We start from the raw sequence: 61,818 nt of genomic DNA, 5'->3' as shown, positions 1-61,818 counted from the left end.
TTTTTTTTTTTTTTTTGCCTATTGGAGAATTGGGTTGGGTGCCTGGGCCGTCAAGTGGGTTGTTGGCCTAATGAGTGTTGTGCTTCTTTTGATTGCGCTTGGCTCATTGAGCTTGCGAGCCAGCTCGAGCTGACTCGTTATGGAATACTGGCCGAAATGATAGTTGTCTCATTAAAGAAAACGCAATGACACAAAGCATCCTCTAACGACGCGTTGTTGTGGCATCGTGCTCGTTGGGCCACCACCCTGATCTGCGCCACCGAGCTCGTCTTCAACACGCTCCACGTCGCCGGATGGAGGTCTGATACCACTTGTTGGCAAAGGCAGCATATCGAACATCTTGAGATAGTACTGTATCAAATCCAGCAATAACAGAGCAAATGGATAAAAAACAGAGGAGAACTGAGCAACTCTCGAACTGAAAGTTTTTGGGCGCAAATTTTCTCTCTATTGAAATCAACTTCTATATAAGCCGCACAGATTTCCAAGGATCAATGGATCATACCAATGCCATCCCTGGCAGACATGCAGTTGCTGCTGCTTGTGATTCACCTTCCGCACGTTAATGTGAATTCAAATGGGCACAACCGCCCACCGCAGCCGGTGGTGGAGCTTTTTGCATATATGCAGTCATAGTCAATGTTCTTCAGCTTGGATTGCAGACCTTGTTTAGTTTCCAAAAATTCACATGCATAGAGCATTAAATATAGATGAAAGTAAAAACTAATTACACAGTTTACATGTAAATCACGAGACGAATCTTTTGAGCCTAATTAATCCATGATTAGCCATAATTACTACAGTAGCCCACATGTACTAATGATGGATTAATTAGGCTTAATAAATTTGTCTCGCGGTTTCCAGGCGAGCTATAAAATTAGTTTTTTCATTCGTGTCCAAAAACCCCTTCCGACATCCGGTCAAATGTCCAAATGTGACACGCAAAAATTTTCTTTTCGTAAACTAAACACACCCTTGATTAAAAACAAAAGTCAACTAAAAAACTATCAGGGATTTGACAACATAAAGATATACACAAAGTAATGGAGAGGGTATGTTTATCCAAGCTCTATTGATGTCCACTATATTTTAACTGAGTGGATGGCCCAGGTTGACCTGTAAATAATTTTTTTTGGGGGGGAGACTTATAAGCTAATGGCATATGTTTGTCTTGCTTTTATGCAAGTGCTAGATATATATACATATCTAAGCTCCATGATTAGAGGATATATCCATATATTATATGTATTAAGAAAGGTCAACACCAAGTTGGAATCACATAGCTAATATATAGTATGCAAACGCCATAGTAAAAGGAAGATGGCTGAGGATAAACATGACATGTAAAGTACCATGATCAACCAGCATATATATACTAGATTAATTCTGGCCTACAAAATTTGAATTGAACAAGTAATGAAACATATATCAACAAACAAAATATATTATCAATGTTTATCGAATCAGCAAATTAGTAATGCAGGTCGTTTATCGAATCAGTTCCTTAAGTACGAGGATTGCGTTCTATATGGTATTTCTTTTGCAATGCCAATTCAATATCAACTTTGCCTGTTAAATAGGTTTCTCGCTTAGGTATCTGACTGTGTAGCGTAGTTCGCCGATTCCCGGGGCCGGCACGGCACAACCGGATCCCCATCCTTAGCCAAAGTCCGTACTTGACCCCGTTCCTGATCCCCAATGCCAGGGTTGAATAGTAGCCAGCCATGAGATCTATACTTTATCCATTGGTCAAGTAGCATAATTGTTTACCTGGTCTTTCTTCCTCCGGCTTAACACCGGCGGTCTGTTCAGGGTTCCAAACTCATAGTGGCAACTAAACACTTGTTGGTTTTTCCATCATCCAATCCACAACAAATCGAATGAAACTGTTATTGGGATAGGTGAATTCTTTAAGATCCAGCCCCCAAAGGAACCGGACATGAGAATTTTTCGACTGTGCTTCAACTATATCAACTGTACTTGAACTGTTGGATAATCATAGTCGACGATAGCTGATACGCTCAACATCGGCCTAAAAGATGTCGCCGGGGATCGGTTGAAGCTGCGAATGCAAGTTTGAAATATTGCCCTGCTCTTTCTTTTTCGGCACAAAGAGCGCTGTTCACGTTTTATACAATGTAATACGTGATAAAGTTTTTAAGAATATCAGTCTTATTGAATTCATAATAAATATGGACCTGCATCTTCAAGTTTGCATCTCAAGTTCTCAACCAATGCATTTCTCATGGTTCATGCGTGACACATGGCAAACATCGATTGTACAATTGACCCACATTACATTTCATATACTAAATACTTAATTAGTTATTACAAACGTGGACATGAAGAAAGTTCTTGGTTATTGGTATAACCAACTACCTAATTCATGATAGTCACTTGCAGATTGATATACCATATATGTGCTCCTCAAGTTATGTGGTGTCCGCATGTCAGTCCCTAGTGGTTTTATAAAAAACAGATATATCCATAGAGATGTTTCAATCTTTTTGTATTTTCTTTTCTCCGTGGCAACACAGCAGTAAACTAGTTTAATATATATATATATATATATATATATATATATATATATATATATATATATATATAATTTGTTTGGTGCTTCATAGTGCCCGGGCTCCATGATTCAAATTGAGTATATATATATATATATATATATATATATATATATATATATATATATATATATATATATATATATATATATATATATATATATATATATAGCTTAGAAAAGGTAGAGTTCTAGTTTTTTGAGAGAAATGGAATATATATCACCTTTATTTTTAAATGAATAACATTGTTGATTTTTTTACATACATGACATTTCAACATTCATCTTATTCAAAATTTAGTACAAATTTTAATAAAGTTGTTATAAAATCAGCCCCGAAATCGCCATCACACTAGTGGAAAAATGCTTTTTACTCCCGGTTTAGAACCCTTTGTAGTCCCGGTTTTCCAACCGGGACTACGAATCCGGGACTAAAGATCGCTATCTTTAGTCCCGGTTCAAATAACCGGGACTAAAGATCGATATTTAGTCCCGGTTGGTGTTACCAACCGGGACTAAAGAGGGGAGGAGACAGTTCCTCGAGATCTTTTTTTTTTATTTTATTGTTGATTTGCTAATGGCTAGTGTTAATCCCTATATTTTCTCCCGAATCAAATGGGATGCATATCCCCAAATCAACATCCCAAATATTAAGTTACTTATACACACAGATCAAATAAATCACAAATCCTAAAAAACTACACACAAATTAAATACATCACAAATTATACATCTATGCAATGAATCACAAAATCTAAAAAAATATACATCTAGTGAAACACAAATTACAAAGAAAAAAGAAGAAGCAAACAAGCCGCCGCCGCCCGCCAGACGGCCGCCTGCGCGCGCCCACCGCCTGCCTCCACGCGCGCGGCCGCGCCGCGCAGCCGCCTGCCTCCACGCGCATGGCCGCGCCGCCGTCCGCCTCCCCGCCCGCGGCCGCGCCGCCGCCCGCCTCCACGCGCGCGGCCGCGCCGTCGCCACCCGCCGCCCGCCTCCCCGCCGCTGGCCGGCTGATGGAAGAGGGAGTTGAGGGGAGGAGGAAGGGCCGGCTGATGGGAGGGAGGAGAGGGGAGGAGGAGAAGAGGAAGGGGAGGAGGAGAAGAGAGGGGAGGGGAGGAGGAAGAGGATTGGATCTGAGAAGAGGAAGAGAGGGGATGTTCCAATCTTATCTAAATATCTGTCTGGGATTTAACCGATCAGATGTGGGAGAGAAATATTTACTCCCGGTTGATAACTCCAACTGGGACTAAAGATCGATCTTTAGTCCTCGATCTTTACTCCCGGTTGGTATTACTAACCGGGACTAAAGTGGTAATCTTTATTCCCGGTTGGTAGTATAAACCGGGACTAAAGATCCTCGACCCCCTGACATACATCTAACAGGGGATGAACCAGGACTAAAAATCATCTTTAGTCCCGGTTGGTAACACCAACCGGGACTAAAGATCAAAATTTTTTTAACCGGGACTAAAAATCGTTTTTAGTCCCGGTTTTTAGTGGAACCAGGACTATTGTGGGATTTGGTCGACCGACCAAAGATGGTTTCTCCACTAGTGTCAGTAGCTAAACACAGAAGAAACCTTACAGGAGATCCAAAATATTGATGATGACATAGTCTACATCTCCGGAGCAATGATTATGGGCACTCCTCTCGGATCCAGTGTATTACAGCATATCAGACTTACAACGACCATCGGCTAGACACTACTGGCAGGTACCTCTCACCTAAATATGCTAAGTCGTCATGTAGTTACAACCAGTCCGTCTCTCTATTTAAGAGAGAGCTTAGGATCGAGTCCAGCTCTTAATCTATTCCTACACCTACACCTAGTATGAGTGTATGACAACTCCAAATCGTAATCTATAACCGACTTTGTATACATATTGGATACAAACTCTAACAAAAACTATAAGTCATATTTAAAGTAACTTTAAAGATGAAACAACAAGTCAACAAAATATTGATACTTCCAAGTGTTTATTAAATGATCAAACATATTATGTCCAAATATCCATAACTTTATCTATATATTGAAAACAAGTAGTAAAATTTGGATGCTGCTTCCCCTGCACAGTATGTGTATTCAGTCTTCATAGTAGTATAGTGCATGTAATTAATTTACTGTTCTAAATAATTTAGTGTGCGCGTGGAGTAACTGATTGGAGTGTAAATATACAGAAAATTGTTAATACACATATGTCAGTGTCAGGTTAGTTGCTTACATGCTTTCACTCTTTTTTTCTTATCACAAAAAACTCCGTTGCTTTCAACTCTAGTTTTATATTTCGTTGTCTGCAGAAAGCCCTCTGCACTTTTTCCCTTGAGAAAAGGAAAAGTGCAAGACTCAAAACGAGCTATACACCAACTCTGCTGAGATGATAGTCTGACCTGTCGTGCATTCTATAAATTGTGTAGTGGGATTTTCAAAATATAGCTAATTATGTTTAGTTTAAAGCTAGCTGTTTGAACGAAAAGATAGTTCATATTACAAGTTACTCCAAAATAAGGGAAACCAGATTAATTAGGCTTGCAACACGAGAACAGGAATTTTCTGATATACTAGATGTAAATGAAACTTTCCATTCGTTAGTTAATAACCAAAAATACAGTTATTCTCCTCCCTCCGCCCCAAAGAAAAAAAGACGATCCCTCCTCTGAAAAAAAAACTGCTCCTAAATCCTCCCAAAAACCCAACCTATATATCGTGAAAAAACCAGCACAAAAGAAACTGGAATATATCGATATCTCCGAATTCGGGCATATAACTGGTAATAGAAAAACTTCTCCTCATGTAGGCTTCCCTAGTTCCATTTATGTGATTCTTGCACGTGTATTCCTCATGCATGGGTACCTGTTTTGCTTCCCATAAAAGAAGGGCGAGTTCGAAGGAGCTGCTCAGCTGAGCAACTTGGCAGCACGCTAAACCGTCTATCCCTTCATTCTTGGTACGTTTTGCTTTCCATAAAAGAAGGGCGAGTTCGAAGGAGCTGCTCGGCTGAGCAACTTGGCAGCACGCTAAACCGTGTATCCCTTCATTCTTGGGTACCTTTTTGCTTCTTATAAAAGAAGGGCGAGTTCGAAGGAGCTGATCGGTTGAGCAACATGGCAGCACACTAAACCGTGTATCCCTTCATTCATTTATAAAACCAGATAAGAGATATGTGAATTTTGTGAACAATATTATTATTACTTTGTCGGATGAAGAAATGACTAAAATAAAAGTTGTAGATCTTGATGAGTTATACAACTTGGTTGTTGATAACTTTTTCAATTGAAATCATTTAGTATTTGAAATTGTTGTTTGAAGTTGTCATATTTTCATATTCAAATTCAAACTATTTAAAAAATGTTATATAGAAAAATGACCAAAATAAAAGTTGTAAATCTTGATAGAGTAAAGTGCATTGGCAGTCCTTAAACTAGTAGAGTTGTGTCATATAGGTCCCTAAACTCTCAAAATGCATATTTAGATCCCAGAACTTGTCAAAGTGTATCGTCTAGGTCCCAAATTGACACATCCCCTCTAGGATCCTATGTGGCACTGATGTGACAATGTCACATGGACGTTACTTTGTTGTTCATGACTTTTCCATTTGAAATCATTTAGTATTTGAAAATATTGTTTGAAGTTGTCATATTTCAAATTCAAATTCAAACTGTTCAAAAAATGTTACGTAGAAACATGACCAAAATAAAAGTTATAGATCTTGATGAGTTATACAACTTTATTGTTGACAATTTTTCTATTTGAAATCATTTACTACCCGAAAAATTATTTAAATTTCTTATATTTTAAAATTTAAATTTTATATAGTTCAATCAAACCCGGATGGAGAAATGACCAAAATAAAATTGGTAGATCTCAATGAGTTCTACAACTTTGTCTTTGACAACTTTTTCATATGAGTTCATTTAGTATCATAAAATTCAATTCAAATTTTTTTTGCCTAGAAGTTTGATTTGCCTCCTCATCATGTTAATACTTACTAAATATATATTTGATCCAATTAACTCGGTTTTGCTGGTGAAATATGTGAATGAATGTGAAATATGTGATCAAAATGAATGTTATGTGTCATTTCAAAAAAATGGATGTTATGTGAATGTGGTTGTGTTAAATATATTGATGGTTGTGTATGTGAATGAATGTACAACTTTTTCTCTGGAAGCTGATCTCCAAAGAACTCTGAGGTTAAGCGTGATTAGGGATGGGTGGAGCAATTTCGGGATGGGTGACCGACCGGGTGCACACGAGTGAGGACAAAGTGTGCAGAAAAGACCGGCCCGAGGGCGTGGCTAACAAAGGCCTGAGGCTAGCCAAAAAAAATTTTTTTTTGGATTATACTCATCCTTGACATGCTATAATTTAGACCCGATTGAGATGACAGTCATCCGTGACGGGCTATAGTTTAGGCGCATTAGAGATGAGAGTCATTCATGACGGGCTATAATGTTGGCCCGTTAGAGATGAGAGTTATCCGTGACGAGCTATAGTATTGGCCCGTTAGATATGAGAGTTATCCGTGATGGGGCTATAGTGTTGGCCCGATTGAGATGTGTGTTATTCGTGATGGCTGGATGCCCAATTAAGACATTTTCTCATATCAGTGACCTTTTCTTAGTGACAGGGCCCTGCCCGAAAGAGATGAGGCTTTAGGTCCGTTTGAGATAACCAATCCCGTTCTAATGAGTTTTACTGACTTTATAAGTAAAATTCTGTTGTCTTTTAAAAGTCTCTATATAAAGTAGAGATATGTAACTTCAAATTTAATATGGACAAGGAGCATTTGCTCAAGAAACATTACCGCACATATTTTTCGTTGCATTTTAATTGAATGCCAATTTTATGGTTCTTTTTGTGACTGATAAGGTTCTAAATTAATTAGGGTCTGTTAAGATCACCTGACAAAATTTTACACCCTATCACATCGAATGTTTGGACACATGCATGGAGTATTAAATATAAATAAAAAAAACTAATTATATAGATTGCGCGTAAATTGCGAGACGAATCTTTTAAGCCTAATTGCGCCATGATTTGACAATGTGGTGCTACAGTAAATATTTGCTAATGACGGATTAATTAGGCTTAATAAATTCGTCTCCCGATTTATAGGCGGATTATGTAATATGTTTTATTATTAGACTATGTTTAATACTTCAAATGTGTGTCGTATATCCAATGTGACACGCCAAAACTTTACACCCCTAAATCTAAACACAGCCTTAGGCCTTGTTTAGTTCCCAACAAATTTTTCCAAAAACGTCACATCAAATCTTTGGACACATGCATGGAACATTAAATATAGATAAAAAAAACTAATTGCACAGTTTGCATGGAAATCGCGAGACGAATTTTTTTAGCCTAATTAGTCCATAATTAACTTATATAAGTGCTACAGTAACTCACATGTGCTAATGACAGATTAATCAGGCTTAATAAATTCGTCTCGCGGTTTCTAGGCGAGTTATGAAATTAGTTTTTTCATTCATGTCTGAAAACCAGTTCCGACATCCGGTCAAACGTCTGATGTGACACCAAAAATTTTGTTTTTATGAACTAAATACACCCTTAGTCATGCATGTTCAGATAAAACTGGTGCCAATAAAATTTGATATCAAATTAAAGGGTTCTCTGACCAGGAACACAAACACAAACCAACAACCATTCCATTCCATCCAATGTGTCAATTCAAGGTATGCAGATGCATCAATCACTGCATTTCTAATTACACACATGTGACATGCCACAACAACAACAACATGTATCACACAAGAGTAGCAGCAGTATCTATGTCTTTGGCATATTGCACATAGCATTTGTTCATGAGAGCAACAGCCACAAAACTGACCACACAACACAAGCACACAAATTAATTTAGCCTCAGTAATCTTCAGTCTATCTCCTCCTGGACAATGCCATCTACCAAAAAACAAACTCAGCAGAGGCCAGGAGACACTGATGATAGATCAAAGCTAGTAGTAGCTGATAAGGCCAATACACTCGGGAGCAAAAACTAATACAACAACACAGATGCTGACGTCATGCATGAAGCCGTCAGGAAATTGATCAGGAGAGGATGGCGTCCCAGTCGATCTCCCACGACGGATACCGGCGCAGCGCGAAGCCGTCGGCCTCGTCCCATGGCGCCTCCGTGAAGTCCAGCTGCTGCATCGTCTCCGGCAACGGCGGCGGCCGCGGTGGCGGCGGTGGCGGCGTGGCGGTGGCGCCCGGATTCGATGAGGTCGGGGATGGGGAAGACCCTGTGGACGAGACGTCGGCGGCGTCGGCCGTCGTCGTCGTGGAGGCTTCGGAGACGGAGCAGCAGCCCGGCTCGGTCTTGACGACGCGCGGCGACGGCGGCGTGTTCGTGGACGGCGGTGCTGCGGCGGCGGCGGGGTCGTCCGCCGTGGTGGAGGTGGTGGCTTGGAGGATCTTGGCGTCGACGGACGCGCTGAGCGGCGGCGCGTGGTGCCGCCCGCCGCGCCGGAGCTGGGGGAAGTTGAGGCGGGCGGCGTCGCCGCGCAGCCGGAACGCGGCGCCGTCGTAGGCGAGCGCGGCGTCCTCGGCGGTGTCGTACGTGCCCAGCCACAGCCGCGTCCGGTTCCGCGGCAGCCGGATCTCCGCCACCCATTTCCCCCAGTGCCGCTGCCGCACGCCGCGGTACAGCTTCGCCTGCACCGGCGCCGGCCCCACCAGCCCAAGCCGCCCCGCCGCCGCCGCCGCCGCCATGCCACCGCACCGCTTCATCGCGCACGGCGCCGCGCCCACCGCCCGTCGCAGCCGGTGGTGCAGCTGCGCCGCCTGCGCCGGCGTGACAAGGTTATAGTTATACCACCCGGCTCCAAGAACCATGGCCGTCGCCGGTGACAAGCTCTGCTGCTCGGCGTCCACAACGAACGGCGCCACGGGCACCGCCGCGCCATGGACGAGCTGCCCGTACTCCACGGCGCCGCCCAGTGCCATCGGCAGCGGAGGAAGCTTACTGCTACTACCACTAGTAGAAGCCGCCGCAGCAGCGAGGCAACGCCATTGGCGATCCATGGCTGCTTCTTCTTCTTCTTCTTCTTCTACCTTGCGATCAATCAACAAACGCAGCAAGAAGAATCGTGTTAATTTGGAAGTTGAATGAGTGAATAAGCAAAGCTTGCTATCTAGCTCCATGGTGTTTTTATAGGCAGAGAGGGAGTAGTGATCTCATCCAATGGGAAATTGCCAAGTGGCACCTCTACTGCCACGTGTCCACTGTCGTAACCAACATGTGGGGAAGAGTTGGCACGTGTGAGCTGGGGATTGGCTGAGAAATGGAGCTCCAATGGCGTAAGAACCTGACGACGAATGATGTGATTTTTTTTTCATGGCAAGTTGTATTTTTGCATGCTGATTTTTTTTTCTGTTTGCACAAATTTCTTCCATGTACTTGTTGTCCTATGATTTCAATATTGAATTCGATAAGGACAAGTACAATGTGTTGTTCATTCAGATGATATTGGCACATGCAGTACTGTACAAATTCAAGACAATTTGTCAATGAAGCTTGGGCCGGATGAAAAGCATATTTCGATGGAGCGTATATATGTTAATTATTATCACTTTTTCTTAAAAAAACATTTTTGTGCATATAATTAAAATTATTTTTGTACCTTTTTCTTAATAAATTTTGAAGGATGTTTATTGGGTCAGAATTGAACTACTAAATTTTATGAAAGTTCTACTCCCTCCATCTTAAAATACATCTACTAGGTAGCTAACTATATTTTAATAATAGCTACTCCCTCCGTTCCAAAATATAAGCTTTTTTTAGCATAGTGACAAGTCAAACCTTTTAACTTTGACTATTAATAATAATAATAATAATAATAATAAAGATTACATATAAAATTGATGTTACTAGACTTATCATTAAACAAACTATCATAATATGCAACTCTTTTTATTTAAAACATATTACTTTTATAGATATTGTTGGTCAAAGTAGCATCTCGGAAACTATGTCAGGGTCTACAAATACTTATATTTTAGGATGGAATGAGTAGTATATTTTAGGGCGGAGATACGTGTACAAAACTTTTGCTTTCCATGGAGTTCCAAAATTGTTGGTTTAATTCCAAGGTATATGATCGTGGAAGAATGAAATCATATACCAATAAAGAAAAAAAAAGAAGTGTGAGCAAATAGTGATGCGATGGTGATGTAGAAGCCGCCGGTACAATTTGATTTGATGCAGGGAGACCTTTTCTGGTCGACGGTTTGCAATTTGATTGGACATGGCGTGATCCATCAATGTGTCAGCACAAGGAATGTAGGCCAACAGTTCATCGTTTCATCCTCAGCCAGGCGTACAGAAAGCCAAAAGGCAATGCAAATTAAAAATCCCCCCTCTTTTTGTTCACTTGTTATATTCTCTCCGTGTTATTTTAATAATGCATCTCCATGATGATTTTTTATCCTTTTAGCAAGTAGAAAGGGAAAAATATGCTATATGTTGTAATTCTAGGGTCATCTTCGAACCAAATGTCGCAATTTTGCAAGAGTTGCAAGTTTTGGATTTTTTTTTTCTTTTGAGCATACCAACCCATAGGGTTTTTTTCTATAAAAAAATGTGTGGAGCAACATGATAACTCATCGGTTGAAATGTATTGTTGATATAAAAGATGTATGGTATAAATTTACACGTGTGCGGTTCAATTATTAGTCAAAAGAGATACTTAATTAGGTGGCTGTAACTATGAAATTTTATAGAGTACAATGGATACGCATAGAGCGAAGAATCTGCACAAGGAGCCACACAATAAAGGAAAAAATGTATATCCAGGATATATAAACGTTTCAGTTTATGTAGAGCAGGAAAAAAGAATAAAGTGGTAAATGAACTTTTCATGAAATAGAAAGGAACAGGAACCTCCAATACTTTGACCAATAAAGATAGCCAAATAACTACTTTTTTTTTTCTGTTACCTATACCTAGTGTGAATAGATTAATTAGAATACCTGTTATCTTATATCATAAGAAACGATCGATTTTGCAATCTAATGATAAACATGAGTGGACCAAGATTCTCGATAACCAAAAGTTCCAAAGCAATCTAATTTCCACTCCTGAATCAGATATATAGTATCTTAAAATTCGTTAAGATATGGACAAGATCTATCAGACTAAATAAATTGAGTAATATAAATATATCTTGAAATATCACTTAATTCTTACTGAATGGACAACAAAACTAATCATAAAATTGCATATATAACATTCCCACTGATTGCATTCCTAGAAGCTTAGAAATTCCTACACTATTTAAATGTAAAAGATAAGTAACGCTCCGTGTTAATTAACTATAAGTTTGCACATTAATAAAAATACATATAATCTTAGAGCTCTTATATTTAACAAATCTGTCTATGCCTTCCTAAATAATGCGCACAATGCAGCCATAACCAGATCCATTCACATTCTTGTAATAATGAACTAATCCACAAGAAAATGACAGAAGCCAAAAAAAAAATGAAAAAATAATGAGAATGCGTTGCACTTGTCGCTACAAAAAACCGTTTAGGTTGGTCCATCTCCACAACGGCTGATCAAATCTAAGGGTGTGTTTAGTTGGGGAAAAGAAAATTTTTGGGTGTCATATCGGACGTTTGACCAGATGTCGGAAGGGGTTTTTGGACACGAATGAAAAAACTAATTTCAGAACTCGCCTGGAAACCGCGAGACGAATCTTTTGAGACTAATTAAGCCGTCATTAGCACATGTGGGTTACTGTAGCACTTATGGCTAATCACGGACTAATTAGGCTTAAAAGATTCGTCTCGCGATTTCCCCCATAACTGTGCAATTAGTTTTTCTTTTTATCTATATTTAATGCTTCATACATATGTTCAAAGATTCGATGTGATGTTTTTGGGAAAAAAATTTGGGTAACTAAACGGGCCCTAACCAAGCATTGCAAGCATTATATGTGTGGTGATAACCTTGTTAATCTCGATCAGGTCAAAATTAAGCCAAAAAAAACTAATTTAAACAACGGAGAGGCGATAAACTTTTTAAACGAATCCTGTGGCCACCCTTCAACGGAGGGCGGAGCTGGATTTGTTAACAATTTGCACAAACTAGTGGCCACGGCTAGTTCGGGAGGCCAAAAAAATAAATTAAAGATTAATAGGCTAATGACGGATTAGGGGACGGCTAATCATGCAGTGTACGAAGTGGTTAATTAGGCTCGCGTCATGTCGTGACAGATTTGGTGATGGCCACGGGTGGCTGCGCTTTTTCAGCGGGTAGATTAATTAATAAGCGTAAAAGTGTGATTAAATAACAATAAAGAGATGGGAGGATAAGGATTAAGAAATGGAGGAAAGTTTAGGGGAGAGGACAGAAATGGGAGACAGGCGTCAGCCAATCCAAGCATAGATTTTCACCAGAGAAGGTAAACTGTTAAGGCCTCCTATGTAATACAGCCATACAGGTAGTCAGGCACTACTCTGGTAAAAGTTATTTGATTTTTATCGCAGGATTGACTTTAAGTTTTAACATTTATAATCAATAATTTTTTAAATGCATATTTTTTTTAAAAAAACTTGTATACGTAGATTTTCCTAAAAACACTATTATGACAACATGAACTTATTAGACTTTATAAACTTATTTTATGATTGGGATTTTAAAATTTTTTAATCAAAGCTTGTCCTAATTAAGCTAAAAAATAACTCTAAATATTGGATTAAATTGCATCATACCCTTTTTTTTTTCTTTCAAATGCATGGAAGAAAATTAGACTTCGAGGAGAGTTTGAGGGACCCAAATATACTATGGCCTAGAAAAGAAATAGAAGCATGACTAGTGGTTTGTGGTTTTCTCCATGTAAGGTAGAGCTAACTCTACGTTCTCTACTACTTTAAAAGCACGATACTCTATTCTTCCTTTTTCCACCGTACGAAGTCCGCTTGTTCGTGTGTGCATTGATTCAGTAATTTATTCTCAATCCACCCATTCAGCCAATCCCAAATCATATTGGTCTGGCCCATCACAAAAGTATGGGTATATTACTAGTCATTAAAATAAGTGTGATTAGCAGTTATGTTTTCTGGACTTATAAGCGGTGCAATTTTTTATATATAAATTTTTATAATACTATTTAAATCCATTTTTAATTTTATAATAGTTAATTTATTCCTTTATACTCGTGAATTACTATCACAAAACAATCAACTTTTCAATTGATAGTTTGTAAGTTTTTCTTCAGTTAATCAGCTCTATTTAGATAAAGCTGACTTTTCAAAGGTCTCTAGTTTAACCATCCTAAAATCTGTTTATACGGTACAGTTTTTTTTTTGTTTGTTTTTTGTTTATACGGTATAGTTAATTATGTTGGGCTCAAACCAAACCAATTAATTAATTTAGACTGCACTTTATGATAACTAGTTTTGTCTGTCAAAACTCAAGCGCAGGAAATTGGTAAGTAACTAATTGTGCAAATCGTTCCTGATCCCTTAGGTGTCTTGTTTTTTTTCCAACTTACGTGGAAGACATATATGTACACAACGGCACAAACGCAGATTTTCAGGTGTTGTCAGCGTTAATAAGTTGTTTAGGGGCGGCTGAATTCGGTATTCATAGTTATTACTAGCTCACTCCTCTGTGCACGCTTTTCAAACTGCTAAACGGTGTCTTTTTTAAAAAAAAAAATTATATACGAAAGTTGCTTAAAAATCATATTAATCTATTTTTTTTAAAAAAATAGGTCATACATAATTAATTATACGCTAATAGAATGCTCCTTTTCTCAATTTAGTGGTGACCACTGACCAACTGAGGCGTGCAGTGTCCTTTATTTTTCTTCTTGTTATCTGCTTCATTCTTTCCTCTCCTATTATTTCCAGAAAAAAAAAGTATATCTCATTCGTGTTCTTTTAATGCGAATTGAGTTTGGATTAGCTAAAATAGTTTTGTTTACCTTCACATACAGATAGAAGACAACATATAACGAGGGCATCCATAATATAGTCTAAAACTAGTCCATAAGCAATAAAATATTTCATTCAGCTACCTCACCACATTGTAGAACTAGTCCATAGCAAGAAAATAGCAAAAGCTACCTATCAGCATATGGGTTGCCCATATAGAATAAAATATATTATTTGTCTCTATTTCCTCTCTCCTCCTAACACTAGTTGCTATCTATATACATTGTGAAGATAACAATAGTTATAGTCCATATATGTGGGTCCCATCTATATGGACTACTTTTGCTATATACATTGTTGTTGCCCTAACTGTAGCTCATTGAGATAGAGAAGAAACTGTTATTCACATGACCAACTGCTTCCTGTAGCCTCCAATAATACAATGATTTATGTACTTGTAAAAGGAAGCTATCCTATCCTAATTAAGCTAATGACCCTTGTTGATTACATGTTTAAACCAGTATTTCATAAAGTTTAGGCAGCTTGGCAATCTCAACAAGAAAGGAACATATATATATCAAAGGCAGTTTGTTATTTTGTTGGGTCATCATCCATATTACGAAACGGCAAAACTTAACCAATCAACCAAACTTTGGCGCTCCAGCCCTCTGAAGCAACATCAGGCAGCTTAGGTCAAAACCATTTCAGAATGCATAACCACAATTGCACACATACTAGATAACAGAAGAATTGCCTGATAGAAAGCACAACATGTCGATTTAGTAACTGATGAGTTTTGCAGTTCAGCTGCAGACGAACATACATATAACATACTCAAGTGCTAAGCTATATCACAACTTATCAAGCACGCAACATCTGATGCTGATAGTTTTGCTCTCAGTAAAAGGTATATAGAAGTCTTCTTAGAGTATTTCAACAACGTACGAATATTGATACATAACTCACATCCTTCAAACGCGGTCGTCCACTTCCTCGTACATCTTGAGGATTTGTGCGCACGCAGCAAGAGGAGCATCCTTCTGGAAGCCCAGAGCGTTCGCCAACCGAACATTAGATGTCACACCATTGTTGTTGGTGAGGAAGACAGGAGCCCTCTCCCGTCCAGCAACAATCTTGCCACACTTTGCGTCCGGGCTGCTCACAAGGACAGACTCGCAGAGCTCGTGCTCATGCTCATCGTTGACAGGGATGTTGTAGGTGCCAGTGTGGTCAGTCTGGCCCTCGAAGCTGCATGTCTTGGCGCCAGTGGATTTCGATCTGCACTCAACCTTTACCTTCGCTCCTGTGGATGGATGGATAGAAGGAAAGTCAACATACAAATATTTAGCCATAGAAGGTTACTGATAAGATTTTAGTCACCTATGTGACTATAATATACTAAAAAAATTGCAAGCTGACTTAAACCCCATCAGGCGTTGCAGAGGTTATCAAAAACATGCATTTAGTTTCTATTATGACATCAAGAGTTAGCTTATGATTTAATAAAAAAATTCTGCTCAAATTAATATGGTTCCCTTATTCTACAGCCTAGTTGTGGTTTCCTTATTTCCTAATGTAGCACATAGCAGCAACCACAAATTGACAACATTTTTGCAGATAAGATTTGTAACTGATGTCTTGCAGGTTCACGTAACCATGTATTTTCACATAAAAGTGCACCAGACCCCACAGTACCTGGTTTATCTTAAAAGTTGTTACTTTAGTCATAATGCAAAACCTTGGTCATCTAGATTGCAAATGTTGAGTAAAATAGCCATGGATGTCACACTTCGGTTTACAAATATGCAGAGTTTCTAGCCCTTGATAGTAGATACAACAATGAATCATGCAATACATTAGGCAGAACAGGCTTGGAGAATGGAATATATGAAACACATGCAACATTTTGGCAGGTATTACAAGCATGGCTCTAAACTTTTCATAGTCAGGAATGTTGATCCAGCCCAGCATTTTGTGAAAGTCGGCATAGTTCAGTACCCAAAAATTTCCATCTAGTATGGCTAGAAGAAACCGAGCACTAACCCATGAGACAACTGATTGTTGCTTGATTTCAGAACTATGGTTATAAATGATTCAGTGAAGGAAATCTGGAGGGAAACCATGGTTACAAACTGATTCATGACAGGTCTAGTTTGTTTAGTAGCAGATCCATCAGCACACAGCCTGTGATCACACATGTTTAGACCCTGTTTAGATGGGACTAAAACTTTTAAGTCCCTATCACATTGAATGTTTGGACATTAATTATAAATATTAAACGTAGACTATTAATAAAACCCATCCATAATCTTGGACTAATTCACGAGACGAATCTATTGAGCCTAATTAATCCATGATTAACCTATGTGATGCTACAGTAAACATTCTCTAATTATAGATTAATTAGGCTTAAAAAATTTGTCTCGTAAATTAGCTTTCATTTATGTAATTAGTTTTGTAAGTAGTCTATATTTAATACTCTAAATTAGTGTCTAAATACATGGATTAAAGTTAAGTCCCTGGATCCAAACACCACCTTAATCTTCTGAGGGACCATCCAACCTGAAGGTAATGAGCCTTAAGATGTTTATATTTTTTACCCTTCAGCACCACCTTGAAACTAAGGGCTTGTTTTGTTCATTCCCATGCACATTTCAAAAGATTTGGCAACAAACCAAATGAGCAACCTTGCCATCTCTTCTTTTTTTGGCAATGCACAACCCTTGCCATTCCCAGAATTTTGGTATGGTTTGAGCTTGGCAAAGAACCAAACACACCCTAAATCAGTACCGTCTTGCGCAGATCCCACCACCCACTACACAAAAAAGACTCAAGTCTGGTGCGAATAGTATAGGTACTGTTCATATACTTCCGAATTTGTCTTCTATTCCTCTATGTGCGAGTTAAGTCTAGGCTCAAGAATCTGTGGAGTGGTACATGTATGTTGTATGAATGCTGACAATTTTTTTGAGAAATTTCCGTAACCATCTGGATGGTATTTGAACAAATGTTCAAAACAGTTTCCCCAACCGAAGATTGCAGACTCGAATTCGGCAGTTCCGGTCTTGGAATCTAAAGATCTAGCACCTCTACCAAACCATAGGTTCTAGCATTTATACTAGACACGCACGTCACTTAGCTTAGATTTGCAGATCTACTCGAACAAACTCCACATTCCGCAAGCCGATCTGAAAATAACTAACCACCAGCAGAAAAAAGGCCAATGCTGGCATCCTGCAGGCAAGAACACACAACACACGGTGGCAGAGTGATAACTTCAGCATTAAGCGAGATCCTACTGCAGGCTACAACTGCTGAGCCCCCGGCTCACCGACGGGGGACCGAGTCCGTACACAGACCGGGAGGGAGTGGAGTAGGTGTGGTTTAGTTACCGGCGATGTAGGTGGAGGCGGGGGTCTCGAAGCCGGCGAGGCAGGTGTCGCACCAGACGCGGCCGCGGACGACGAAGCCCGCGCGGCGGGGGCGGAGGTCGCGGGAGGCGGAGGCGGCGGAGGGGAACGACGCGAGGGCCATGCCCAGGAGGACGAGGAGGAGGGAGAGCGCGCGGGGGGACGCCATTGCCGCCGGCGCCAACGACGAGCTCGCGAGTGAAGCGGCGGAGTGGGGGGAGTGAGGAGTGAGGAGAGGAGACTAGACTCTAGAGAGGAGGAGGAATAATGGTCGTGTGGGGTCGCGTGATGGGGTGGATGGATTTATGCGCAGCATGTGACCGGTTTTGTGGGGGTGCGAGCACCGCAGGGTGAGTCGGTGATGGCCAGGACCCAGGAGAATCAAAGGCAAAGCTCGTTGCTAATCATTTTCTGAAAATCTAACAAATTGGGTTTCTCGGTTTCTATCGTACAATTATTTTTATTTGACTATATATTTTTTAATTTAAACGAAAATCTAAATTTTTTGAGAAAGCTTTTTTTTCGACGAATACAAGGAGCTTTATTAATTCATAAAAAGATTACAGTCTGAGAAAGATTACAGTTTTGAACAAGACGACAAATAACTGAGGACTTATAACCTAAGGCCAGATAGGAAACTACATTACCATAAACTCTCTCAAATAGACTCTTTATCTGATCTGGTCTCTCGCATTCTTTTTTTTATGATTCTACTCAGGGGTTTGAGATTTTCTCCATAATCTATCGAGTTGCTCCAAGACGAAATTTGATGTTTTTCGATTGGAACCGCTACAGCAGCAATAATTTGTGAGGTTATATGACATTGTAACGTTGAATGTTGTAGACATAGTTTTTGAACTTACGTGTATTATTACAAAATAGTTTTCGAACTTAGGAAATGTGGAATAACGCCATATACCAAAGTTATTACTTGCTCTTAAAGATATACTTAGTGTCGGTTTGGTTGTCTACTGTTAAACTTTGGCTAAGTTTTAACACAAGCAATGTTTAATAAGATATTGTAAATATAAGTCATATTAAGATTGTTTTAGCACAACTCTGGATCTAAGTTTTCTTGAAGTCTATAAATTTATAATGTCGACGGGATACCCACGGACCGTATTCTATGGGTATCGGGGTATATTGATACAAGGATCTACACGATACGACATCGAGCACATAAAAAGATAGGAATTATACTGGTTCAGACACCTCACAAGGTAATATTCTTAATCCAGTTTATATGGGATTATAGAAGAATCCACAGAGTACAACAGAGAACAACATAACTTCAAGATTACCGACGAGATTCTTGTCGAGAGAGCCTCGACGAGATCTATCGACGAATTGGCTTCAAGTCCTTCGGATTGCTTATGTGGTGGCGGGTGTCTTGCACTAAGATTCGATGCACTATACCTCTCAGGGGGTATCTATTTATACCGCAGATCACCTTGGTCTCCAAGTAGAATTCAGAGACAACAGACCCCGCACGATATGACAACGTCATTAATTATCCCCTATAAGTAGGACTCTGATATCCCCTGTTCGTAGATATTATTTTCGTAAGAACTCATCAATTTCCTTAACTCAAATGGATCCTTTCCGTTTACTTGAAGATATAATGTATCCGTATACTTCATGACTTCTAGGATAGAAGGTATATCTTATTTGTAACCCTGACACACAATTACGTTGATAATATTTGGATAAAATATTTTCTTCCAATTTTAATGAAATCTAAAATTTTAAACTGTACAAAGTTCAAATCTCCTGTGGATTTGAGAACCGGGGCTGCGCCAAACACGAGTTTGGTAAAAAGTTGGTGGCAATTCAAACATGAAGCATATACCAAAGTTACCAAATATTTGGTAAGCAAGTTTTGGTTTAAAATGGTATAAGCCATCAACTTTTATATTATTGTAGCTCACATGTTAAGTTCAAGATACTGTACGTATAAGTTGATAAAAAGAATGATATTCTCGTCTATTGTCTTACATGTTGTAATGCCATAAGTCATGTATTAGTTTGAATCAAGTGATGCTAAATAATATATACTACTCCCTCTATTCTTTTTTAATTTAACTATAACTTAAAAAGTTATTATTTCTAAATACTTGACATTGTACACAAGCTCACCTACGCTAGAAGGTCTAGATACGAGTTCACGTACGACCTTTAGGCTGTGTTTAGTTCCACGTTAAAAATAGAAGTTTGAAGAAATTGGAACGATGTGATATAAAAGTTGGAAGTTTGTATGTGTAGGAAAGTTCGATGTAACGGAAAAGTTGAAAGTTTGAAGAAAAAATTTAAAATCTAAACAAGGCGTTAGAACACGAGAATGTCTTGTGCTCTCGCCGAAGATTTCCGTCCAGGACGAAGCATATATCTCCCTGAAATCAAATTGGATTTGATGAAGATAGCGACACGCATCCGTTCAAATTCAATGTGAGCAAGGATGGAGTAGCAATGTTCTCAAAAAAGCAAGGATGACAGTAGGAGCGATCGCCCTTTCGTGCGGCTTTGGACGTTTGCCGGTCCATCCATCCAGCCCCGTTCACGGGCCGTCGACTGCTGCAGTGCAGCTGGGGCGGCAGCGTCGGTGCGGAGGATCACATGCGCCGTTTCCCGTATTCCCCTATGCGCGCACCGGCGGTTCGCTTACCTACACAGCTACTCCCTCTGTCTCAAAACACTTAGGCAGTCTTTGCCAAATATCTAAGGGAAATGATTTCCAACCCATCTTTAAATTCTAACTATTTATTCTTCCTCATCCATTTAATCCTAACCCTTTATTTGTTTCCCAATCCCAATTCCACCCCTCATTTTCTATTATCCAAACACACCCTTAATTCTTGAGTTTTTGTGTCCAATGTTTGACCACCTCTTCTTATATGAAATTTTTTATGATTAGTATTTTAATTATTGTTAGATGATAAAATATGAATAATACTTTATGCATGATTTATCTTTTTAATTTTTTTATAATCTTTTAAATAAAACATACGGTTAAACCTTAAAATTGAGTTTTTCTTAGACGGTGGGATTACACAACCATACCTCGCTCACCGTGCTACTGCTGGAGGAGGACCCCAACCCGACGCGGTTTTGCACTTTTTCCGTGGCCACCTCACCTTCCCTTTTCACTGGTGGTGAATGATAGAAGAGCTTTTCGCTCTAAAAAAATAAAAAATAGTAATCTATTTATGAAATTTAAAATAGTTAATATAATTATGCGTTAATGCATCACCTCGTTTTACGTATATTCTCAAATTTTTTTAAAAAAAATGAAAGGGAGATATTAAGATTAAGAAGATATGTAAATTATTTCGAATTTTCTTAAAAAAAATTAATTTGATTTTGCTAAGCAACTTTTTTATCAAAATTTTTGAAAAATAAACACACTATTTAGTATTTCTAAAAGCACGCGCACAAAAATAAGAGAGTTTTACTCTTTGTGCTACTGCAGCCTAACGCTACTTTCATTGTATAAATGGAGTGAGCTATTTTCCTCGACTACTAAACGGTTTTTTTTAAAAAAAAAACTTTCTATATCGAAGTGGTTTTAAAAAATTAAATAAATATATTTATTAAGTTTATACTGGTTAATATACTTAATTAATCATATATTAATTATCTGTAACATGAAGGGCCCAGCCGGACATGGATTTTACTTTCTAGGTTTCCCGTAGACCCGTACAAATTTTGTGGAAAGAAATAGTGCTAAGTTCCAAGCTGGATGGGCTCCAAGGCCATTTATAACTAGCAAAATCGGGTTGGTTTATATATGGTCCACGTGTAAATTTAAGTTTCGTAATTTGTAGGTTATAGTACTCCTGCCGTGGTGACCCATGCATAAATGTGAAAATGTGAAAGTGGTTAAGTAATATCATTTTAGTTTGCTCCTTTCCTTAACAAACTGGCCGTTTTCAAAACCTTATTTCGAAGCTGACCATATAATAAAAACTTCTTAAAAAAAAAAAAAGACCGCGGGCTCAACGCCAGGACCGTTGGCACTGAGGTTAGCCGTCTCAGCATCAAGGTGGTTGGCGGTAACGTCCTGCCAGCGTGGCGGCCGAGCCGATCCCCTGCCGATGTGGCAGGGAGCGCTATTTTTTTTTTCTCAACCCAAAACTCAGCGCCAGCCGTAATGGCGCTGAGATTTGTGACTTTGCCGCCAATTCAGTTGGCTTTCTAATCCAGTAAATTGAATGCATCCAGCATCATATAACTATTCCGCTATAATTGATTTTTGACAAGGAATGTATGCTCATGATGTATATAGCTTATTGCATACCAATATGTTACTACACATTTTGATCGATCATGTCACACCGCACATGGTTGTGATAAATAGCGGACGGACAATTCAGGATAGCCATAGGAATGGTTAGGTTCGATCTACTTATTCCTTACATCGATGCATAAATTTACTCCAATAAATTTTTAGGAACGCTACAAAACATAAATGGATCAAACCGAACCAAACCATCAGAACCTAGCTCTGAATGCATGATTCAACCCAAAATGACTCCACATATATAAATAGCCAAAAATTTGTACAAAGTTATCTCTCTATATAATAGATCATTCCTATAAAATTGAATTGAATTTATCAAGTTTTTATAGTGTGAATTTGAGTTTAAAAATTTTGGGCTAGAGTAGAATTTCTTTGTCTATTAGTAATGCAATGTGTGCCGACATGTATAAATAGCTCATAATTTATTTATGCATCTAAATCCCGTAGATCCCGTAGTTTATACTACCTCCGTTTTTTAATAGATGACGCCGTTGACTTATTCTCATTTGATCATTCTTATTCAAAAAATTTACGTAATTATAATTTATTTTTGTTATGAGTTGTTTTATCACTCATAGTACTTTAAGTGTGATTTATTCTTATATATTTGTATAAAATTTTTGAATAAGACGAATGGTCAAACATATGAGAAAAAGTCAACAGCGTCATCTATCAAAAAAAAATGGAGGGAGTACATCCAAATGATGTCTTCACGTCTGCCCGTTTGAGCTTTCTTATTACGTCTTACAAACTGAAGATAGGCGACCAAAGCAACAAAAACTTTGGAGTACACGCGACATCCATGGTACTGTACCCCCGTTGTTGCTTGCACTCTCTTTCCCTATTCACGTGGGCCAAGCCCAAATGTTCATTGGCCATATATTGCCAAAGGAATAAGTTCACCAGCCGTGCCTCAACTTAACATCGAGTTTATTTGACATCCCTTATCCTCAATACCAGAAATCTTCACCCCTAAACTATATAAAACCATCCAATTTAGTCAGCAAAACCAGGTGTCTATACGTGGCAAATTTGACCCGGTCCACTCGTGTTGGCTAGACGCTGATGTGGCAAAAACGAAAGTGGGCCCCACATATCATCCTCAGTCTCCACCTTATCTCTTCCCCTGCTCTCTAGTCTATCCCATGCTCGTGGTCTCTCCTCCCTCGATGAGGTGATGGTGGCGGCGGCTGTTGCAGCCGGGGTGGTGAGGAGGTGGCGTGGGGGTGTCGGCTGGGGCCCACAGCAACGACAAGCCGACGACGGTCGACGGCTTGGGCCGACGAGGAGGCGGCGCCGACTAGAGGCGGGTGAGGAGACGGTGTCAGCAGCTGGGTGGCGAGGAGGTGGCGGCGGAGCAGGGCTGGGGTGGAATGGCCGGTGGAGCGGAGCGGGGGCGATGGCGGGCGAGCACGGGCGACCAACGGTTGGCAGGCAGAGCAGTGGAGATCCGAGGACCGAGGAGTATGCGCGAGAGACGGCACAAGAGATCATGCATGACCGAGCGCGCATGCGTGCTAGGCGAGGAAGAAGCCGATGAGGGCGTGCCACACCTCGAGCACCACCGCGCCGGCATCGCACACTTGGCGTTGCGATGGACACCGCCGCCCAAAACAAGCTCGCAGAGTACGGCGACACGGCGACGGAGAAGCTCGAAAGAGGCTACCTGACGCAGCTCTGCCCTTCCTGCTCCACCTTCCTGCCTAGCCGCGTCGGCTGCAGAGAAGGCCCACAGCCGCTCCATGATGCCACCTTTGCCAAGCGATCGATTGGAAAGGGGGAGAGGAAGCCGGCCGGAGTAGGGGGACATGAGGTCAGTAGGAGAGCGGGGTGAGGATGCCGGTCGTGCCGGCGGAGAGGGGGAAAGAGGCGGCTACCGCCACCGCTACTCTCGCACGCTGCTCGCCGCCCGTCGCCAACTGCCACCTCCGCTCGGCTGAAGAGAGGAGAGGAGAGGAGAAGAGAAGAGAAAAGAAGAGAATAAAAGAAAAGAGAAAAGAGAAGGGAAAAAAAGATGTGGACCCTACAATTTTTTTCTTGTCACTTACATGTGGGCTGTCACTTACATGTGGACTCCACGTACTTGTTTTAATTTTTTTTTTGCTTACTAGGGTGCCACTTCAGCAAAAGGAAAAAGATGATGCTAACACATGGACCCCACATTTTTCTTCTCACTTACATGTGGGCCCCACATTTTTATTTTTTTTATTTTTTGCTAACTAGGATGCCACATCAGCGAAACCAGGTATTTATACTGTCTCAGGACCTTTTTTAGATGGTTTTACATAGTTCAGGGTACATATTTCTAATATTGTTGTTAGGGACCTCAACAGACTTGGCATACAATTGAGGGAGGATGTTAGGTTAACTTATTCCATTGCCAAATGCTCTAGTTCAGATCACAACCTGACGATGGTCCATTTTGGCTGAAGTCCATTTTGATTCCTTCAACTATTTGCCGAATCTGATTCATATCTCTTAACCGTAAAACTAAATATAAAGGCTCTCTCTCAACTATTAAAACTGGCTCATTTTACCTCCTCAAGTAGTGTGAGAAACCGAATCTGATTCATTTTGGCTCTCTCTATCCAATGTGGCATCTACATATGCCATTACAGTGTGAGAAAATAATACGGTACGATTATAGGGCCCACATGTCAGTGACCTCTCTTCCTCTACCCTCCCCTCTCTTCTCTTCCCTGTTTCTCTCTATCTCTCTCTTTTCTCCCAATGGTTTCTAGCTTCTAGGGGCCACGACTAACGAAAGAGGAGTTGGATCCAGAGGCCGAGACAACAACGACCTTGTTAGTGGGAGAGCTGTGGCCCGGCCCGAGGGATAGTAGCCAGGCGGAGCCTAGGGATGGTTGTGTTGAAGAAAAGGATGGGGTCACAGAGGATCTTAGTGTTCGACAGGTGGTGCTCTCTGGAGCCATGCGGGCTGGGAGGGGTCCAACAAGGACAAGGAGGCTAATTAGGCGGTCACTAGATGCGGAGATGAGGAGGGAGTGGGAGTAGTTGTGGGCACGGAAGCAACCGTGGTGCGGGAAGGCGGGAGAGCAATACAACTCAAAGGTGCCAAATCTATCACGAGTCCCGACGACCGAACGATGACACCCTTGTTGGCTTCCGCTGGATACGCCTCCCCATCTCATTCTCTTGTCTCTTGCTGACCAACCCATGCTCTAGGTGATACACCTCCCCGTTGACTCCTGTGATCTCTCCATCGCCAGCTACTTGCCCCCACAGTCCCTAACACCAATGTGGGAGAAAGAGAGGAGGAGCACGATGGGTCACCGCAAGGCTCTCGGATCGGTGGCGCTAGATTGAGGGTTGTTGCCATTACATGCTCTGCTAGTTTCCTTTTTGGACCAACCTCCTCACCGAGATCCGCAGGCCATTGCCTTTCTCCTTCCGTGCCCTCCCGTCTCTGATGGCCTTGGCACCTCGACCCATCGAGGGAAAAAAGAGGGGAGGAGCCGCTAATGCCTTCCCTGGCTTTGGCTCTGCCTTACTGCCATCCTCCCAACCTAGCTCTCTACTACTGCTAGAAGGTGAGACTTGAGAGCAGAGGAAGAGGGAAGGGAGGAGAGAGGAGAGAGGAGAAAGTTGAGAGTTTACGAAGAAATTGGTAAGGGTGGATCGAGGTGGGAGAGGATGACACATGGGTCTCACTTTTCCTTATTATTTTGTCAACTTTGATGTCATGTAGTACATAGCTACATAGCTACTCCATGTAGTACAGAGACTATGTTAATGTGTCACGTTGGTGCCACACCAGTCTAAACCACCATCACTGCACATATTATCCTGCTCCTCTTGTGGAAGCATCAAGATCAAAGAATATAGGAAAGGTGATTTATTGATAGAGTTGTGAATACGTAACTCCCCTATCAAGATTTAAATCCTAGTATCCACAAATATCACGCACAAACAAATACTCTTTCAATGAATTTCAATCCTCTCATAGGTCATAGACTGCCCTCACAGATCAACACAGGTCTTTTCTGTGCACTTTATCCTCACTCATGCGTACTCGGGAAGAATTTCCCGATCGGTCACTCTCCGCACTTTGTCCTCACTCATGCGCACTCGGGAAGAATTTCCCGATCGGTCACCCATCCCTAAATTGCTTCAGGCCAAGCACGCTTAACCTCGTAGTTCTTTAGAGATCGGCTTTCGGAAAAGAAGTTGCAACTTGCTGATATGAGTATTCTATTAATCCTATTAATCCCTATGCCGGGATGTCACAATTACTTTGCTTTTACTTTTGGTTTTGTTACTTTGGCTACATACTTACTGTGTGAGTTTGCTTTTGTGTGAACCTTGTAATAATTGGTTGTAGCTCTTGAGCAAAGGGCGGAATGTTTTATTCCATTATCTAAAAAACAAATTTTAGTGAGTTGAAGAGATTTGTAGTTGTGCCCTCCATCTCTTTAAGCTTGCGAGTGTAGGTGCGTGCCTTCCGCATAAAAAAAAGGTGAGGCTGAAACTGTCAGGGTTACGGATAAGGTATACCCTCTATCCTTGGATGTACGATGGGTACCGATACGGTATACCCACGCGTATACGAATAGTTTTAGTATACGTTAAGGAAATCTATCACGTGATAGAAGCAGAATCTACGGACGGAAGGAGTCCTACTCGGACAAGACTAGGTCATTACCATATCGTGAGGGGTCCGATATCTCCAAGTCCTACTTGGAGATCAACTGACCCGCGGTATATAAGGGACCCCCTGGCATGACCTAAGGCATCGAATACGACTGCCAACACACCCACCACAAACTACGGAGCTGGAGCCTACAGGAGCCAAGTCGCCGGGAGATCTAGTCGGACCAACTCGACTACAGTCTCGCCGGTATCATCGAGTTCTGCTATTCCCTTTGTAATCTGTGGTCTCTATCATATAATCCCATACCAACTGGATTAGGGCTATTACCTACCAAGGGGCCTGAACCAGTATAATCCTTGTCTTCTGTTTGCTTGATGTCGTACTACGTAGATCCTCGTACCAACGGACCCCAATACCCTCTATATCCGGTCTACGGGTATTCCCCGTCGATAGGAACATCTTACCTTTTTTTTTAGGAAGGGTATTTTTTTTACCCGGCCTCTATATCCAACCGATATATGCAGCTTTCTTAAATAAAAAACTTAGCCATCAAATAACCCAATCTAAAATCCGCTCGATCCTATGGAGATTTGAACTCAGGACCTTAGGGAATATATGCAGCCTTCTTAAATCAAAAACTTAGCCCTCAAATGACCCAATCTAAAATCCGCTCGATCCTATGCAAATTTGAACTTAGGACATTGGGGTGCTACTCAGGTCACTACAACCACTAGATTGCATGCCCCTTACACTCGTCAAGAACATCTTACCTGTAATAAAAGAATGTTATAATAAAAATTAGACAATTTATTTTACGAGGAAATCAAATGAGTTCTTTCATACTTGACGAATGAAAAATCCATGATTAGACAAACTTTGAATTTAGCATTGTATACGTATCTTTAGTAATCACACCAGATCATGATGTCATCCGTGTGAGAGCTAAAGCACAGGTAACTAGGCATTTGAACGGAGATCAGATCTGCGAGCTTCACGTCAAAAGCGTGCGTCCACACACAGCCAGCGGGTCACCGGTGTGTCTGTGGGAGAAACCGGCGGCCGGAGGTGTGGAATTTCCTTTAATTCAGCGGCAATGCTTCATAATCATCGATCACAAACTAAGTACCAGTAGTTGAGTATGCAGAGTGAGATAGATGCATCTGCCAGTAATGCAGCTAACTCTGAGAGCAACATCTCATATATGTATATTTGTGTACTGATGTACCATGCATGCATGCATTTTCACCTATATATATATCCTCATCTCAATGATGTTTTTGTACATGATCTTACTTACAAGTCAAGTCAAGACATGCATGCATGGAGAAATTAGATTATATAGATTAAACGCGACGCATGTGCCTAGCTAGTAGAGGATTAGTAAACTGTTAAAAGTACATAGCAAGCAGGCCAATTTGGTCTGACACTCTTATCTTCAAAGGACAATATTAGAATGATCACTCATATTTGATTAATTAAGCCAAGTTGACGACGAAAATTGTCTAGTGGCGAGCTAAACCTACAATTAATTGGAATGACAACTCAGCGCCCTCTAGCTAATTAACTGTGGGTGTCAGCTTATCTATATAAGTGCCTCTCCTTCTCTTCTCCTCCGAACCTACTAGCTTAGCTATAGGCACCATACCTCTCTTATCTCGTCTAGCTCCAGCTGCGATAGTACATCAACCATGGCGACGCCGAGCAGCTCGTCCCCGCCGGTGCCGCCCATCCGGTCGGTGAACCTCGGCGGCTGGCTCGTGACCGAGGGCTGGATCCTGCCGTCCCTCTTCGACGACATTCCTAACAACGACCTCCTCGTACTTCCTCCGCTCTCTTTTACCCCCCGTCCGTTCCCAAATAAACAAATCATTTTAGAACGGAACGAGTGTTTGTCAATATTTCTTGAGTCCGTGCAATATATCAACATTTGTAACCTAACTATGAACCTGATATTTGAAACTCTTAGAGCATCCGCAATGGTAAAGTATGGTGTTATTTATAAAACATGTACATCTCAGCAATAGACTAGATTAATAGTAATCCATCTCAATAGTATATCTACATGGGTATCTATAACTCTCTAATCCATTGCCTCATTTTTCTCTATAGACTATCTCCAGGTCAGTAGATAGCTTTGCTCTTTCTCTTCGTTTAATCTCTTCCAAGTAGGAAAATATGCTGACATGGATCTCTTGTAGGATGGAACAAAGCTCCAGTTCAAGTCGGTGGTCCACAACACGTACCTCTGCGCCGAACACGGCGGTGGCGACATCGTCGTCGCCGACCGGACGGCCGCCTCGGGCTGGGAGACCTTCAAGCTGTGGAGGGTCGACGAGAACACATTCAACCTCAAGGCGATCGACGACAGCGCCGTGCACTTCGTGGGCGTCGACGGCAATGGCGTGGTCGTCGCGACGGCGGCCACTCCGGGGCCGTCAGAGACGTTCATGATCGTGCGCAGCGACCGTGACAATAGCAGGATCCGCATCAGGGCGTCAAATGGGAAATTCCTACAGGTATATAAAGGCTTTTAAGAAAAAAGAAATATTTTTTATGAGAAGTGAAAAAAAACCTACTCCCTATTATTTTTGGATTCGTCTTTAACTCAAACTTCTTAACAAGTTGGACAATATAATATAATATGAGAGCTGCTATACGTATGATTATTTACGTACGATACTTATATAATGTAACGTCTGCCAGTCAAATTCCATGGTTTTTTTTTTGTCGTTTCTAACGAAACAACACATGGCATTCACCGTCTGTTAGCAATCATACAATGACCGTACATATAAATCATATGCATAGTATTTTCTAATATAATATCTACGACTTTAAATTAGTTTCATTAAATATATCTTTGGACGTTTAGCTTAAGCTTTGCGAGGAAAATATATAGCATGGATACGAATAAGCTGTTAGAACGGTAGACCAAATAATCCATGGTTTGTGTGTCCAAATAGTCCATGGTTTTAAATATTAAGGTCAGAACGATATTCCAAGTCAGAAATATTATTTTCCTATTTGCAGTACTACTCCCTTATCTGCGTGACAATTGACTTTTCTTTATATCCAAGTTGCAACTTTGACCATAACTTTTATGAATTATTATATCATGGAAATATTTTTCAAGACAAACCTGAACATGTTATTTTTATATTTTAACTTAATATTTAAAATGTTTTATTATTTAAATTTTCATAAATTTAAAAAGTCAAACGCCATGTATTTTTAACAGAGGCAGGCAGTAACATTTACAAAGATGAAGATTATTGTAGTGTGTCTAAATATGGAAATTCTGATTTATCAGTTATTCGATTCATTGTAAGCTACTACTCATCCCTCTCAAAATATAGCAACTTACTATTCGATTAGACACAACCTAATATTATGGATCTAAACAGTCTAGATTTGTACTAATTTAATATAAGTTAGCTATACTTTGGGATGTAGGGAGTATATATTTTTATGAAAGATAGGGTTATCACTAAACAAAAGGTCGAAATTTCTTTCGGAAATGTTAGGCGAAGACCATGGCTTCAGTGACGGCAGACCATGGTGAGGGTACAAGCTGGGGTGATGATGATCCTTCAGTATTTGTCATAAACCGGGGGGAGAAACTTCAAGGAGAGTATCAACTATGCAACGGCTATGGCGTGAAGAAGGCTACGGAAGTACTCAGGGTAAGATATGAATCCTTGGTTCAGCTCCACTTGACCATGTTAGATGAATTATGGAAAATACTTGAAATTTGATTTAGAAAAATATATGACATATGAGTTTGCAGATGGGATGTTCCTAATTAGTACGACAAGGCATGTGATGTGCCATGACAATAGAAAAAAAAACCGAACTGGCCCAATGGAAAAAGCAGCACCATGTTTCACTTGTTCGGTTTAGGCAGCGCGTTTAGTTCGTGTGCCAAATTTTTTTTAAGTATACGAACACACATTTAAAGTATTAAATATAGATTAATGACAAAACAACTTACAGATTCCGCCTATAAACTGCGAGACGAATATATTAAGCCTAATTAATCCATCATTAGCAAATGTTTACAGTAGCACCATATTGTCAAATCATGGCGTAATTAGGCTCAAAAGATTCGTCTCGCAATTTACATGCAAACTGTATAATTAATTTTTTCGTCCATATTTAATACTCCATATATATGTCCAAACATTTGATGTGACGGAATTTTTGGAAATTTGAAAGGAACTAAACACAGCCTTATTAGAAGGACCGTCCATACTACTGCCCATTCTCACACAAATTAGTACTCCCTCCGGGCTGATAATACTTTACGTTTTGGATAAGAGTGATGTCAAAGTTTATAATCTTTGGTTATGAATAATTATTTATCTTTGAAATATGGTGACTATATGTATATATTAGTCTTAAAAAATACTTCAATAAAAATCATATATTTGTTAACATTTATATACATTTTATAATAAAAAATAATGGTCTTTGTTTTTTTAAGACCGTGCCTTTGTCCAAAACGATAAGTATTATCAACCCGGAGGGAGTAAATAATAAGTGTGCCCTTAATTAATACTTTTGGTTATATGTTAATTAAATACACACATCTTAATCCGATTAGCTACAATTCCTTGCAATAAAGTTTTAAGGGATAAAATAATTTTAGAGTGAATTACACTTTGGGCTACCTTTTATTGTCATAGTTTCATTTTGAATCACGCCTAGTCTAATTTTTCATTTTGGACTAGCTAAATTTATGTTTGCTGCAATTTGAATCATCTCAACTCTTCATTAGCCATTTCTATCCTATACTCTGGCAAAGGTATGACTTGCTCATAGGTGGAGGATTTTGCTAGCTGCCATAACCAGCGCCTCCTTCAAGGTTGTTGATGTGCTAAAGAAGTGGTTTTGGATGGTCCAAAATAAAACAAATATAAATTTAGCTAGTTAAAAAATAAGAAGATTAGACAAGGGTGATCCGAAATGAAACTACGCCAACAAAATGTGGCCTAAAGTGTAATTCACTCTTATTTTAGTTATCAACGGGGCACGAAAGAATGGAGGGAGTACTATTTTCGTTGATAATATCATTTATTTGCACTCTGGATGTCATGGAATTCGTAAACATGTATTTCCTCCGTTTCATAACGTAAGTCATTCTAGTATTTTTCACATTCATATTATTGTTAATGAATCTAAATAGATATATATGTGTAGATTCATTAACATCAATATTAATGTGAAAAATGTTAGAATGACTTATATTGTGAAATGGAGGGAGTAATTGTTACAGTCATAAAAACTTTGTAGAAATGAATGGAAATTTTTAGATTTAGTTGTTGCTGCCAAAAAAAAAACCGAGGGGAAAAGACGCCTCTACCCTCGCAACCGATACATCAGACCGACTTCTCTTCGTTAGTTCGTTCCCCTTGCCCGAGGGCGCCACCGAGGCTCGCCGCCGCTCTCCGCTTCCACCGCCGGCGGGAGGGGGAGGGGGGCTCGATCGATCTCGACAGCTCGGCTGGGCCGGCGAATCAGCCTCGGTAGTGGTAGGCGAGGGAGATGATCCCCGTGGCGACGTTGCTGGCGTCCTCAGTGTCAGTGGAGGCATCGAGATGGAGGGGCTTCGTCGCCGGCGACCTCGGTGGCAGGTGGCCTCGGCGGCGGCGGGAAGGGGTTCCGTGGCCGGCGACCTCGGTGGTGTGGTGTCATGGGGGACACGACGTTGCCGGTGCCTGGGTGGCGGCTGAGTGGGGGAGGCTTGGCCGGCGACTTCGACTTCGACTTCGTTGCCGGTACCAAGCATTTTTGACATTTGTGACTTAGGATGTTATATTCGTAATTTCTAACTAAATCTTCCAAAACAATACTTGGTGAAAAACACAAACCTGGTGCTGGTTAGTCCAAGCCTTACTTGGTGAACTTTTCAGAAAACAATACTTTGCCCTTCAAATCTATTTTTTTAGGGAATCCAAATCATGTCCAGTTATTTCTCAACAATGCTAGATAGGTGTAATGTGTATTTCTACTCAACCATGTCATTTGTACGCTCAAAATTAGCAAATTTGAACGATTTGCAAGGGAAAAACCATCTGGCCTAGAAAACTTGCTTCGACTTGCTCAGAATTGAAGTTTATTAGACACCCTTAATTTATGTGTGCAGAACGAAACCTATATGAAATCAGATTATTTTCTTCAAACTAGGAAATACTATGACAATATAACTATTATCCTTGCTCTCAATTTGTTCCTTGTTTTGCAGGAACACTGGAGCACATACATAGTTGAGAACGACTTCAAGTTTATCTCATCAAATGGATTAAATGCTGTAAGAATCCCTGTTGGATGGTGGATCGCCAGTGACCCAAACCCTCCTGCACCCTTTGTTGGCGGATCTCTAGAAGCATTGGATAATGCATTTCGATGGGCAGAGTAAGAATAGTTACTTTTCCATGTCACCACAGTATAGTAGTTTCTTTTTTTTTTTAGCAAAACCACCGTAATTTCTTCATCATTAAATAAATTCTCTTAGCTTGGATTGAAAAAAGGATGTCATATACGTAATAAGCGATCTTTGTTGTTGTGCACAGGAAGTACAATTTAGGTGTCATTGTGGACTTGCATGCTGCACCTGGATCGCAGAATCCATGGGAACACAGTGGTAGTAGAGATGGTTCACAGACATGGGGCACCACCGATGAAACCATCATCCAAACTGTTCAAGTGATTGATTTCCTTGCATCCAGGTCTGACAAAGATATCAATAAATAATATTTTCCTTATCATTATCTTAAAACCGGAAAAGAAAAACCAAAGGGATCTCATCTTTCGTCTTAATTGGTCTACAGATATGCCAAAAGCCCAAGTCTCCTGGCAGTTGAACTACTAAACGAACCGTTGGCACCAAAAGTATCAGCTGGAATGCTAAAGAAATACTACCAAGATGCATACAATGCTGTGCGAAAATATACATCAGATGCATATGTGATCATGTCGAATCCAATTAGTGCAGACTGCTCGAATGAGATTCTCCAGTTTGCCGGTGGCTTCTTTGGTGCTGTGTTTGATGTGCACTACTATAACATGTTCAATGGATCGTTTGACAACACAACAGCGGAGTGGAATATACAGTTTGTGAGAAATGATCGTTCTGCTGAGCTCAGGAGTGTCACAAAGCAGAACGGGCCTCTCACATATGTAGGTAAGTTGTCGCTCTAACATGTCTGCTGGTGTGCTTTACTCCTCCATTGGATCAACAGCGACAATTATATTCAATCAATTGATCAATAATACAATAGCTAAGTGATTCTCCGTTCCAAAATGTGGTGTTTTACTTTTGTCCTAAGTCAAAGTAATCTAACTTAGATCAAGTTTATAGAAAAAGTGCAAAATAATTACAACATTAAGCTAAGACATATTTCATTGTGCATTTGAATGAAACTAAATTGATGATGTTGTAGACGTTGGTGCATTTTTTCTATAAACTTTACCAAAGTTAGAGAAGTTTGATTTAGTATGAAACACCTTAATTACAATATGGAACAGAGGGAGTAGTATTTGTCAAAACTATATAGTTTGTTGACAGTTGACACTATCTAAATGCTATTACTCAGTGGTATATTGTCTGGTATGAGCTCTTGATTGCTACAGGGGAATGGGTGGCTGAGTGGAAAGTGAATAATGCATCCAAGGAAGATTACAAGAGGTTTGCGCAAGCACAATTGGATGTGTACAGCCAAGCTACCTTTGGATGGGCCTATTGGAGCTTCAAGCATGTCCAGAACCATTGGAGCTTGGAGTGGATGATCAAGAATGGTTACATCTCACTAAATCAGCCTAAGTTACCCATCCGAGCAGTGAACCTTGGCGGCTGGCTCGTGACGGAGGGCTGGATTAAGCCATCACTCTTTGATGGCATTTCCAACAAAGATCTCCTGGTATATCTATTGACCGAAACTATCTGATACCCTCTTTCTTTCATTTTGTTCTCACCCTACCACGTAATGATAAGTAATCCTAATTGCTGAGATACTATACCACAATTAGCTAGCTATTTTCATGTCCTATGTTATATTTCCATTATTGATCTCTTGGTTAGGATGGCACCCAGCTCCAATTCAAATCGGTCACCAACAATATGTACCTTGCCGCTGAGAATGGAGGTGGCAGTGCTATTGTTGCCAACCGGGAGAAAGCGTCTGGTTGGGAGACCTTCAAACTGTGGAGGATCAACGAGACTACATTCAATCTCAGGGTTTTCAACAACCAGTTTGTGAGCATTGGCGGCAATGGGGCAGTTATTGCAACAGCAACCGTGCCGGGGCCGAATGAAACATTTCAGATCATTCGCCTTGACAGCGACAAAAGCAGGATGCGCATAAGGGCATCCAATGGGAAATTCTTGCAGGTAAGGTTAATTTGCAAAACGAAAAATGCCTTGTCAGTGTGCATCTAGTTGTTACCTGCTACTATCATGTATGCATTCTCTCAATATCTACGGAACATATGTGATTATTTCAATTTACTGATGAATGTCTATTGATTTAACAATCTTCTAGTTTCAAGGAGTGATTTTTTTTTAATTCAAGTTGTTAGTGTAGTGGTTGTATTATGCTCATGCACCTTTGGTAGAGCTCAGGTGCTAGATTTCTATACTATTAACTAGTTTGCGCAGCGGTGGAAATTATTATTATGTTCAAGGACTAGAGCCACCACCTAAGTAATACACGCCTTAAATCTAGTGACAGAGCCTACACGCATACAAGATTTTAGGACGCAAACGGTGCAAGGGTGAAAATGTACTTAGTTTGGGAAGTTCTATAGTGACATACTCCCTCTGTCCCATTTTGAGTGCAGCCATGATTTGCCGTGCCCAACTTTGATCATCCGTCTTATTTGAAATTTTTTGAAAAAAATTAAAAACATAAGTCACACATAAAGTACTATTCATGTTTTATCATCTAATAACAATAAAAATATTAATCATAAAAAACTATAAATAAGACGGACGATCAAAGTTAGACACATAAACACATGGTTGCACTTAAAATGGGACGGAGGGAGTATTTCTATGGAAATTCTGCAGCTACCTGTTTTTATGGAAATACTATTAGCCCCATCTTTTCACTTATGTTTATGCTTTTTAGCCAAAATTTAAATTTTCAACCTTAAATTTGGAATTGATTTTGGGTTTTTTTTTGTCAAAGTTTATTTTTCAGCCTTTGCTTTTAGATCGCTAAGAACGCGTATATAAAAGTTTTATTCACAAATTATTTTTCTTTTGCAAATATGTCGTAGCCACCTTTAATTTCCATATGTAACACCATGTCTTAAATTCATCTTTTTTTTAAGGGAGATGTCTAAAATTCAGATAAAACAGTCTTCAGGTTAGATATGTGAAATCTTCAGGTTAGTCAATCTTAAAAAAATTTTTTTATCATGGTTATCTGGTTTAACCTAACTTAATTTGTTAGTGTTTTTTATTGTGTGTGTCTGGCAACACAGTGTGGCTATTCGAGAACTGCATTTGGTTTGATAAAGCGGGCAAGTTGTGTAGTAGTTATGCAAATCACTTTTTTAAGGTTTCTTTCAGTCGCACATACTTCTATTAGATTAACTGCATCGTCAATTGTAAATATATTTCTCCTTTTGAGATGTTAGGTGAAGGCCATGGGTTCAGTCACTGCAGATCATGGTGCTAGCACAAATTGGGGAAATGATGACCCATCAGTCTTTGTAGTAAATAATATTTATGGCTTGCAAGGGGAATACCAGATTTGCAATGGCTACAGTGCAGGCAATGCCACAGAGGTGCTCAGGGTAAGATGTGACACTGTTGTTTCTATTCTATTTTGTTGAGACACTGAATGGATAGCTGTAGGCATACGATGATGTTTAGATCACTTGTTTTTTCTATCCTTAAAAACCAAAGTGTTATATTTGTATCACTGTTATTATTGGTTCGACAATTCCTTTTGTTTTTGTTCAATAGTAATCTTCAACAATTAATATATGCTGAGTTCCTTCCAATTTTGTGCTAGTTAAAGAAATGGTAGAACCTCACTGAATAGAGTTATTGTCTTTCTTATGAAGAAATCTTTTGAAGAAAGAGAAGCTAGCACTTACATAGTTTATTTATGGTATTCATTACTAATTCTAGTTGTCAAATGGGCAAGCCAAAAAACAGAGCAATATGCATATCCTTTTTTGAAATAAATTACTATTGTAGTGTATAAAAACACTCTTCTTCTTGAGGCGAAAATATAGTAATAATTGCAGTTCAATATCTAAAGTTCTTTGTTTGCAGGAGCACTGGAACACATTTATAGTTGAGGATGACTTCAAATTCATCTCATCAAATGGGCTAAATGCAGTGAGGATCCCAGTTGGATGGTGGATCGCCAGCGACCCCAACCCTCCTGCACCTTTTGTTGGTGGATCTCTACAAGCCTTGGATAACGCATTCAAATGGGCAGAGTAAGCATATGCACATGTTTCTATTTAAAAATAATAAGGAGAGAAGAAATACCTTGTGCGATTGAGTTTTATAGAGATGGACATAAATATATATTATTCCTGTACAGACTGAAAAGACTATTACATGCTTAAGCTGTTATTGTGATTATTGTGTTTTATTGCAAATGTCATGATATTGCTATATGCCATTTTCTGTGTGTAGGAAGTACAACATAGGTATCATTGTGGACTTGCATGCAGCACCAGGGTCTCAGAATCGGTTGGATCACAGTGCCTCCAGGGATGGCTCATTGGAGTGGGGCACCTCTGCTGCAAACATCGCACAAACTGTGGATGTCATAGATTTCCTTGCATCCAGGTCAATAATAAAAAATTGGCAAATCAACTGTACTCAGATTATGCTCAATCCATCTAACAGAACTTCTGAAATGTTCTTAACTTATTTTTTTCCTCTGAATGCAGATATGCCAGAAGTTCAAGCCTCCTAGCAATAGAATTACTCAACGAACCACTGGCACCAGATGTACCTGTGGATACATTAGCAAAATACTATCAAGACGCATACAATGCTGTAAGAAAATACACTTTGCAAGCCTATGTAATCCTGTCAACTCGAATGTCAGGGGATCCAACGGAGTTTCTCTCAGTAGCCAGCAGTCTCTTTGGTGCGGTTATCGATGTGCATTACTATAACCTGTATAACAGCATGTTTGATATCTACACTGTGGAGCAGAACATCAATTTTGTAAGGAATAACCGTTCATCAGATATCAACACGGTCACAAAGCAGAACGTTCCTCTAACATTTGTCGGTAGGTACTACTCCCTCCGTTTCGAAATGTTTGACACCGTTGACTTTTTAGCACATGTTTGACCGTTCGTCTTATTCAAAAACTTTTGTGAAATATGTAAAATTATATGCCTACATAAAAATATATTTAACAATGAATCAAATGATAGAAAAAGAATTAATAATTACTTAAATTTTTTAAATAAGACGAACGGTCAAACATGTGCTAAAAAGTCAACGGCGTCAAACATTTCGAAACGGAGGGAGTAATATGTGGCACTGATCCCTTTCAAAGAAAATATGTGGCACTGACATTTTTCTCTTGTTTCTTCCTCTTCGGTTTCACATTACACTCATATGGGAGAAGTGCAAAATTGATCTCATTTGATTAATACAATAAGCAAAATTGACAAAAAAAATTTATATTTGGTCAGATCTATTGAAAATTTGAAAATGCTGGAGTGCTCAACTGATACATTGTTTGGTATGCGCTCTTCTTTGCAACAGGAGAATGGGTGGCCGAGTGGTACGTGGATAATGCATCCAAGGAAGACTACCAAAATTTTGCGCAAGCGCAGCTAGACCTGTATGGGAAAGCTACTTTTGGATGGTCCTATTGGACATTCAAGAACGTCAAGAACCACTGGAGCATGGAGTGGATGATCAAGAATGGGTACATCTCCCTCAATAATCTGCCTCCATCATCACCACCCATCCGGTCGGTGAACCTTGGCGGCTGGCTTGTGACAGAGGGCTGGATTCTACCGTCACTATTTGACGGTATACCCAACAATGACCTCCTGGTATGTCTATACTCAATTTCATGGTACCTTCAGTTAGAACATTAGCCATTTGAATGGTTCCCTGTTGTGTTTTGGCAGTGATCTCATGGTGTTTCAAAAATCATGTAACTTTATAGGACGGTACCACTCTCCATATCAAGTCTGTGATCCAGGACAAGTACCTTGCCGCCGAACAGGGCGGCGGCCAAACCATTGTTGCCAACCGAGCAGTGGCCTCTGATTGGGAGAGCTTCACACTGTGGAGGATAGATGAGACAACGTTCAATCTCAGGGTGTTCAAAAAGCAATTCATGGGCATTGACAGCAATGGAACCGTCATCGCAACAGCGACTACGCCTGGTCTGTCAGAAACATTCCAGATCGTGCGCAGTGACAACGATAAGAATAGGGTGCGCATCAGGGCACCAAATGGGAGCTTCCTTCAGGTAATGTTCACTATGGATATTCTGCTAGCAATGGCATATGCAGGGCTAATTATGGACATTTTATTGCTCTATGTTGGCAAAGTGCGGCCAGGAACCTAACAATCTTGTACACTTATGTGATTTAAACAGGCATGCACCACAGGATAAAAACATCTTTGGATGCAATTGGCAAAAATTAGTAGTATTTTCAAATAAATCTCTAGAAACAAAAGGAGGACTAGAGCTGCTTGAATATGCCTTCTAACATGTTGTGTTTGGTTTAGGGTTAAAATTAATTAGACTATGCTAGCTTCCTCACCCAAAAAAAAAGGTTATGCGAGGTTTTGTATGTACTAACTAAAAATTCCAGTTAGCATGTATCTTTTGTCCCATCCTTTTTCTGGTTAGGTGGATTATAGCCCAAGTTTTCCCTAAAAAAATTGCATTGTGAGTGCATTTAACTTGTCGATTTAAAATATATTATGTGGATTAGCTTAATCCGAGTTCAAGGGCATGTAATGCTTTGACTGACTGAATTAACCCTACTACCCCAAAGGTTCTTGGTGGGTTAGTACCTGGACTAAAATAGAGTTGATTCATAAGCTTGGGTTCTTGAAGAATTACTTGTGTGTTCTTGAACAGAAAGCTTGTATTTGAATAAAATTTATGAATAGAAAGATTTCTAAGATGAAAAATACTTCACTTGGCATTTCTAAATTATGATCATTCTAAATTTACTCACTAATTTTGAATTGAAAGTAGTTTATCTAGCTATCTCCGTCCTTGACTCAAAATGATCAGTCTTCTCTCTATTTCTTGATGTTAGGCAAAGACTGCCAATTCTGTTACAGCAGATTATGGTGAAAGCACAAACTGGGGCAATGATGATCCCTCAGTGTTTATCGTAGATATGGTAGGTGGTCCACAAGGGGAGTATCAGATTTGTAATGGCTATGGTGCAGAGAAGGCCTCGCAGGTGCTTAGGGTAAGACATCTAGGCCACTTTTCCTCCACTTGTATTTTTAACCTATTATTTGACGGAGAATAGCAGAAAACTCACTGCAATGTGTAAGACAATGCAGAAAAAAAATTCTTAGCCTACTATGTACGGTTATAACATTCATGATAGCTATTAAAAAATTAAGATGGTTGTGGTTTCTACTAACTGTATACTGATTCTACAAGTTTGGAACTGTTATACTATAGAATGGTTGTTGGCAGAAAGAAAGCCGATCAGGTTAGGTTCTTTCATAATTTCTATGTTCTAACTATTGGAGTATACGTAGATATAAAGCATAATGGCAGAAACACTTTTTCCCTGAGAACTGCAGGAAGAAGAGGCAAATACACTACAATATTGTGCAATTATTTGTGTTGCCCTTAAAACCTAAGCATTTTACCGTCAGTAGTTAGCATCTTAGAGGGTTCATATTGGCTTCATTAAAAAAAGAACAAAGTTTCCTCCACTAATATTTACATATGTTGCTTCAATGGATTTGATAATTGGCTTGTTAATTTCTGCCATGTTGCTAAACCTTTGTTTTTTTGACTTATTTTTTGAGTCGATGCAATATATCCTATATATCCTGTCTTATATTCATTGATAAAACTAGAGGCCAGTGAGTCTCACTGTGCTGAACTGTCCCTCTCTAAATTATTATTGGTCAACAAATGACAGTGGGACTCTGAAGAAGCATTCCTGAAAAGAAACAATTGCATTTCTTAGTATACATATTATAATCACAAATCCTTCTCTGATAACTACTAGTACATAATTTTCCCTTTAGAAAAGTTACTAATGTTTCTTGTGTAGAAATTGGCAAACATCTTGTCAAGAAGAATCATAGCAATGCCTATCACATTTTCTGAAATTGTATGATTTGCAGGAACATTGGAGCACATACATAGTTGAGAGTGACTTCAAATTCATCTCATCAAGTGGGCTAAATGCAGTGAGAATCCCAGTTGGATGGTGGATCGCCAGTGACCCCAATCCTCCTGCTCCATTTGTTGGAGGATCCCTCCAAGCCTTGGATAACGCATTTAAATGGGCAGAGTAAGTATCTCCATGCCGCCACTTATTTATGAATTAGCACCTCTTACCCTGATGGCCATGTTGGGTGAAGAAACATACCACAGATGGTTTTAGTCTCTATCTTATAAAGAGGACATTGATGCTTACATTGCTTGTGTGCATTGAAATGGCAGGCTTGTAAAAAGTTCAAGCAAATTGCCCACCATTTTATCATTGACTTAAACTTTTTTGTTGAACTGCTGGCACATGTATGCAGGAAGTACAATGTTGGTGTCATTGTGGACTTGCATGCCGCTCCTGGGTCACAAAACCATTGGGAACATAGCGCCACAAGGGATGGATCACTAGAATGGGGAACCACTGATACAAGCATCACACAAACAGTGCAAATCATTGATTTCCTCGCTTCCAGGTCTCTTAACAGAATTCATCATAATCCTTAAACACACCATACAAATCTATGATTTTCTTGTAACGCTATTTTTCACCTTAATTAATCTACAGATATGCCAATAGCCCGAGTCTGCTGGCAATTGAGCTACTCAACGAGCCATGGGGACCGGATGTACCCCTAGAAAAGCTTAAGAAATATTATGAGGATGCATACAACGTCGTGAGGAAATACACCGCGAAGGCCTACGTGATCATGTCAAACCGGCTGGCAGGGGAGTCCAACACTGAGCTTCTTGATTTCGCCAGTAGGTTCCCGGGCGCAGTCATCGACGTGCACTACTACAACCTGTTCAATGACGACACATTCAAAAATTTAAACGTAGAGCAAAACATTGAATTTGTGAAGAACAGCCGCAAGGCTGAGTTCAGCAACATCAATAAGCAAAAGAGCCCCCTCACGTTTGTTGGTAAGTAGTGAGGTGGCTCCAACATCTCTGGTTGATTTCCTCTTCCTATTTTCTTACTTGAACGGTCTCCCTCTTCTCTGCTGACTGGCATATATTGAAAAGTTGGAAATTGCCTTTCAATCAGAATTTAGACATCAGAAGGTTTTTAATTCTCTAAATGATCGAGAATTTGAAATTGTAGAAGAATATACGGTCAATAGGTCACTGAAGTTATTGTTCCGGTGCAGGAGAATGGGTGGCAGAGTGGAAGGTAAACGGGGCATCCAAAGAGGACTACCAAAGGTTTGCGCAAGCACAGCTTGATGTATATGGAAGAGCTACCTTCGGATGGGCTTACTGGAACTTCAAGAACGTCAATAACCATTGGAGCTTGGAATGGATGATCAAGAACGGGTATATCTCACTGAAAATATAGAAATAGTGCCATAGTTCTGTCTGGTGGATGAATACACATTACACCTAATGCAAAGGCCAGAAGCCTAGAACTGTAATAATGATTTTCCACTATCTAAAACGAAGTTTCCATCGGGTTAACACGAACTAGAATAAGTCTGTAAATCTTGTTTAATTACGGCCAATAAATCAGTTCTGTTAGCCAGGTGGAAGCATGCATCCAGATGCATGCTTGTATTATAAGACTTATATTGTGTATTGTAACATTCACATATTTGAATATGTATGATCTTTGCTTTTATTTGGCCTCTGTCATGTCTTATTTCATGCGATTTACATGCTATCAAAGTGCACATTTCCACTAAAGAATGAGCATTTGAATATAATGTTCAGTTTATACCTGGGGCATATCATGGCATTAAATTTATAACTTCGTAATCAATATCAACAACAGTAGGGGAAACAACAGTAGGGGAAGCACCAGTGGTGTGGTGGTGTAGTCGTGGGTGCATGACTCTACCCATAGGGTTTAAATCCTGATGTCTACGAATACTATGCACATGCAGGTGTACTTTCAACATGATTTTAGTGAGATCGGGAATGTGCCATTGGTTTTCGTCTTAGAGCATGTGTTAAAGGATGCATTTGCGGGGGTGAGAGTGTGGTGTCGCGCGTGTAGTGGTGTGTATGCGTGTGCATTTGCTGTGTAATCTTAAAAAGGAATATCAACAACAGTAAGACTGTCATATATTATAGTCTGAGGAAAGGGATTGGTCATTGTCAAACTCTTATAAATTCACTAAATAGAGCATATGCGAGATCCTGCAGGTCCGGAGGATCGTATGGAAGATACGTGGGGTACGCATCAACATTCCAAGGTCTTCGTACATGACTAGATCCTTGGACAAAAAGATGGCACCAATCTTTGCAGCTTCTACATCAGAGGGATATGTTATATTTTGTAGAGGAGGGAACCTGCACTCTAATGTTAAAGATATGACATGTTAAAAGACCCGAGTCATAAATATAACCATTCTATTTTAGTGCTAAGTGCTGGCAACTTTTTTAACAAGTTGACAAACACAATCGCAACACCTTAAACGCCTTGCGGTGATCCTAGAGTCACAACCACCCTAATCTAGCAAGCACTAAATCATGATGGGTTTTCATAAACTAAACCGGCTAGCGGAGCCGATTTAGATGAAACTATGGATAACTACCCGTCTCGTGGGCAAACGGAAGGTTTTCAGGACAAACCTACAAAGAGGTGTCGCACTCTCGCAGCGGCAGCGGACGATTTACGGCGCAAATCGACAAAGATGGACAAACTAAACTAGAACTAGAAGCAATATTGAAAAAACGATTCGATTGATTGATTGTAGAATATTTTTTACAATTGAACCGGCCTTATCCCTTATATAGGGGTTGGTCTTACCTTCTACAGGCCCTCCTCTACATCCAACTCAGGATAGAAATCAAAGGAAACTCGAAACATGCCTTCCCAAGCAAGGAAAACTCGAGACTCGACGAAACAAACTCGGGCTCGGACTCTGCCGGTTAGACTGGCTCTCTCGCTTTAGGGTTTATGCCAGTATCGGCTAAATTGCTTTACTAGATTAGATTAGCTCGGGTATCTACCACCCTGAAAATCAGTCAAAGGTTTGATTGTATAAGTATTATGTTTCTTTTCATACTTAGTGTTGCATTAGTTAAGTTTCATCTACTAAGTCGTGCTTAGAACCATAATCTCTAGCCTGTTTGTTGACTGCCAATAAGGGTTTCATCAGGGTTTTAGCTGATGAGTTATCTGGACGTTGCATCGGCTTACAAGGATTGCATATATAAGTTGGATCTAGCCGATGACAACAGATGTTTCATTGTTTAATCTAATCTTGTGGATTTTATGACATCGGACCTCCAGCCGATGTACTTTAACCTTCGGATCAGTGCTTGTTCTATTCTATCAAATCATTGTTAGCCGATTGGTTTCTTCTGGATTATACTGTTATATTATATTATCATCAGCCAATTGTCTTTATATTGGTATTTACATCAAGTGTCAGAATATACATTGGACGCATGGCCGATAGCTCAAAACCCTATCGGCACTAACTAGTATCGGCATCGGTTGGAATTACTACATTGGCTTATCAGCCGATCGGCTATTTGATCTACTATTTACATATCTTGTCAGTTGCAGGATCAAACTGACTGGCACGCCTGCATCTCATCAAGTTTTGGACCTGCACTAGACCTAAGCAGATCTCCCAAACCAGTGTGTGTTTTTTACATCAACACAATGCAATTTATTTTTTTCCTTTCCTCCACCAAAGTACTCGAGTAGCATACTAAATTAATGTGTGGAGAGAATTGGAGTGTTGATGGATGGACGTAGTTAACGAGGGTACTTCAATAATTTCACATTAATCCTAAACTTGTCTCGTGGATCTAGGAATCGATTTTATTTAGGACGAAGAGAGTATTATTTAGCAGTTTGGTAACAAACTCCTAAAAAAAATTGTCGCTTGGAGTTGCCAATAGAACACATTCTTAGGTCCGAGAATGCTTTGCATCAGTCGACTGACGGGGAAAAAACAATCAAGAGCTCAACAGCCCACTCATCCTCTACATATATCTATCTTCCTCTGCATTCTTATCCATTCTCTGTATCTTCTTGTGTCGTCTATGAGCAGTGGGGGCGTCTTCACCATGTGTCTCCGATGAGATCCCACGACTTTTTATGTAGGGGTGAAAACGAAGCGGATTTGGACGGATAGTGGTCATACCATATCCTAAACCATATTTTTTGAGCGGATTCAGAGCGGGTGCGGATAGTATACGGATGCGGATGAGGAGCGGATTGTTTCGGATGTCGGAAATGGTGCAGAGTCTGTGCGGAATCGGTTCGGAAACGGATTAAATTTATCGGATGTTACGTGTATATGCAATCAATGCAACATCGAGTTAGCAATCCAATGAACAATAATACAATAATCAATAAATGACCCATCGTAATAATTATATGATTAAGTGCTAAACAACATGAACACATGATATCCATAATATAAAAAATATAGCTACGTGAGTGTGACATGAGACGATAAACGCCTTAGACTAAAAAGTCTTTGTTAGTTGATGAATGAGGGCACTGGTTGTACCAACTTATGTTATATGCAATAGATAGAGTGGTTATATATGTTGATAATTTCGGATTATCCGGGAAACAGCTTATCGGATAATTCGACAAAAATGTCGGATAATCCGCATCCGCCGGATTTTAGAGATACCATATCCGCATCCGCATCCGCCTCATACTATCCGCATCCGCAACCATATCCGCCGGATTTCTAAAAGCTCATACCATATCCTCGTTTTGGACGGATTCGGATCGGATATTATCCGATCCGTTTTCACCCTTATTTTTCTGCAAGCGGTTCTTTTGCCCTTAGATGTTGTGGGCATTACTGCGGCATGCTTTGGTGCAATGAACATGGTGGCGCGGCCGGCCGGAGGGATGGCTTCTGACGAGGTGGCAAAGAAGTTTGGGATGCACAGGTTGTGGGTTTTGTGGGGCCATGCGGAGCGCCGACATTGTGCTCTAGTGCTCATTGATTAGCTAGAGAAAGATGATGACCTTATGTGGAATTGGAGGTGTCGTTCGCCAGCGAAGATGACACAACGAGGGCCTGATACCAATGACGACGAGATGAAGAAAGCTTGGGAGCAGCGGCTACCCACATCGATGGAGTAGAAGGATAACGTCTCTACATGAATTTGTAGTAGAAACTTGAGAAGCCCATCGAAGAGAAGAAATAAAATTAGGTTTGAACCGATACATTTTTATGAGTATGTGATGTTTCAGCTAATGTTGCACTCCATGTTTTGATGGTGTTTCATATTTTAGTACATGACTCTTGTAGTTTGGTGATGTTTCAGCTCTTGAAGCTTGATGTTTCATATGTGAGAATAATATGTTTCAATCGTGATTAACATGTGTTTCACCATTTTGATAATCTGAAATATTTTTCATTTAATAATGAATTTTTTTTAAGTTGCGATGAAACAACGGTCAAAAAGATTTTTCAAGTAAAACATCGAACGCCCTCCATTTGTATTCTCCGCAGATTTAGCTCATACGAATAAAATATTCATGCCACAATAAATATATCCGTCACGTGATTGATTGCTGTCCAAGAACCAGAATCTTTTCGATGCCTCTACTGTCTCACTCACCTTAACTGCTTTTGGCTTTCCTGTGCTACTGGCTAGTACTTCTATAGTGTGAGCTACGATGGGGGAGCGGCAACCACACCATCTCCATCTCCATCTCCCTCCCAGACCGACCTCCCACCGCCGCTTTTGCCCTTCCCTCTCCAATCGTCCATCGCTCACTCTCCTCAGGTCTCATCTCTCTCTCTCTCTCTCCACCTGGTACTTTTGCTGGAATCGATGGCTTACATATGTTTTTAGAGGATTTTAGGGATAGATATAAGCATGGTTGTTGCAGGCCAAATCTTTCTTCATTTTTGGAATTAATACTGCACCTGAACTTTTTTTGGATAAAAAAGAAAGTGTATCAGCTTTGAATGAAGCCTACTAGTTCTTTATGAGTAGTGTGTGGTCATTTTCCCCTGGTTAAATTGTGGGATGGATGTTTGCTTCAAAGAAATAAAAGAAATTGTGGGATGGACCTGATGGTTCAAGGCTAATTTTGTTTTGACACTTCATTTCTTAGGTTTTTGGTGTGTTTGTGTTCAAGATTGAATAGGACAAGACATAGGGGTTAGCTCTCAATTTAAATGCCCAAGTTAAAAAGATTGTAATAATTGTCAAAAAAATTTGCATGGAATGCTTCCTTCTCTAGAAAGTAGGAAGTCTGACGGTCTGACCCCCCAAAAAAAGGTCAGTTTGTCCTCTTCTGTTTTTATGATAATTACTTTCCTAATTTCCCAGCTGACAGAAGGGTGTTGCTTGCAAGAAATAGTTGTTTACAGAATTATGTAGTCAATAGAGTTCATATATAACTTCCAGTACCAAAATTGCGTGATTGTGCTAATCAAAATGCAGAATTGGATATGAGTAATCAATCAGAAAAAGTGCGAGTGATATGCTAGTGGCCTAATGTCACTGAATTTTCAGAAGACCAAGACAGCACAAATGGGTGTTGTCGGGTATGTGATGCAATTTGTTAGATAATTTCTTATTTATCTTCTAACAATTTCTTATCTCATCATTGCCCACATAGATGGCTTACGAAAAATTCCTTAGGTGCAAGATTATACTGAATTAATTGCAAGTAGCTTAGAGTCATCGGTTTTCTTCCAACAAAATTGCTGAAGAAGCCAGAGGCTCAAATGGAGGCATCTGATGAGGAGAGGCCACTGATTCATCACCTGCCTCCACAGGTATTAATCGATAACCTTTCCATTATCTTTTTTTTTTTTTTTTTGCCTAGGTAGGTACCAAACTTTTGTATCTCCATGTGACCCCATGACATGTACAGTTGATACTTTGCCACTTTGGCTTCAGTTTGTTACACAGAAACAAAAAAAATGAGTTCTTGCAGTTTCTTGTTCTTCAGCGAATCTTTGCATATATTTAATGTTAAATCCTGTGCAACATACATTAGTTTTGGCATTTGTCATTCAGGAACAATGTTCAAAATACACATGCGATGGAACGGTTAATATTGACAGTAAGCCCGCGCTGAAGCAGAGTACGGGGAATTGGAGAGCATGTTTCTTCATTTTAGGTACTTCTGAGAAGTTCACAAAATTATTCTGTTGATGCTCATAAACTTCCTTCTTCAACATACACAACTGACCTATTGAGTCCTGAACATGTCCTAGGTGTTGAATTCACTGAATGCATCTGCTTCTACGGGGTTTCAAAGAACTTAGTCACATACCTCACAAGTGTGCTCCATGAAAGCAACGTCAATGCTGCACAAAGTGTGTCGATCTGGATCGGCAGTTGCTTCTTCACACCACTCATTGGAGCCTTCTTGGCTGACACATATTGGGGAAGATACTGGACAGTAGTAATGTCCATCCTTGTTATCATCCTTGTAAGGCCAACAAGCAGAGCAGCAACTGAAAGATACAATCTGTAGTTAGTTTCATGTGTCATTTGCAACTCTGAAACAGTTCTATTTTGTCAGGGAATGATCGTTCTGACGGTTTCGGCATCACCATTGTTCCAGAATGCTTCTTTCTACAATGGGGGTATTTCTCGTCTAACTGTCTACCTAGGGCTCTACCTTTTTGCCCTTGGAACTGGAGGTATAAAGCCAAACATTCCGGCCTTCGGAGCTGATCAATTCGACGGCGCCGACCCGGTGGAGCGGGTGACAAAGGGCTCATTCTTCAACTGGTACTACTTCTCAATCAACGTGGGCTCGCTGCTGTCGTCCACCGTGGTTGTCTGGGTTCAGGACAACATAGGGTGGAGTGTCGGTTTTGCTGGCCCAATGCTACTCTTGGGGTTCGGCCTCGCCATGTTCATCGCCGGTAGGAGGGCGTACAGGTACAAGAAACTGGGAGGGAGCCCTCTGACAAGGGTCTTTCAGGTGCTGGTTGCAGCTGTAAGAAATCATAGGCTGAACTTGCCTGATGATAGCTCACTCCTTCATGAGCTTCCAGGAGTGACTGAAGGTGACTACAGAACTCAACATACCTATCAATTCAGGTATTGCTCATTGCATCAAAATTACCACAAGAGTTGTCGGACAAAATAGTCAAACCTGTTTTAATTTACTATAGAACAAACTAAGTGAATTAGTAGGAACAAATTCCACTGTCAAGAAAGATTCTTTTAAGATATTGCCATGTTATTCTAGACCATAATGTTTTAGAAGTTCCAATGGTTGATTTGACTCCTATCATGTATGAGTGTGCCATCACTTATCAATCAAGGGTAATATGGACTTTCCATAGTTATAAAAGGAAATAAATGATATACTTCGATTATGATGGTAAATCTAAAAACGTAGTAAATCTTGTTATGTTAAATTGTGTAAGTTTCTATAAATTGATTATTTAACTTTAACATTTCCATGATGTCCAGGTTCTTGGACAAGGCTGCCATCTTGTCGGACAAGAACTGCGCGCCGGCGGCGCCGTCGAGCCCATGGAGGCTGTGCACCGTGTCGCAGGTGGAGGAGCTCAAGATGCTGCTGCGGACGTTCCCGGTCTGGGCGTCGCTGGTCGGCTTCTTCATGGTGACCGCGCAGATGACGTCGACCCTGATCGAGCAGGGCGTCGCCATGGACGGCCGCGTCGGCCGCTTCACCGTGCCGCCGGCCTCGCTCGCCACCTTCGACGTCGTCGCCGTCCTCGCCCTGATCCCGGTCTACGACGCCGCGCTGGTGCCGCTGGCGCGGCGCGTCACCGGCAGGGACAGGGGCTTCTCGCACATGCAGCGCATCGGCGTCGGCGTCGCGCTGTCCGCGGTGGCCATGGCGTACTCGGCGCTGGTCGAGGCGCGGCGTCTGGCGATGGCGGCGGCGGCGGCGGGGACGCGGATGAGCATCGCGTGGCAGGTGCCGTCCTTCTTCGTGCTGGGCGCCGGGGAGGTGTTCGCCGTCATCGGCATGCTGGAGTTCTGCTACGAGCAGTCGCCGGCGTCGATGAAGAGCCTCGGCACGGCGCTCGTGCAGCTCGCCGTCGCCGTCGCCAACTACCTCAACTCCGGCATGCTCAGGGTGGTGGCGGCGGCCACGGCGCGCGGCGGCGGCGCCGGGTGGATCCCGGACAAGCTCGACGAGGGCCATCTGGACTACTTCTTCTGGATGATGGCTGCACTCAGCGTGCTCAACCTGCTGCAGTTCCTGCACTGCTCAATCAGATTCAGAGGCAACAACACACTGTCATCATCGTGACGTACTCCATTCTTCCGTCTCAAGGGCTCATGCCCAGGATTGAGAAAACGGAGTAACAGGAAGCCCCGGATTTTATTTTAACAGAAATGTAAGTGCAAAACAAATAATTTTATAATATAAGAGTAACACAAGAATGATCGATTAACTAGACTAAAGTAATACAAGAATGATCCTCATGTTTAAATTCCTCTAAAACTTATATGGATCAAAAGTAATACAGGAATGATCCTCATGTTTAAATTCCTCTAAAACTTATATGGATCAAGGAATTCCTAACTTATATGAATTCAGGCATTTCTTATGAATTTCGCAATGTTGGAGGGATGAGCTCCGGCAGATATAGGAGACCTCGAGTTTAGATGAACCAGGGGTTCTAACCGAGATGGTGAGCCTGAGTGTGCTCGGAAGCAAAGAACACGGAACAACTATACTGGTTTGGGCCTGTTGAAGGATAACAAGCCTACTAGTATTTACTCCCTCCATCCCAAAATATTTGACACCGTTAACTTTTTTTTAAAAATGTTTGACCGTTCGTCTTATTCAAAAAATTTAAGTAATTATTAATTCTTTTTCTATCATTTGAGTTATTATTAAATATACTTTTATGTATACATATAGTTTTACACATTTCACAAAAGTTTTTGAATAAGACGAACGGTCAAACATGTTTGAAAATGTCAACGGCGTCAAAAATTTAGGGAAGAAAGGAGTATATCACTATGAGAAGAATGTTCGTACAAGCTGGGAGCTCTCGAGCTAGCAGATCTAGTCCTTGCCGATTATGAAGAACCTAACACTTTCTAAGAGTCCCGGTTGGGTTTTTATATCTGAGAAGCGCATTACACTATTTACAATCATTAGATCACTTTCTGCCCTTCGAGCTCCACACCGATTTAGCCACCGATGTAACCCGCCTGTGAAACTTCACGTCGGGCCCAACTACAAGGTTATCATTATTGTTTCCATTATGGTAGTGTGAAAATGAGATGCCCATATATATATATAGGTTATCTATCCATGTTAATACAATGAGACACCTCGAGAAATTCAATAATATAGATAGACACGAGAGCCAGCACAACACATCCGATGGAGGCGTAGCATCCTGTAAGATACGCCTCCACCATTCTCTAGCTAACGAGAACATCATGCTAGCCCTTCCCGGGCTAATGAGGGGTTCCCGCGGTGAAACACTTCACACTTGGAGTGTGGGACTGGCCTCCTTCATGGGACAGCCACGTGCTAAGCCCTGGAGAGGACTGAGCCACGTGCTAAGCCCCAGAGAGGACTGAGCCACTTGCTATGGTTAGCTACATGAAAGACGCAACACCCTTGGTAGTTCTCGGGCAAGCCAGGATATGGGTCTCACCTCCAAATGATGTAACAACCTTGTTCATGGGTAGAAAACCAGATAGTCCCATGCGCCAGCAGAGGACACGTAGTCGTCTCCGAGCAGGTCTAGGGCCACCTACCAGACTCTCGAACAATTCCAGCTTTTCCTTAATTGTAGAATTGGACAGCAAGAGAACATGTGGATCTCTGCGTAAGGTTTTTGGCTTAAAGTGTGGCGAGGATGTGATGGCCCACTAATCGCGTAGATACATCGACTTGCCTTTCTAATTAAGCAAATTGGTAAAGTAGGGACTCCTTGACCGAAACGCTAACACGTAGGTTTCAATACTATCTAATCCTTTGTTACAAACTATCGTATACAAAAAGTCCTCCAGGATTGGAATCCTACAGAATTCCATGTTTTCTTTCAAATCAAAGTAATGTATTGGGGATGCTAAATGCAGATTTTCTAAGAAAATCTAGGCTAGTGGAGGTACTTTACCCGAATTTCATAGAAGAATTGAGATAAAGACTAGAAAGCTAGCATATGACCATATGGTTTGAAAGGTTCTTGAGGATCGGATATGTCATCTAGAGGGAGGAGGTGTGAATAGGCGTTTCTTGAAATTTTAAAAACTTGGAGTGGAATTAAGCCTAATAGGATAGTCCGGAACTACGTTGAACAATCCAACTATATATATAGGTAGTCAGATAGTTCGGCTGCTCAAGGATAGCTCTGTCAATGCAGTGACAGGATCTCTCTTATCTTCTTCATATGTGCTTGAAGTCACTCGCTCTTAGACCAGCTATGGTGGCATAGAGAGACGGCGACATCACGGTTTGAGGTCAGCTAGCGATAGTGGCGAGATCGAGGCGACGAACGCGGGAACCATCAAGGCTAGTATGGCGATGCTAGTTGTGGAGAGGCAGAGCGAAGGGCCGTGGCATCAGAAGCTTAATCAAGAGCTTAGGGTGGAGTGCAGGGGCTTACATAGAATGGGTCTCAATTATTTGCCATTTTGATCCACGTATCATTCACCTATATATCCACTATCATAGAATCGACTTTTTAAATGAGACCCCTTAAAATTGTAGACGGACCATAATTCTCATGTATGTAAAAATCGATTTTCCAAGCATAGATCAAGAACCACATGTGAAAATCAATTTTCGCAGGCGAGCCTCTTAAAAGGCCCCTACTAAGAGACCCGCATGTGAAAATACATCTCTCTCCCCGCTCTTTTTTTTTCTCCCCTCCTCTCTCTCACTAAGTCCCATTAATTCCTCCCGTCCACTCCACTCGCACGCCTCTCCCCACTCCTCAACTCTCTTCTCACTCCTCCCTTATCTTCTCTTGTCCTCTCCTCAAAGCGATCGTGGCTCCCCCTCTCCTTCCTTCACCGTGGTCGCGATGACGGTGGTGACGGCCACGACAATGACGATGGCAGCAAGTGGGCAGACGGGAGTGGCCTACGCCGGAGGGATTCGGTGACGGATGGGCGGGAGCGCCGGGCAATAGGGAGGGCGGATGCGACGGATCCGGCGGTGGCAGTGGATACAACGATGGGGAGGGTGGCGGCAGTGGAGAGCTTGTTGGCGGCGGGAGGCTTAGCGGCGTTGTATCAATCATGGGGTACCTCGGTTGGTGTCGATTAGGCGCGGGGACCTCCTTCCCCAACGAGGTGATGGCGGACGAGGGTGGCGGGCTTGGGAGAGAGGGATCCCACCGTCGGTGGCAACGGGAGGGCACTACAAGAATCTATTTAATCTGTGACGAAATCCGGCACCCCCTCCCCCTCTGGTGTTGATCCGGTCGCCGCTCCACCTCCCATGTGTGCGAATCCACCGACGGCAGCGATGGGAAAGATGGGTCCGATGCCCCCTCCCCCTTCCGCATGGATCCCGCTGCCTCTCCACCACCCACACGCACATATTTGCCGGTGGTTTCGAGCGATGATGACGGTAGCGACAGTGGCTTCAAGCGTCGACAGTGTCGGCGGCTTCTAAATTCTAGTGTTGGGGTTTCAGGGCAAAGGGAAATTGAATTTTGGGTTTTTTTTTGCGACTTTTCCTTTTCACAGTCGAACGGCTTATACATACACATGCCAAAATCGGATTTGCATAAACGGTTGCTCTATCCACATGAAAAATCCGATTTTCACATATATTTTGGTGCATGCAGGCTGTCTAGCCGTCAGTGAAAATCGATTTTGGCCACGTGCAAAAATCAATTTGATGGTAGTGATCCTTCCTCTGATTGTAACGATAAGTAATCAAAGGGGCAAATAGTTAGAGCTACAAAACGTCAAATTTTCAGCCACTCTGTCTGGCTTGTCTCCACTCTCCGGATGCATGCATGGGATCGTGCACGTCTCACGGGTCATGGCGGAGACGTGCACGTCTTATGGCCTCACGGGCCGGGGGAGCATCCATCATTCCATATAGGCTCATAGCATGCCGCTGGCGCGGAATGGAGGGCCGAGATTTTCTGACACACAAAATCGAACGGCACGGATGGCGCCTGATCGATCGACATATCGTCGCGATCGCACATATATATGTTCAAGCCTGTCAGTATCTGAGATTCCTTGCATTTTTTGATAGAAGCTTTGCATGCATGTTTCTTCCGCCAGGGTGTAGTACGCTGCACATGCGAATAGTTTTTCTCTTAGAGATTGATTTTTAAAAAAAATCTCCCTCGTTGCAAAATATAGTAATTTAAAAGATTTTAAAATTTATCTAAAACATAACAACTTCTCCACCAACAATCGCTACTTAACCAATCGTAACCTTTTTCATGTTTAATTTCTTTGTCTTCTCTTTTTTTTCCTCGGTCAATCACAAACTCGCTTCATTTAATTACACATACTCTCTTAATATTTAATATCGTGTATCTAGACTCAAAGTTTATTATATTTTAAACAAAGCGATACCTTTCATATCTACGTAACACACTAAAAACCTAAAGCTTAAGATGCAAGCATAACAATTATTAATTACTCCCTCTGTTTCGGGTTATAAGACGTTTTGACTTTAGTTAAAGTCAAATTGCTTTAAGTTTGATCAAGTTTATAAAAAAAATTAGTAACTTTTTGAACCCAATACAAATTTATTATGAAAATATATTCAATTATTAGTATGATGAAACTAATTTAGTATTATAAAAATTGTTATATTTATCTATAAACTTAGTCAAACTTAAAACAGTTTGGCTTTGACCAAATCAAAACATGTTATAACCTAAAACGGAGTAAGTAGCATGCAAGGAAGTCAACGCACCAAACACTAAAACATAAATATAACTACATACATCATCTACATATTATTACATTTTAAAGCTCAGTATATGAACATGTTAAATCGTTATTTCTCATGTCATTCTCACAATATTTTTATCCAAATTCATTCATCATTTCTACGTATCAGGCCGGACTGACTATATATATGTCTACCTGACAAAATTAAGAAGCTCACGCAGCCAATAGAATTTGCCCGCGCCGCTGAATCCACACCCCTGGATCGGAACTAATCCGTATACGTTATCCAATCTGACGATTATCTTAAGATCGATGCGATATCCGTTCGATGAGCATCCGACGGCCACCGGCGGAGTTTGACGGGTCAAACAAAATGGCATCCGGCCAGCCGCACCATCGATCGGACGGCTGCGGTCAAACGTCAAAGCAGCTTCATTATTAAGCGTGCAGGACGCCAACAACGTCGCACGTAGGCATCAAGCTATTCAACTCTGGATGTCCACATTTTTATTCTAAGCACGCACGTCTATCCATTAATTACGCAGTTCGTACACGCACATGCATCGATCGCTGCATTACGTTGTGTATATATATACATTGGCAAGCTGAGCTAAGATAGTCATCAAGAGCTGAAAAATCTTCGTCTTCATCATGCGCCATTTTGAGCTCCTCCTCCTCTTCCTCCTCCTCTGCTCGCCGTGCCTCTTCTCAGTCTCCGATGGGAGGACGGTGCGGCCCGTGAAACGGGACGCCCCGTCGCCCCCCATTCGGGCGGTGAACCTCGGAGGTTGGCTCGTCACCGAGGGCTGGATCCTTCCCTCCCTCTTCGACGACATTCCAAACAAAGACCTCCTGGTATATATAAGTACAATGTGACAATCAAAATGCTTCAAAAGTTCTATCAAATCTTATTCTAAACGTCAAATATTTCTGTACATATTCCAGGATGGAACCCAGCTGCAATTCAAGTCGGTGACCCAAAACATGTACCTGTGCGCCGAGCAGGGCGGCGGCACCATCCTGGTGGCGAACCGGACGAGCGCCTCGGGGTGGGAGACCTTCAAGCTGTGGAGGATCAACGAGGACACCTTCGACCTCAGGGTGTTCGACAACCTGTTCGTCACCGTCGCCGGCGACGGGGTCACCGTCGTCGCGACGGTGGCGTCGCCGGGGCCCGGGGAGGCGTTCCAGATCGTGCGCAACGGCGACAAGACTCGCGCGCGCATCAGGGCACCCAATGGCATGTTCCTGCAGGTAATTAGGACGCCGAAAAATTGATTGATGTCACTGTACAAGAGTCACCTCTTGCATTGCATAATAGTACTCCAATGGCAACAAGTAGCTATAGCTAATTTAGTAGTGGATTAGGCTGGGATAGATATATACATGTGCTGATAGCTGCCAACTTGCGAGCATGGTCCCTGCGTGTTGGCTTGTATTGTTCTTTGAACAATACTGGTGACAACGACAAATGTGGCCAGCGCATTTCATGCAGATCAATCAAGATCAAGCTAGCTGGAGGATCAAATAATGTAGTGCTAAAAGATAGTTAATTAGTACTTAGTAATAATAAGTGATAAAGTTAGGGATGGCATGTTTAAAGTTAAAGCCTGTTATGAGCCCTTAAACTATGCAAGACTGTCATCCCATATGACAGTTGAGACAACAAAACCTCTAACCATTAATTTTATTTATCTTTATTTCCTTCTTTCCATCCTTACGCAGCTAAGTTTTAACTTTAAAAAAATTAAGAGTCGTTGTTAATCGTAGCAATGATGTTTTATCTCCTATTTCTTTCTTTTTTGTCAGCACTAATTAGTATAGCTAAGAGTGTTATTATAATAACTGTTCTACATGTCCTAAGTGATAAAATGAGAAACATAGTTAGTAATATTAAGTGATAATAAAGCTAGCTATAGGGCGAATTAATCTACTTTAGTATGATGGTGACGGCTTCCTGCTTTTTTTTTTTAGCAAAGAGAAGTGAGCCAATGTTCCTTTGGACTATCTTTACATGGGTCAAAGGGATTCAACGTAGACAAAATTAACTCGACCTTACTAAATCAAAGAGTCAGTGTTCGGCAGTCAAATTTTATACGGCTAAAATTAATTGTTTTTTTCTTGCCCGCTAAGCTTGACCAATACTATATATATTAGCTTGAAACATTTTTCGGTTTTTGTTGACTAATTACATATTTAGTCTAACCTGAGAAGGTATATTTAAGAGTAGAAGGTTAGTTAGTCAATTTGCTTCTTTACTGGTTAACTTAGGTCAAGTGTAAAGGTAGAACCCGATAAAAACTCTTAAACAATACACATTAAATGATTGTACTTACAACGGTCATAACAATTAATAAAGACTGACCATTAATATAATATAAAACTATTACTGTTCTGTTCTTTTTCCAACCATCATGTAGCAACAATATTTATCTCTCCACTCATTTTCTCTCTTTTGTATCAGCAAATATTCTTAACTAGTAAGATTAAAAGCCATATGCCTTTGTAGTGGTAGGTTAAGGGTTCCACTGAGTCCTAGTTTTGAGGATTAATTTAGGTTTCTTAATCCCTTACAAACCATAGCCACTCGTTTTCTTTGCTTGGATGCATAGCATAGGTGGAATACAATATATCTCTTGTAGCTGAATTTAAATAGAAACGAAACATTGCTAATTAAATTCAGCAAGTCAAAATAAATTTTTAGTATGCCTTGCTAAATTTATTCTAATCCTTACCAAGATTATTTCTTTTGGTTTGATGCAAAATCTGAATCCTTTTTCTCTTGTGATGATGCTAGGCGAAGACAAGCGACTCAGTTACAGCAGATTATGATGGGGAGACAAATTGGGGCGACGATGACCCCTCTGTGTTTGTGGTCACTAGGGTAGGCGGTCTACAAGGGGAGTACCAAATATGCAATGGATATGGTAAAGCAAAGGCCACACAAGTGCTCAGGGTAAGACACATGTCAAACTCATTTCAGCTCCACTTGTTACTTGGACGTATGATACAAAACGTACAATTAAAGATATATAGTCTTGAATGGGGTAAATATCTGAACACTCGAAATATAGTTAAAGGAATATGCAAATTGCAGAACCAATTACTTGACTACTTCCTCCATATCCCAAAATAAATTAGCCTAGTACGAAATGCATCATATTCTAATATACTAAGTTGGTTATGACACATATTTCCCAAACGAAATTAGCCTAGTACGAAATGCCTGTTTGGAGGAGCTTAAGATTCTGAGAAGCAGCTGCTGAGAAGCTAGCTGGTGAGAATCTGGAAAAGCTGGAAAACCCAACTTCTGGCTTCTAGTTCATTTTCCAGATTCTACAACTACAGATTCTCAGAATCTAGACAAAAAGCTAGACTTTTTGGGGGAGCTTCTCGAAGCTGCAGCTGCTAGAAGCTCCTCCAAACAAGCCCTAAGTTGGAGTATTACTAGGATATATCACATCCGTACTAGTTTTATTTTTTTAAGATGGAGGGAGTTTTATTTTTTTAAGATGGAGGGAGTATATATATGGCAAAAGAGAAGAAACATGAGGATAGCTCTGTTTTCATATATGTGCTATTGTTATACTCCGTCTGATTTTAAATTTATATTGTTGCTGATTTTTAGACATAATGTTTGACTATTTATTTTATTAAAAAACTTAGTGTAAATATAAATAATTTATAATTAAAATATCTTTAGTGATAAAATAAATCACAAGAATCAAACATAATTAACGTGTAAAGTTAACAGTATTGTATATTTAAATATAGAGGAAATATTAATGTAAATATCCTTATGATCGAAGTAAAATATGTTTGACTTGGTTAACCACAAACCAGTAAGATTGAACATAAAAAAAAAAGACTAATTGACCAACTTGAATTAATCTTTAGTATACCAACTTTTCAGCTGTTCAATTCCCAGAAAGTGATATTTATATTGGCTTCCATAGTCCAATGGGAAATGACTGTTGATGGGAAAAGCTCTTAATCTCTTGAAAACGATCCATGCATCTAGATACATACTAGCTGGCTTCCAAGTTTGGTTTTCAGTTGATGCATTCAATCCATTCTTATTCTTTGACAAAATTATATAGACAGCTGTCTCTGAATAATTAATAGCGGCGAGAACTGGGATTAGTCAAATAATAATGGCTGAGCTTTGAATAAACGTTTCCAGGAAGTACTTTGGACGAAATTGATGAAAACCTTCTTAATTTTTCTACAAGGACCCGTCTGGTTTCTGATTTAGGTTTTGAGTCCACGCACATTTTCTCCAGTCCTAGTTATTCCATGAGAGAAATAGATCAGCCGGTGGCCCTGGCGATTGTTCACTTAACAAACTGATACTAGTCAACAAATGACAGCCAGGTTATATATATAGATAAGCACACAGAAATCCTTGCATTTTGATGAGAATTACCTACATATCTCGTGATATTGATGCAAATTTTTTTTATAACAGGCAGATTGCCACCTCTTTTTAATTATTGCACATGTACAAATTATAAGTATATATCCTATTTTTTTGTGTTTTGCAGGAACACTGGCGCACATACATAGTTGAGAGCGACTTCAAGTTCATATCAACAAGTGGGCTAAACGCAGTGAGAATTCCAGTTGGATGGTGGATTGCTAGCGACCCCAATCCTCCTGCTCCTTTCGTTGGAGGATCCCTCCAAGCCTTGGATAATGCATTCAAATGGGCAGAGTAAGTGTATAATTGTTCCATATTTAGTCAAAATTAAAAGCATATGCTCATTTTTTTTAATTTCCAGCATAAGTCAAGTATGATTAAATTCTCTGTCTCCAACAATTTTGATTTTGGGGGAAGAATAAATTGGTTTGGAATCAGGACAATGAGCAGTCCCTTGATAGATGGTTGTACTTTACAAATGACAGAGATTTTCTATGCATGTGTCCTCCGTATGTACATTGCAGGAAGTATAATTTGGGAGTCATTGTGGACCTGCACGCTGCACCTGGGTCGCAGAACCCGTTTGAGCACAGTGCCTCCAGAGATGGTTCACAGGACTGGGGCACCACGGATGCCAACATCGCCCAAACTGTCCAAGTCATCGATTTCCTCACACACAGGTCACAATTTTAATTATTCCACATAGATATTTCAATTCACTACACAAAATAGGTTTAATTTGTCTTGTCTAGTTTATCCATTATCTCTTCGGAAGTAAAATACGAGGAATTTCCATTAATCATGAATGGTTTGTCCTAATTTAATTTACTTATTGTAAAATAAACAGTAAATTTTAGTAAGCTATAAGTTTTTTTTTCAAAACTATTAGTTTGCTGCAATTTTTGCTTGTCATTCCAAATAACTGCAAGTGATTGTAAGTCTATAATAATAGTATACTCCCTCCGTTTCTAAATATTTGACGCCGTTAACTTTTTTAAATACGTTTGACCGTTCGTCTTATTCAAAAATTTTAAGTAATTAGTAATTTTTTTCCTATCATTTGATTCATTGCTAAATATACTTATATGTATACATATAGTTTTACATATTTCACATATGTTTCTGAATAAGACGAACGGTCAAATATGTGCTAAAAAATCAACGATGTCAAATATTTAGAAACGGAGGGAGTATATGACAATCCGAAAGATGGTTCAACCACTAGGGGATACAGTTATAGTTTTAGAGCAATTCTACGGTTCTTAAGAAGGTACCATAAGGTACCAAAATTTTCATGGTACATCATACTACCTAGTACCATGAGATACCAAATTTACAATAGAAAAAATGGTATTTACCTCCTCAAGAACCGTAAAATTGCTCATAGTTTTATGATAAACCCGTTGTGAAATACAGCACAAAACTAAAGTTGTAGCGAAATGATAGTTTCATTCAAATAATTATTATAGTTTGCTGAACTTTACTCTCAAATAATTAAATTACTCTACACAGATACGCGAGTAGCCCCAGCCTCCTGGCCGTGGAGCTCCTGAACGAGCCACTAGCACCCGGGGTGACTCTCCCGGCTCTCATGAGATACTACAAGGACGGCTACAACGCCGTCCGCAAGTACACCTCGACGGCGTACGTGGTCATGTCCAACCGCCTCTCCGCCAGCAACACGGAGCTCCTCGACTTCGCCGCCGGCTTCCCCGGCGCCGTCCTCGACGTCCACTACTACAACCTCTTCACCAGCAGCTTCAACGGCCTCACCGTCGACCAGAACATCGACTACGTCAGGACCAACCGCTCCGACGAACTCAGCACCGTCACAAGGCCGAATGGGCCGCTGACGTTCGTGGGTAAGTTCATTTGCAAGTTTCTCTAGCGAATTTAATTACTTTCAACATGGAGCACTCGCTTCATGTTGAAAGTAAATATCGTTTTGGAGGACACGGTCTCAAAGAAATAATTCTGATCAGTATTTTTTACTACAATATATGTAAATATTAACAAATATATTATTTTATTAAAGTGCATTTTAAGATTAATTTATATATATGGTCTTCATATTCAGAAGAAAAAAATATTTTAGGAGATATTTGTAGTCGAAATTCTTGAAATTTAATATTGGCCATATCCAAAATGACAATTAGTTTCAACCAACCTAGAGAGGGAGTGAGTACTGTTTATACATGAAGATTACAAGTTCTTGAACGTGATCGATACATATATGTTGCTTAATTATATATGCAGGAGAGTGGGTGGCTGAGTGGAATGTGCAGGGAGCATCTAACCAGGATTATCAGAGGTTTGCACAAGCCCAGCTAGATGTTTATGGACGAGCTACCTTCGGATGGGCCTATTGGACTTACAAGAACGTCAAC

At 40.5% G+C, this 61,818-nt stretch overlaps 5 protein-coding genes across 10 annotated transcripts in view; 3 read left to right on the top strand and 2 right to left on the bottom strand.

Annotated features, from left to right (window-relative positions):
* Positions 1-8,215: 8,215 nt before the first annotated feature.
* On the bottom strand, positions 8,216-9,859 carry LOC127752929 (ethylene-responsive transcription factor RAP2-13-like). Its single transcript, XM_052278381.1, has one exon. The coding sequence runs from the start codon at positions 9,739-9,741 to the stop codon at positions 8,647-8,649; it is 1,095 nt and encodes a 364-aa protein (XP_052134341.1). The 5' UTR covers positions 9,742-9,859; the 3' UTR covers positions 8,216-8,646.
* A 5,372-nt stretch (positions 9,860-15,231) lies between these two features.
* Positions 15,232-18,178, bottom strand: LOC127753112 (pollen-specific protein C13). The gene is made up of 2 exons (XM_052278582.1): positions 17,874-18,178; positions 15,232-15,784 (listed from the first exon to the last, which is right to left on the bottom strand). Exons 1-2 carry the CDS (start codon positions 18,058-18,060, stop codon positions 15,453-15,455), a joined length of 519 nt encoding a protein of 172 aa, XP_052134542.1. The 5' UTR covers positions 18,061-18,178; the 3' UTR covers positions 15,232-15,452.
* Positions 18,179-28,440: 10,262 nt separating this feature from the next.
* On the top strand, positions 28,441-42,844 carry LOC127752444 (uncharacterized). Its single transcript, XM_052277809.1, has 19 exons — positions 28,441-28,617; positions 28,999-29,316; positions 30,325-30,483; positions 33,045-33,214; positions 33,373-33,528; positions 33,631-33,983; positions 34,433-34,719; positions 34,881-35,189; positions 36,443-36,601; positions 37,089-37,258; positions 37,461-37,616; positions 37,721-38,070; positions 38,556-38,851; positions 38,968-39,276; positions 40,082-40,240; positions 41,142-41,311; positions 41,547-41,702; positions 41,795-42,150; positions 42,378-42,844. Exons 1-19 carry the CDS (start codon positions 28,489-28,491, stop codon positions 42,563-42,565), a joined length of 4,350 nt encoding a protein of 1,449 aa, XP_052133769.1. The 5' UTR covers positions 28,441-28,488; the 3' UTR covers positions 42,566-42,844.
* Positions 42,845-46,831: 3,987 nt separating this feature from the next.
* On the top strand, positions 46,832-50,677 carry LOC127752447 (protein NRT1/ PTR FAMILY 8.3-like). 6 transcript variants are annotated; one of them, XM_052277811.1, is made up of 7 exons: positions 46,832-46,944; positions 47,611-47,714; positions 47,812-47,948; positions 48,193-48,295; positions 48,393-48,610; positions 48,704-49,230; positions 49,609-50,677. In XM_052277811.1, exons 3-7 carry the CDS (start codon positions 47,898-47,900, stop codon positions 50,420-50,422), a joined length of 1,713 nt encoding a protein of 570 aa, XP_052133771.1. In that variant the 5' UTR covers positions 46,832-46,944; positions 47,611-47,714; positions 47,812-47,897; the 3' UTR covers positions 50,423-50,677. The 6 variants fall into 6 exon arrangements, with proteins under 6 accessions (XP_052133771.1, XP_052133774.1, XP_052133772.1 ...); XM_052277814.1 differs by having other exon boundaries at positions 46,832-47,445; positions 47,611-47,948; XM_052277812.1 differs by having other exon boundaries at positions 46,832-47,714; positions 47,789-47,948.
* A 4,971-nt stretch (positions 50,678-55,648) lies between these two features.
* LOC127752450 (probable glucan 1,3-beta-glucosidase A) overlaps positions 55,649-61,818 on the top strand; it is a 6,475-nt gene continuing 305 nt past the window's right edge. Inside the window, exons 1-7 of the mRNA XM_052277819.1 lie at positions 55,649-55,866; positions 55,957-56,265; positions 57,809-57,967; positions 59,556-59,725; positions 59,956-60,111; positions 60,944-61,293; positions 61,688-61,818. The exon at positions 61,688-61,818 is cut by the window's right edge and continues 305 nt beyond it. Of these exons, the coding sequence (XP_052133779.1) occupies positions 55,663-55,866; positions 55,957-56,265; positions 57,809-57,967; positions 59,556-59,725; positions 59,956-60,111; positions 60,944-61,293; positions 61,688-61,818 (1,479 nt within the window). The 5' untranslated portion in view covers positions 55,649-55,662. The remainder of the gene's footprint in view (positions 55,867-55,956; positions 56,266-57,808; positions 57,968-59,555; positions 59,726-59,955; positions 60,112-60,943; positions 61,294-61,687) is intronic.

Source organism: Oryza glaberrima, chromosome 10, assembly GCF_000147395.1.
Source record: "Oryza glaberrima chromosome 10, OglaRS2, whole genome shotgun sequence".
Lineage (NCBI taxonomy): Eukaryota > Viridiplantae > Streptophyta > Magnoliopsida > Poales > Poaceae > Oryza > Oryza glaberrima.
The sequence above is the reverse complement of the archived record's forward strand: the minus strand, read 5'-3'. Positions and strand labels throughout refer to the sequence as shown.

Excerpts from the sequence above, each read along its gene's own strand:
- LOC127752929 (XM_052278381.1), bottom strand. The coding sequence starts at position 9,741 with ATGGAGCTAGATAGCAAGCTTTGCTTATTCACTCATTCAACTTCCAAA.
- LOC127753112 (XM_052278582.1), bottom strand. The coding sequence starts at position 18,060 with ATGGCGTCCCCCCGCGCGCTCTCCCTCCTCCTCGTCCTCCTGGGCATG. Across the intron at positions 15,785-17,873 it reads CGCCTCCACCTACATCGCCG|GAGCGAAGGTAAAGGTTGAG; the intron begins GTAACTAAACCA and ends ATCCATCCACAG.
- LOC127752447 (XM_052277811.1), top strand. The coding sequence starts at position 47,898 with ATGGAGGCATCTGATGAGGAGAGGCCACTGATTCATCACCTGCCTCCA. Across the intron at positions 48,296-48,392 it reads AGCATGTTTCTTCATTTTAG|GTGTTGAATTCACTGAATGC; the intron begins GTACTTCTGAGA and ends AACATGTCCTAG. Across the intron at positions 49,231-49,608 it reads CAACATACCTATCAATTCAG|GTTCTTGGACAAGGCTGCCA; the intron begins GTATTGCTCATT and ends CATGATGTCCAG.
- LOC127752444 (XM_052277809.1), top strand. The coding sequence starts at position 28,489 with ATGGCGACGCCGAGCAGCTCGTCCCCGCCGGTGCCGCCCATCCGGTCG. Across the intron at positions 34,720-34,880 it reads TTTCCAACAAAGATCTCCTG|GATGGCACCCAGCTCCAATT; the intron begins GTATATCTATTG and ends TCTCTTGGTTAG. Across the intron at positions 41,312-41,546 it reads AACGCATTTAAATGGGCAGA|GAAGTACAATGTTGGTGTCA; the intron begins GTAAGTATCTCC and ends ACATGTATGCAG.